Here is a 72,089-nt window from a genome sequence, read left to right as displayed (position 1 = left end):
TACAGTAAGAAGTGGTGATGTCCTTCTGTTCCCCCCCTCCCTTTCTCTCCCCCCTCACTTCATTTGTCTGCCCATGACTTTTACCATAGATTAGGTAACAGTTTCTCAGGGTAAGAAGAGGGACTGTATTTGGCAGGCATCAGTGGTGCAGTGGCTCACAGTTCTCCCCCTCACCCCAAGCCATGGTTGCTCACCCTGTGCCCTGCCCAGGACATCCCCAAGCAGGCAGTGCACCTTTGCTTCTGTACATCATGTGCCTCGTGTGTTTGGGAGCACAGAGAAAAATGCAAAATAGAGAGGAGGCAAGCTCTTCAGCTTGGCAAAGACAGGACTATAATGACAGAAGCTCAAAAACCTAAAATGCTGTTTTCAGTGTTTAACCTTTTAAACTGGCATCAGCATTGCACCACAATTAGTTTTTAATCTATCACTGCCTAAATCCTTGTATCTTCATCCCAGGCATTATATTTGCTGTAGAAAATGTCTTATGATCACCTGCTACTGCAGAATTACATAACTGAAATACGTTCCAGGGTGTACCCATACAACATCATAAAATATCAACATGTCAAGCAATTTTCATCTGCACAACAACTTCATCGGTACACAAGCTAGGGAGTACAAACACCTTGTCGGAGGTGACACCAGTTTGCGTAAACCACAATTAGGCAATAATCGCAGTGAATAATAACTGGGGTCCACAGTACAGACTCATTAGTTTGAGGGAAGATGACAGTGACCAGGGTAAGAAAAAGACACTAACGTCAAAAACCTTTTGCTTGTCCTGCCAGCAAAGGCTGGCAGACAGGTAATACAATGAACCCAAAAGGTACAAGAAAATAAACCTACACTTGATTCTTGTAGGCAATGTACAGACAGTAAAACCCCATGGGAGGCATGTTTGGAGCATGCAGGGGAAAAAAGGAGAGGGAGAGCCTCACATTAGGTAAATCTTCCTGGGCCATGCCTTGTTTTCCACAAAGGCAGCTGGAAGGGTTGGAAATGAGCTGTGGAAGGCCAGGTCTTCATGCCAGGAAAACATAGAGCAAAACAATGTTTCTTTCCTCCTTACTGAAAATAAAAACGGACCTATAAACAAAGCACAGACGAAGGTTACTCCTCAAGGCTTCCTAGCAGGGCTGTGGGAGCTCCCTTTCTGCTCAGTTTTACAGAACCATGCAGGAAAGGGAGGTGATAATCCCCTGGCGACATTTCACTTAACACTTCTCTGGTAGGCAGAAATTCCTGTGTGCCACAGAAACCAGCATAACAGAAGCAGGCTCTGTCTCAAAGAAGAGAGTTAATGTATTTCAGCACACAAAGGCACTATCATGAGCTTAATCCAAGTCTTGATGAAAGCAATATAAAGCTCTTATAAGGCCTTTGTGACATCAGGCACTTTTACTTCAGAGCTGGTGTTGTTTGGCAACATAAACACTGGAGATGCCAAATAAAACGAAACCCAGGCCTGACCCAGGAGCCAAATAGCAGGATTTCCACACACGGCAGGTAAGTGAGCCACATATTCCTTCCACTGAAGCTGCAGGCAACAGCTGTGACTTGAGTACGTAAGCAAACTTAAGCACATACACACAAATCCAAAAGTAATAAATGTTCACACTGAAGCTTTTCTAAATGAGGACCATACGATGAGCTTCAGTTGCTAATTAACAACAGCAGACTGGGAACACAAAAAAATGGGGAACTATCCCCCAGCACTTCCTTTTAGGGGCAACTTATTTCCTCCCCAGACATGCCTCAGCAGTTTGCATACTCATTCACCTTGCAGGCACAGGTTCTCTTGAGCTTCTTTGTACAACTAACACCAAGTTTTCTTACAAGCTGATTTCTTTTCACAGTCAGTAATAGTGGTGCTTACTGCAGCCCACAGGCTAACATACTCTTATGCATTTTTAAGGGCTGCTGTGGACTAGGACATGTTTCATGAATAGATAGGGAAAAGAAGAAAGAGCAGGAAAAAGGAGCTAAGGGGAGCCGGAAGTGTTAGAATATCAATTTGAAACTGTATCTGTAAATGATGGCCTTTGCTATTTTTAGCTATCATTACAGAAACAACAGTAATGATGAATACCACCTTTGTATCTCGACTCCTTAACGGCAGCTGCATCCCTTTTCCTTGTGGTTTTACCACCGCTGCACAAGTAGATTATCTTAAGCAGACAAGGAAAGCAGAGCAGCTCTGAATGGGACTGTGCCCAGTGATTTAGCTGCAGAGCTGCCACTCATTTTGCTGTCTTGCTGTATAGAAGCTAATTAGCCCCATCGAGAGTCAAGCTTTATTAGCCTGAGCGCACGTTTGTTAACCTTGTCTTACCATCTGGAGACACTGCTTGGCCAGCACAGGACCAAGGGTCCTTGCACTAGGCACTTGCACATAGACGTGCCACATGTGCTGGGTCTGCCCTGGTTTCCCCAGTGCAGTGGCCAGCTGGGGAAAGCAGAGGCATGATTCACTTTGCTCCCCATTTCTTTCCCATGACTCTCATATGCAAGCATGGGAGAGGACAACACCAGCTTAGCAGAAACTACGTTCTGCCCTATAGCTGCTGCTCACCATAAGAGTAAACATATTACATTACAATAGTGGTACTACGTCAAGTTTGGGACAAAGCATAAGCTTACACCCAGTAAAAACTGTCACCATGTATTTTGCACGTACATTCCTGTTACTTCAACTGCAGTTTGGACCCAAAGTACCAAAGTTACTACAAGCAGAACTCAGGATACCCGGTGATGGCTCACGCTTCAAGGCACCTTGCCTGTAACCTGCTTCTCCGAACTGGATGCAAGGGACTACATGCCCACGGCAAGGCACCAAAGGTGCTTAAGCTTGCTGAATTTTGGCTACTCCCCATGAGCTCATTTTACCTGCTGAGGGTTTCTGGAGCCTGTTGCCCTCCTGTACTGAAACAGCTAAGCAGATCAGGACCTGGCCACAGAATCCAATCCATGGCACTTTGAGCCTGCACATCTGATCCTGGTCTGCCTTCTCCAGCCATCCTGAGTTTGAGTCAGTACATCTCTGCGGTGTCTCTAATAAGCACACGCTGTCTCTATGGCAATGAGAGACAGGAAGCGCCTCAGAAAGATACTGCAGAAAGGACTGTGTCTGGCACCAGGAGGAGACAGCAGAATGTGCAGAAGCCCAGAGGGAAATGTTCCCTGCAGGTTTAAAAAAGTGATGTGGCCATAGGATGACATAAGTGACCCAGAGGAAGATAGCAATACGCGCCTGTTTTCTTCAAGTCAGGTTTTTTCTTCCCACTGATGTTTTTATTGCCTTTTATTTATAACAGATTAAATTTTAATTATGCAGTACCATGAAAAGTGCTTACTGCACATCACCCAGCTCCATCTTCATCAGGCTCCTGTAAACTAGGAAATGCAACCTTTCCAGCTTTCTGGTGGAGAATTACACAGCATGTTATGTACTTTGTTGTAGCGCAGGAAGGGATGTTACGAAATAACAAGTACTGCATAAGAGTACTTTCAGGTGCTCTCTGGATTTTTGTGTCAGGCTTTTCCCACTCCAGAAGAACTGCAGTTAGAAGGCATTGTATTAGCATAAAAACCATATTTAACTAAAAACAGATCTACTATTCTGTTTTATGACTGATGATTCAGAACAGGAAAGAAAGCAAAACTTCACTCTTCCCCATTTATTGTTTGTTTCCTTTTTAACACTTCATTCAGACAAGAACAATGAAACAGCCTTGTCAGTCTCAGCCTCTGCTTACGGCTACCTTTCAGCTCAGATGGTACTAGTGCCATCTTGTATCATATACAGGAACAAGGGAAGTAGGTTTAAAACTTTCCATGTTTTAATTTTGAGAGGATTTGACGTGTTGCTAGAGAAAGAGCAATAAAAGTCTCCGGGCTTCTGCTTCTGCTATAGACTAAACTACTGATCGTGATCAAGACAATATGACAGATTGTTAGTCATAATAATTGTTACAATTCGTATTCAGAAATTAACTTTAATCCTACATATACCTATTTGCTTTCAAAAAACTATCAAGAACAGAAAGGCCTCTTTTATATTTAAATCCCTAAAAAGAAGCTATAGATCTATCTACAAAAGCTGCTGCAATTCACCTCTATAATTTCAGAAGGCAGATTAAGGAGCACCGCAAATTTTTACTCACACCAAATGAAGGAGGAAGCAATGCAGTATGTATTTGCAAGCTTATTCACCTGTGCTGCATTCCTACTGTGTGCTCTTTCGCAGCCACCTATTCTCTACAAGTGGTGAGGAGTGAGGGGAAAAGTGGGAAGGAATGAAAAACTGGGACGAGGAAGAAGTATGTAATTCTGAAGTCACTGGAGAAATCAATACATAGGTAATATATTAAAGTACCATATGTGTGTATAAACAAAAGAACAGGAATAAGATTTAAATCTGCATAAGGAATACGGAACTTTTTCTGGAATAACTCCCTGAGAACATACACTGCTGACCTACTGCTGTGGTTCTCAAAACCCACATCTTTTCTAAAAGGGAAAATGTCTGCACCTAGCAGATTCTAACTTCGTGTGGGTGTGTAACTGACTTGGTTACCAAAGAAACTAGTCCAATGTTCTACCCCACTTAAAACTAATATTACTATTAGAATAAATAATTTGAAGGGGAGGAAAGGAAGGGAGGGAATGACTGCACTGCAGATTTATAACAACCAATTAATGGCTAGAGAGAGGAATTCCATGGCCTTTGTCACAAAATGTTCAGTCTCCCTACACCGTCCTAACAAGCCTTTGCTTTCAACGCAAATATTTCAAAACCAAGCCTACGCTGCCGTGTTCACGCACCACTGCACTGCCTACATGACGTGTTTTCTGCATAAGTGAAGGAAAGTTGCAGACATCTTGTACTGTTGCCAAGACACTCTGACACTTGCTCGGAGACACTCTGCTGCCGCTGCCGCTCAGGAATGCCCTGACTTCCCACACTTCAGTGCTACACCAGGGCTGTCCCTCACTGCTTACATCTTCAGTCTTGCTTTTCCGTGGCACTGGAGTTGCCTTTCTTCTCTGCAGCAGTACCCACCTGTATCTGAAAGGTGGGGGGGGAAAAAACCCAACAAAAAAACCCAAACCCCTAAAGAATAGAACCTGACCATTTATTTTGGACAGAAATATCTTATTGCTTTGTAGGATATGATATGCTGGCTGGGTAGCACCCAAATGCTTAATGCAGCCTCACACCAGAACGCCAGCTTCTTCTTCAGCTCAGGAGCTAAAGCATCCGATTCAGAGATTCAGGCTTGCTTCCCCAAATGACCCAAGAAGTCCCACAGCCGCGCTCAACCGCAGCCTGCTGAGAAGACCACGCCTGGTCCCCCGCCGACGTTCGGCGGCCGCTAGCACGCAGAAAGGCATCGCCCGCCAGCCAGCGCTCCTCTGCGCTGTCTGCATAGGGATGAACTTCCACGCCCGTGAATGCAAAGTGGGAGCCGACAGCGGGAGCCAGAAAGCCGCTCACGGCCGCCCTCGCCGCTGGGCGACCTCAGGAGGCGCCACCGGCCCCCGCGGGCACGGAATGGCGTCTCGGCCCCGTGACGCCTCTAGGCACCGGACCCTCCGCAGCGCCGTCCACCGGCGGGGCAAAGCGGGCAGGAAGGGTCCCGACGCCACCGCCACCGGGCCGGGCAACGGCCCCGGACCCCGCCCGGCCCTGCTAAACTCGCGGGAGCGCTGCGCAACACCGCCGCCCCGTGGCCACAGGCGCCCGGCCGCCCTCCGCGACCTCCTCGGACGGGTAGGAGCTGCTGGCGCTCCCTCCCCGCCACCCCTTTTTGCCGTTGTATGCCCGGCAGTCGAAGAGCGCCGTCCATGGGGACGGCGGGCACGGCCCGCTGCGGCTCCGGTTGGCAGAGCCGGTGGGAGCTCAAGGTGGTCTGAGGGGAAGAGGAGGGGGACACCGAAGACAGTGTAAAGGAGACCAAGGAAGAGCAGAAAACTCGGAACCTCATAGTGGCATAGGGTACAACGGCCTGTGCACCAGCCCAGCAGAAGCAGGGATGTTGCCTTGCCACAGGGTTTGGCTGAGTGCATCACCAGAAAGCTCCTTCGTAGGCTCTTTCCAAGAACCAGAGGCAAGGAATCCACAACATCTTAGTCAGTGTAAACGGAAGGCACTGTTTTCTTTACAAGAAGTAATCAACCTTTCTTTTTCCAGGTAACCCTCTGTGTTTACAGTCTGTGGCAGCTGATGCATCAGCAGGCTGGTGGCATCCTCGATGACCTCTGAAAGCAGCAGAGCCTCAGAAACAGCAAATGGGAAGAAATTACGAAGCTTTACCAAGAGATGGTGGAGTTTAGCAATCTCTCTTGACCCTGAACTCCAACTCACTGAAGCTTTCCCTTTCTCATTACTTTTTTCTCACGTCTGTGAGCTTGATTGTGCCAAAGCCTGCCCACTCTTCATATTCTGCTCCTTTTCCTCCTCTCTTGATCTGCAGCCAGTTTCACCTCTGTTCAGGCCATTCCAAGCCACCTGGACCTCTGGCTACAGACCAGCAACCCAGGGATTAGTGTCACTTATCTTGATTTTCTCTTTCATGCAGAGGATCTCCCAGCCCTGACAAGACAGATAAGATATTTCAGCAGTCAAAGCTGAGATCACCCACCTTACTGCAGCTCTTCCGCACTCAAGACCTTTCCTCACATACTTTTACCCAGACAAAATCGTACTTCCCAGCTCTCAAGTGTCAGAGTCCTTGGTCAGTCAGACATAGCAGTGAGAGGCAAGGACAAAATCTGGTTTGCAACAGGGTATACAGCTACATAACTCATGAATCTTTCCTTTTCCTCTTTCCTCCTTGTTCCACTCGCAGCTTCTGTCCAGCGCCTACAGCAAAGAACACAGTGTCTGGCCTTCAGAGAACAGGCTCACTCCATGTGCAATACCGACTTCTTCCTGAATTGATCCTGGACACCTAAAAAGGAAGAGCTTAATCCTCAAAAAAAAAAAAAACCAAACCCAAACAAGTGATATCATGTAAGTAAAATGTGTGTGCACACTGAGGCCAGATGAATGCTGAATTGGCATCTCAAATTAGGTGTTTCTGAACATTGCAGTGCCTGACTCTGCAACCTGAATGCTCTTTAAATATAGATCTGTATATAAATTGGGGGGGGGGGGGGGGGGGGGGGACGGGAAGGTGTAATTTTAAAGCAAATGGCTTCCCCTCCCCAGCTGCATTCCTGCAGGCAGTGTTGACCCATTGGCAGATCTGAATTCCTAATATACAGACTTTGACCTCACAAGCCAAGAGGGAAACTTTCCAAGAGAGGATAAAACACTCCCTTTACCGTGATTGTCAATACTCTACTCCAGCAACAGAAGAGATGCAGTAATACAAAGATGAGGGATATATGGTGGTGGTTACAGACACATCTTGCTGTTCATTTTCTGTTCCTGTAAGTAATGTGTTCCCAAGTTTGGGATTCACTCTCTTACTGTTATATCCCACCTGCTCCCAGGACCCAGTTCCCCTCTGCACTATTATTCCCCATCAGCTTCTGAAGACTTCTGTATCTCCATGCTACATCCCACCGGCTCCCAGTTCCCCTCTGCAGCATAATTCCCCATCAGCTTCCTAAGGCTTCTGTATCTCCATGCACCTTTGTTCCTCTCCATTCCAATCAGACTAATTCATCATCCATGATACAAAAAAATAGAAGAGGAAAACAGGAAAACAATCTCCCCGAATTTAACAGAATTGCCAGGAACCAGAGCAGCCCCTGGCTTCCAAAAAAAGCAATTGCAAAGCCTCAAACTGAGCATGCTAAATACAGTGTGGTTTAAGCAGCCATCTCTTAGGAACCATCTGCTAAGCATGTGCAAATAGTGACTTTTGAGATTATTATGACTTAGTGAATTTGGGAAGAATTTTACAGGAACAGCAAGAGAAGGCTCTAAGTACTACTGTGACATATTACAGAATAATGAAATACTGATTTTATTCTTAGGAATAACATTCATCTCTCATGAACCAAAATGTAAGCGTGCAGCTGCCTTGAGGAAAAAAAAAAAAAACCTCTTAATGATTTCCTCAAATTTACAGTAAATTGCATTGAGATAGATATAAAGCAGTCTTTCCTCGTATGATATTCCCATGCAGTCAAAGCATGTGCTTTCAGGTGCAAAGCCAAACTCAATTAGCATTATACACAAACCAGAATATACACTGAATTCTGATCAGAGGCAAGCTGATGATTCATACTGCCATGGTCTGCACAGTCGTATTTGCTAGGAAAGTCAGTGTACGGCTTGATAAGGGGTTTTGATCCAAAAATAGGCACGTATGCGATTTTAAACATTTGCCTTAGAAAATTAGGTTTTGACACTCTGCTTTAATTGTGTGTCATCTAATGCTGATGGGCACTTACCCGGGTAGATCACCAGCTCCTCGATTAAAATGTAGAATAACCTATTAGATTTGCAGGAATAATTCTATATTCATGAGCGGAAAGCGCTGTTTGGGATGCAGCTTTCATAGAAAGCAAACCCCAAAACCCTATAAAGATCAAATGTACATTGTACAGTAGCACAATTCCCTGCTTCTGTTTTTATCTCAGGAACATCAGGAACAATTGGAAAATCAAGCCACTCCTATGTAAAAAATCACATAAGGTAAAAAGGAATCTGATGTTTTCTTACTTGGAATACACACCTCCTTAAATATCTAGTGCTTCTGAACTGAAAATGTATGCCTTCAGAATAAGTGCTCTCTACCAAATGGTGTATGCATATCTCCTGCTCGTAAAATGCACACCTGTGACTTACTGCAGTGGGTTTCTTCCAGCACAGTACATTCCACGCTTTGTCATGAGAGATCTTTAGTGCTTAAAAATACAAACAGGTAGTCTATTGTCTACCCAAATTTCAGTCCTCAAAGAAATCTTCAGCTACTTGGCTTGGATATTCTTTACATGGCAACCTGGGGTAAGCAAGTAATGGGACATTTTTAAGTGCTATTCAGATATGGCTGTGGTACATTTTTAGTGATTTCATGTAAAATAGGGGATGTATGAATGGCAAATCCCCTGCTGTAAAATAATGTGGCTGGTCTGCTTTGTTTGTTTTCGTACTTGTCCTAATTGGTCCTTTTCTGCTGTTTCCTCCTGATTGATTGTAGCCAATACCTGACTTCATTCATGGGTACTTACAGCAATGCAGGGGAAAGACATGTTTGTGACAGAGAGAAGGGACAGCAGCAGCTCCAGACACAGCAGAGAAACAGCATGGAGGTACATATAAACTCTTGCCAAGCAGGTTCCTGGTTCAGTTGTCCAGTGTGTGTTGAGAAGGCACTGGGGCAGGGCTGTGACAATGGCCATATGAGATCTGTATTTTGCAGGGAGCTGAAAATAGGCTGGTTAAAGAGTAATTAAAATTCACCTTCCCTTTATTTTCATGGCATTACTTGGCTCATTTTGACATGGAATAACAGTTGATAAAGCATAACAAAGCATAGCATTAAAAATTACCTTACAAGTAAGGGTTTCTGGTCTGAATACTCTGTAACTCCACTTTGGTATATCATACTGTATTTCCTAAGTGCTGCTAAATTGCTTATTATGCTCATTCCATTCTCTGTGAGAGGCAGACAACCTTTACCATCCCAATTTTAAAGATGGGGAAAGTGAGACAAGGGAGATTATAGTGAATTGCGTGTGACTATACAGCACTAGCAGAACCTGATGCCTGCAGCTTTCAGTCCTTGGTCCATTGTCTGTGCTGCATCCTATAAATGATGCAAACCTCTGATATTTTCTAAAATCTAGTCAATCTGATACCAGTTCATACACACATTCTGAAAGACTGGAGAAAAATTAAGAGTTGGTTTGGGTTTTTTTAATGTCCTTTACTGAAGGTCTTTTACTTTATAGCCAACTACGCTGTCAATATGACTCAATATGCAATCTAGATGCAGGTGGAAGAACGTGACAGAGCAGTATGAAGACAATTCTGAGTCAGTGTGCTGTCCCAAAGCTGTACATCAGTAATTTATATTTAGATCATTGTCTTTACTAACAGCTTTAGAGACACAAAGCCTAGCCAAGGGCTATAAAGTCAGAATGTGAAGCAGTAAAGCAGGGGAGAAATAGGCTGACCAGCCCTGCCTATATAGCTTGGTTGCTCTGCCAGGGACTACCACCAGATCCTTCTTGTAGGTGAGCTAAGGAGGAGCTGTACTCTGTGCTCAGTAACAAATGTCCCTGCATCTACAAATCACAGGCTGTTTTCTTATACTCCATCAGATGTGGATGTGTAAAACCTAACCTCCCTGTTGGCTATATCCTAGAGACAGAGGAAATAATGCTGACTGCCAGAGTCCTCCTAGACACCTAGTCCATTCTTCTACAACAAGGTGGGATTAGCAATACTTATGTCAAACCTTACACATTTACCCAGCTTGCTTTCAAAATTCTCCAATATTGGAAAGCCTACACCCTTCCCAGGTGACCCTAGTGCTCCACATTAGTGTTAGAAAGATGTACTTTTAGAAAGCTCTTTTAGTATCTGACTTAATTCCTCCTTTTCAGTGAAGCCTCTCTAAGTAAATATATATTAAAATCTACATTTACATATGTAAATTTATATGTAAAGCATTTACATTTGAGATCTATATATATGGTGTACATGAGTGTGTACATTTGCATATACATGTGCATATCTGTATTTATTTCTAAATCTGAAATCAGATGCTAACCTATTTCAATAATAGCTCCTTGTGTTTTCTTCCACTTTCACTTGCAACCTACTTGTTTTGCCGAGTTTTGTATGCAGGCACATAAACAGAAAAGAAACATTCACACTATTCTAGGAGTTGCACTCTGCCAAAAGCCCAGTGCCTCTAGACATATTTACTAAACTCCCAGTTAATGTTTTGTTTTATGCTAAAACCTGTTTATCTTTTAAAGCAGGGCTTTATTCTTAAAGCAAAGAAGCCATACACTTTATACACTTAACTGTGATAGTGAAATTATAAATTCCTATTTTCCCCATATGATTTATCCACAAATTATACCTCTTTTTTCTTTTGTTCCCTTGAATCCTGAATAACATAGTTGTTTTTCTAGTATGAGCAGGGTTATTCTAGCAGGATAGCACATACACAGCTATGCTTCTTCATTGGTTCACAGACTTCTTTCCCAAATAATATATTGTTTAAGTCTGTCCTCTTTCTTTAGACAAATTCATGATCTTGACAAAATTTGTACGTTTGTTTTTTTTTTTTTTTTTTTTGGGGGGGGGGAGGGTGGAGGAGGAAAGCTGCATCATCCAGTTATCTGATATAACTGCTTTCAATTAACATCAACCAGACTGAGACACCAGGCAGATTTATTGTGCTGTCTTGTCTGCTTGTTTTGTTTCTTAAAATGTAGTATGAAAGCTGTAAATTGACTCGTCTGCTTATATTAGCTGTAACATTTCAGTACATCAGGGCCATTTAGGCTGCATTTCAAAATAAGAACTTAATCCATCTTTCTGCAAGGAAGGGCTTTTTTTCAGGCCATTATTGTTTACGGCAAAGGAAAGACCCTTCCTTAAGGCTGACAGAAGTGTCAGCGTCACTGTTTTAAAATAGGTGAGAGACCATGATTAATAATCTGGTCAACAGCAAGTTATCAGATGGCCTGGCCAAAAATACAGCCAGGGAGAGATGATCCAATGGTTTCAGTTTAAGAAGTAAATCTAGATCTAATGTATTATGGGAGAACCCTAATAAAAGCAGAGTCAATATGTGAGGGGACAGAACCATCCTTCACTTCTACTGAGTTTTCATACAAGCAAGTGAAAAAAAAAAAAAAAAAAAAAAAAAAGCACAGGCTTCCTGTAACATTCCAGGGTATTTTATTTTTTTTTTCAGTCTGTTCATGTTAATGGTACAATCGGGGATCTCCAGTTTTTGTCATCATTGCCAGCAGCAGGCTAATGGAGCATCTCAGAGACAGACCACAGATCCGCAGCGCCAGCCACAGAGGGCACTTCCCTCTTTTTATTACACTCTATAAAAGATGTCACACACGCTTTCCTCATGAATCAGCAAAGAGCTGCCGAAGAGTGACCACCAGGGCACTTGGGAAAGAATCAGGTGCCAGCTGTCAAAGTATTTCTTGGTGATTTACATTCCCTTTATATATCTCGCTATCCAAAAGTAGGAACAGGCCAGCATAGAGCATTTACATATTTACATTTTACAAGGGAGGCTGCAAAAGAGATGTTGTCATGCAGGAGCAGGAGCAAGGGTTTCTTTCCGTTTAGCTGATGAAAAAAAGGCATTCCAGTTCCTGTGACTTCTCCCAAGATCTGCATTAGCAAGTCCAATTAGAGTATGTATGCCCTGTCACGGGTGGCAGAACGTCAGGGCACTAGGGAGTGCAACGCCAAAGCGCATGCACAGCCATAGCTTTCTGTCAGCTTTACCTCTCTCTTCCATTCCGTTTGGTGAACACTAGGGGCTTACATATGCTGAAGGAAAAATTCCAACACAACTGATTTTGTCAGTAGCCTGTTTCAGGAGGTAAGAAATCAGGCATCTTGAATTTTGGCAATAAAATCTGTGAATGCCAAATGCAAACTGTGTGGCCATCCCTCAGCAGGGTATTGCTCCATGGTTTGTACTTTGGGTTAAGAAGGCAGCTATTGTTCAGATAGCCCCATCCTTCATGCCCCAAAGCACTTGTTCAGAGAGAGATCACATATGCTAAAAATTCTGCTTTGATCCTGTATTTCATTTATGTTTTTTCTGGTTCTAGAGTTTAAAAAAGCGCTTTAGTTTTGAGGTTCTCAAACTGTGATCATGCCGTTTGTGCCCATGATGCCCCAGTCTTTTTTGCCAGCCAAGAGAAGGTGGGACCGAGAAGATTTGAAGATAAAAGTAAACAGTTTCATTGATTAGATTAAATTATATTTTATCTGTTAAATATTAGCTAATAGAACAACTAGTTAAACTATTAACTGCACTGAAGCCAGTGCAGCCAATAGGCTGTTTTCCATGGTTGCTTCTAGAAAGGCCTTTTCAGCACAAGCAAATTGCCATCCTTGTGAGAGAAGTGCTGCATGTATCAGGAAAATGAGCAATACTGTGGGTAATCTTCCCACTGTGATGGGATGCAGGCTGGAAATAAGGAGGAGGCCTCCTGCTTTGCTTTTCTGTAACTGCAAATGGCCAAAAGCTACAAGTCTGAGGTTTCCTCACCAATCAGCAATGGGAGATTAACTTTATCGTTAACCTTGTCTGTGCCCTAACCAATTTAATTGACATTGGCCCAGGTCCCAGATCTAAGGCCAAGAAAGATAAAGTGGAGCTCGGTCAAGTAATGCAATGAGAACCACTGCTCTCCCCAGCTATCCTGGGCTGGCTACCTGTCATTTTGTTCCCTTGGCACAAAGCAGAGTGTCTTTGGATGTCACCAGCCAGACTTTCAGCAGGTATAAATAAGCGTAACACAGAGAACTTCACTGAAAAAGGATTTGCATCCCTTAAGAATCTAGCCATAATTATTAAACTCTCCTTGAAATTTTTCTTTTTAGATCTCTTTAAAAAAAAAATAGCAAAGTCTTTGTTACCCATCTCCTCACTGTGGGTAACCTCATTCTCTCCAAGCTCCAGCTGGAATCTGCATCACACATTGCTCAGTGCACTGTGGCAAAGATCATTCCCCATTCGCAGCACTAAATCCCCTGCACACACTCCTAAAATATCTTCTCTGGTTTCTCATGCCTAACTAAACAACACAAAATCCTTATTCTATGCATACCTCCCACAGCCATCCCAGCTGCTCCTGCCACCTTTCCTTTCCCCTAGGCCCTCTTCACTCTTCTGAAGTTACTCATCAGGAATCCTTTCCTCCATCACTTCCCTCAGCTTTTTCTTTCATTAGACCACTTTTGGGGAGGTAGGGGAAAGAGGATAGTTTAAATAAAACCTTGTCCACTTCTTACTCTCACATTAGTTTTAAGATTTGCCATCATAACAAGATTTGAGCAGATACATAGGTAGATGCTCATTTCTGGATGCTCAAAGCATCCCGTTTGTGCTGGCAGACAGCTATAGCCCTGAGGCCTGGGCTGTGGGGTGCTTGACCCACCCTGGCCTTGCAGACCCCAGGAATGACAGCATGGCTTCATGCTAAGCACCAAATCTGTTTGGCCTTGAGAGCCCCTGAGCATGGGCCAAGGTGTTATCTTTGCATGAGCCTGAGAGTCAACAAATGTTTCACAGCAGAGAGGCTGGCTCTTGGGAGCACCCTTGAACCCTGTGCAGATGCATTCTTTATGACTTCCCCATCTCCCTTTAACACTTTGCCCGCAAAAGAAGCTGCCCTGAGGCGTTTACTTTGAAAGGACATAATCATATTGCACTCCCCCTCATTATCCCTCTTCCCAGCATCTGCACCTCATTGTATGGTCATCTCTTCCCATCGTTCTCTTCCTAATTTAGTTTGGAAACTCTCTAGAGCAATGAGACATTATCTATTTTGTCGTGCCATTCAGAGCAGTAGCAGAGTAGCACGTATAAGTGATGGAAATCCTACCCTTCCGTTTCCTCCAAAAGACAGTCAGAGCTGGTTAGTGCTCAACAGGTTGATACACATTGTCTGGCATGTGCTCCTGGCAAAAGCTCCAGTCACCAGAGCCCTCCCCTACAACAGAGGTGAGATCTCAGCCATGCTTTGCTCTCCACAGAGTACTGCGGGAGGTCTCTAGCTGCTCCACTCTGGACAACCATAATACCACAGAACATATTTTGACAGAAATTTTTTGGAATACTACAGCAGCAGTGGTCAGCAACAAGGCGATTTCACTACCTGCAGAGTCAGGAGTACATAGGAGGTCTTGCCCTTGGTTTGGTAACACACACAAGATGCTCACAGTGTTGCAACATTCTCACTCAGTGTGGTTACAGCACACACTGCTGAGCTGTGCCTCCAGCAGCATGTTGAGCTGCCTATCCCACCTCTGTACATCCTTCCCCTTCAGGCACTCCCCTCAGTGAAAAGGCAGGCCAATTCCCTGGGCTAAAGGCACACAGAATTTCTGTTGGATAAAAATCGATGACTACCTTTGGAAAGACATCATTTCCACCACAGCTAACAGCTCAGTCTTATGCTGGTTACAGTAGGCAATAAAAAAAGACTCTGCTCTGGGAGGACACAGGAACACCCAGCAGAACTGCTGATACATCGGCTTTCCTCTTGGCCCCTGCAAAATGGATATATTCTTCATCCATTTTACTGGGTTACCTATGGCTTACCCAGTGTTAACATGCTTGGAACTGGGCTGGATGTCAGGTCCTCGAACTAGTTTTCCATAGATACCTTGGAGACCTGTGCATCAGCTACTGGGTGGTTGCTGAAATAATTAATAATCCCCTTCATTTTTAATAATGATAAAAGATGTTTAATGGAGATGAAAAAAAAAAAACACAAACCAGCACAGGTGATACTGTCAGCAGCAATGACAGCACCTCTTCACTTGTTGCTAATGACATAAGGCACTCGGCATATTCTGGTGTTTCTCCTTGATATACAGCAACGTGCCTGTGTTGTGATTGGTATGCAGCTGGAAACAAGCAGCAAGGGGAGAGCACAGGACTGGGAGGCAAGAGACCCACGTTCTGCGGCCTCACCTGGTACCAAGCTTCACCCAGACTTGGCCCTGCTCCTCTCCCATATCTGTGCTTCCACTTCCATTTCCATCGCTGAGGTTCTCTTCAAACTATGTACAAATAATATTTTTTTTTTTAATCTTAAACTGATGGAGGACTGACACAAGCAGCAGGCATGATTGTGTGATAAACCCCAGCATCCCTGGATCAGGCACACCAGATGGCAGCCTGCAGGTAGAGTACTGCCAGGAGCATTTCCTGGGCTTGGGCACAAAACCCGGAATAATCAGGGAACATGGGGACCTTAGTGGTCACAATGGGACCACTCAATCAAGCCGTTCACTCACCACCCTAGAAGCAGTGAAACACGGAAAGAGTTTAGCATTCTAGCTGGTGACCCAGCTGCGCACAAGGAGACGGGGATGATGTCAAGGAGGTTTTGTGCATGAAGCATCCATGACAAAACATTAGCTTAGGTCAGACACTACTGAAATGTAAAAGGAAGGATGACTTGTCAGCTTATCAATAATCAAAACAGGGAGCTACTGCTGTTTCAAGCTGCAACACGTGTAACAGCTGTCAAACAGAAACTTCCTTTTCACCGATTTGTAAAACCACCGGCTAAGGTGGTAAATGGGCTCCCAAAACCGGCACCTTCACTTTGACGAACAACAGCTAAGGTCCAGCTGACAGCGGCATGAGCCCGCTAACCCGCCTATGCCAACGGCCGCTGACACGACCCACACGAGCACGGCCGCTCGTTTCCGTTATTAAACTGCAGTTTGCGTTTACGAATGAGGCCGTCCCCCGCGATCGCGCCCCGCGGGGACGAGATATACCTACGCACAGGTGGTAGCCGGGGTTGCCGGCTTGCGGTTAGGAGAGCGGCAGCGCGCTCCGGTACCGCACAGCACCGTACCGCATCTCATCGCATTGGCAGCAGCGGCGGCGCGGACTCGCGAGGCACTGCCGGAGCAGACCGGGGCGGCTCCGGGGCCGACACCGGGTAGCGGGGGTCGGCGAGACGGGCAGGGGCAGCCCCGCCGCCGGCGACCGGCTTCCCTAATGGGCATGTGCGGCGCTCGCACATGCCCACTCTGGCCGCGCGGGGCGGCGGGCTATACCGCGCTACCGGCGCAGCGGCGGTAAGCTGCGCGGCGGGAGCGCGGGGCGCGCCGTCGGGCACCCCGGTCCGCGGCCCCCCACTATCCCCGGGGGAAGCGCCCAGACGCCTCTGGCAGCGAGTCCCCGAGCCAAAGACCCCCACGAAACACACCCAACTGCCCCTCCGCGGCCCCCGCCGCTCGCCCGTCGGGGGGGCGGGCAGCCTGCGCTACCCGGCCGTCCCGGGGGCGGCTGCGGCGGGCGGAGCCGGCCGGCAGCCGGGCCGAGCGGGGCGGGGCGCGCCGCCGCGTCCCGAGCGCGGCCCGCGGGGCGGCCCCGGGGGGAGGCGCGGCGCTGCGCCCCGCCGCCCTGTGGTAGGCACCGCCCGGCGTGGCCCCGCGCCCCTGCGCGGAGGGCGGCGGCGGGGGCGCCGCGGAGGGCTTCCCGCTCCCGCCCCGCCTGCCGCGGCAGGGGGATTAGTCAGCAGTCTGCGGGCAGCCCCGCTCCCGCGCAAACTCCGCGGTGGGGGCGGGGAACGGCGGCGCCTGCCCCTTCCCGCGGCGAGGGGCGGTGGGGCCGCGGCGGCGGGGCTGCCCCCCCCCCCCCCCCACCTGCTGTCCGCGCCGCCGCTCCGCGGCCGCGGCGAGGGGCGGCGGGTTGGCAAGTGAGGCAACGAGGCGCTGGAAACTCCTCCCGGGCACGGCGGCGTTGCGGGAGGACGAGCGCCCGAGCCGCCCCGCGCACGCAGCCGAGCGGGAGCGCACACACTCGCACACGCACACCGCGCACACCCGCACCCTCGCGGCGGCGGCCCCCGGCCCCCCGCTGCCGCGGCCGGCAGTGAGGCGGCGCCCGGCGGGGCTGCCCCATGGTCTTGCGGGGGCCGTGGGGGAGCTGCGGGGGCCCCGGCGCGGCGCTCGCCCTCCTGCGCGCCCTCCGCACTAGGATGTTGCGGCAGGTCTTGCACAGGGGGCTGGGGACGTCCTTCTCCCGGCTCGGCCACTTCGTCGCCAGCCACCCGGTGTTCTTCGCCTCGGCGCCCGTGCTCATTTCCATTCTGCTGGGCGCCAGCTTCAGCCGCTACCAGGTGGAGGAGAGCGTGGAGCACCTCCTGGCCCCCACGCACAGCCTGGCCAAGATCGAGAGGAACCTGGTGGACAGCCTCTTCCCGGTGAACCGCTCCAAGCACCGGCTCTACTCTGACCTGCAGACACCGGGGAGGTACGGCAGGGTGATCATCACCTCCTTCCGCAAGGCCAACATGCTGGACCAGCACCACACCGATCTCATCCTCAAGGTAACCGCGGCGGGTTCCCGGCCCCGGGCACCGCCACCACCGCGCCTGGCCCGGCGCCCCGCATCCCGCCACTCCCTAGCCCGTTCTCCGCACCTACGCGTGAGTGCCGGGCTCACGGACCCACCCGCCCCGCGGGTGCTGCCACCGCGGATACCCGGTCACCTCCCTGCAACAGTTGGGATGCCTGCCCGTCCCGGGAGCCGGCACAGCGCTCCCTGCCAGCGCCGCGGGCTCCGCTGCCTTTCCCTGTCCCCCCTCCTTGTTTTGTCAGTCTTTTTCCCCTGTTGTGATTTGACTCGCTTTGGGTGAGCGAGAAGGGCAGGCTGCTGGCTGGAATGATTTTTCGGTGCCTCTGTACTCGCCCTGCAGCCGTGCTCCTGAGTTAGGGCGACACGGGCTTTGATAAACTCAAACTTCAAAAACAGTTAGGTACCAAGATGCCAAGCTGCCTAGAACGCTTTTAGGGGCTGCTGCTGTGTCTGAACTGCGCTTCTACCTGGAGAGGGATCGCACAAAACCCCCTTGTCACCGCTTATGAAGGCAAATGACATAACTCAGTCGATTATTTTTAGCGGGTAGTATTTTTCCCCCCTCCGCTCCCAACCCACCAGCACAGAAAATGTTGGGTTTGTAGCTGAATTAAAACGCAGCTCAGCTGTAGGTTGCAGGCATGGTGCAGCCTGCGCTGCCGGTTCTCGTCAGAACGGGCAGCGTCTTTCCCTGTCACTTGCGCGGCTCAGAGTGTGCGAGTCACAATCTCACAGGACATCTCACCGTACCAGATGTCATAACATGTCGGAAATCTGCATTTTTTTGGAGCTGGTACTGTAGTTTTACACCCTGCTAGTTCCGAGCAGCCTTGGAAGGAAAAGCAGGGAGGACAGATGCAAAAACTGTCCATTGAGAGGGTCAAGTTCACCCGAGAAAAAAGAAAGGGACATTCACAAATAACCAGAGGTGTGGCTAGCGCAGTCCTGCACGTTCTCACTGTTGCCGTGTGGGAACCCCAGAGACTCAGCATTGGTGCTTTTTTTTTCTGTTTACCCCTGAATGTCAAGCTGTCAGCCCACACAAAAAGCCAGGGTTAATTCCTTTTAATCGCTTCAGGAAGTGTCTCTTCTAAAATGGGAAAATAGAGGCAAACACCTATTGTAAGAGACTTTGGGGAGACCTCACTCTTTACTAAACAAGGAGATAACTATTACAGTGGGTTTACTTGTATTTTATTTCCACTTTATGTACATACAGAACTATAGCACAGAGCCACTTGGTATTTTGTCTTCCTTTTGACATATTACCCAATGGTAATGAGCAAACAGATTTAATGAGCATCAACTCACTAAGTACAGTAACAGAAATGTTACCGGCGAATGAGAAAACTCCAGAGAGATGATTTTCATTCCTTCATTTTCTTGTACCATGCATTGCGTTCACATCCAGTATGTGCACATTTACTCAGTCATAGGATAATAATGATAATGGATTTTTTTCCCTGTACCGCTTTCTCCAGAGATCTGTAGTTTTGTCAATAGCATAGTGACACACAGATAAATGGTACTCAGAATCTTTCCGCAAGCAAACTTCTGCATAAGATGTATCTCATCAGTGGAAGAACTATTAACTTACAAAGTTCTGTCAGTATTTAACACTGCCTCATTTTTAATAAACAAAATTTGCTAACAAAATGGTTATTTTTCATTTAGTGATGTAATAAACATTGCTATTTGACTGTTTACTCTTACGGTTAATCTGACATTGTCAGGCGTATTTGATGCATTATTTCCAACTCTTTACTTATCTAATTAATTCCACTATGTCTTGTGCAGAACAAATTATGGCCTTTGTCCTAATTATTTTTCTGTTTGTGGGCAAAGCCAGGCTCGGGCAGCTACCTGTCCAGCCCTGTGGACGCCCCGTGGATCAAAGCACAGGAAAACAGGAGGGAGGACTCCTATCTCCCAATATTCTTACGTCTGTGGTGATGCAGGGCTACGTCATTTTGTATTAACATGGCTCACCAAGGGAAAGGTGGCCACCAACGTTTTTTTATATATGTGCAGTTGCATGAAGGGGAGAGAGGAGCAACGGCATCCCCAGCCCCAGTCCAGAGCCAACCAACTCGAAGTGCAGTGCTTGTAAATAAGTGTTCTAGGTGAAACCATGGAGTAATCCCACCTACATTCCTGAAAATGTGGCTGTGTAGGCAGAGTCAGGGCAGAGAAGCTATACAGCAGCATTTGCTTATCTTTCCTTTCCTCGAGAAGGATGACCTTCCCAGGGGAGAGGCTTTGCTTTAGAAGAGGCGTCAGGTTGGACACTAGCTCCTCCTGAATGGTTGTTGCTGCATCTCCACCCACTAGCAGGAGGATGGGAGACCCAGGAGGATTGTTGCCCCAAGCAGGCGTCAGCTGCTCTTGCAACACTTCTCAGCTTTCTTACCTGCTTATCCCACCTCATCAGCCAGGGAGAGGAAGGAATGAGCCTTGGACAGCTGCAGCTACCTTAGTCGTGTGGCTAAGGGAAGAGATTTCCCCTGGTTTCAGCAGAGGAAGAAGTCAGCTTTCAGTACTGTCCCCTTAGTAAAGCGATACAAAGTTTTGGGGTCTGAGTAGTTGAAATTGAAACATAGCTGGTACTGTCAAAAGTTAATTACTCTAATATCCTAATCAATTAGTTAGTTAATGAAATAACTTCTTCAGTGGCGTCTCTAAGATACTCTGTCCAGCTTACTGCAATTTCTCATGGGCATGTTTCAGCCCAAGAAACTCACTGTTACCACTACGAATGATACCCTGTTGGCTGGCTGGGAAGACATTTAGGGAAAGGCCCAGCCTCATGGCTGTCTCAGGTGCAGATCTCAAGCAGCGCTCCTGGAGCAGGAGCTGCTGTAGGACTCCCCACTGACAGCATGCACCTGCCAGCATGACGCTGCTGGCACACGACAGCACCAGCCCTCTCTGAACGTACAGGCTGCTCCACACAAGGTCTCTCCTGCTCATTAGCAGCGAGGTGTGTGGCTGCTTTTTATAATAGATTTGACTTGGAGATGATGACGAGTACATTTTTTTTTATTGTTATTTTGTGTAAATCTCTATCCATCATTCTCATAACTTCCCATAAATGCTTAAACCATTCTAGGTCTGCCATCCCAATGTTGTGTTTGAAGGTGGCATAGTCATTTGCAGAAGGAAGGAAGAAACTTAATCATGTCCTGAATCGCTGGCCTTGAATAGATGATCCAGCAAAAAGCCCCAGTAGAGTATTGTATATGCAAGAGATGCATCCTAAGACTTGAGATGCTGTGGGAGGACAAAAATGAAATTTTACTCACTGCTCAACTTGCTCTGTAGCTGAGCATAGGGTACCGGCATCTGGTGCTGTTGGTATAGGACTTTCTTCCTCCAGATTTCACTCTTTCCAGAGAGAAACAGGAAATAAAAATGTTTAACTGAATAAAGTGTGCTTTTACCCCTGTATTTCCAAGAAGTACTTGGAGAAACAAGCGTAACTGGGTTATTTGGTGTGGACCATCGTGCAGAAGTTCAGATGACTCAGATGTAAAGTTTGTAGAAATAGTCAAAGCCTAAATGCCACATAAATAGTGTTAGAGCAGCCCCCTGCCATTTCATTGTGGTATTTCCACTTGCAGCTAGAAACTTGGTAGGTTGAAGGCATACAGAAGCACTGGAAACACAGGTCTAACCAGATTTTTGAGCCCTAGAAAATATATTCTGATTTAGCCAGAATTTGAGGCACCCGTCCTTTTGAGCCTGTTCATTCCTCTATACTTACGGTGAGTTAACTGCATTATGCTACAAAAGACTTTATTTTTTAATGAAAGGTTTCCTTTTCTTGCAGAAGAATATCCTCTCTTCCCTTTATGTTATTGTGTTTGTAACAATAACACAGTACTAATTATTTCTTTGGCAAAACTCCACTTAAGATGACAAGATCCAAAGATGAAAAGAGATTGAAATGTAACATGCTTTACTGAAGAGGATTGTATTTGCAGTTTGCCTCTATAAAAATCTGTAGATGAGGGGTTATTTTGTTTAAAGAAACTTCTCCTGACTACATATTTTCAAACAGTGCTTATACATTGCCTCTCGTATAAACTAGCCGTCAACGGATCTGGAAAACTGATTAAACATCTATTTGAACATGCACTCAAATAGTAAAATTGCATATTTCGTTTTAAGGACACTTATTTAAGAACTGCACAACTTCTTTCTGCAGAACAAAACAGTTTAACTTCAAAATTTCACAGACTTCATACTTGTTGGGGTTTTAAATCCTCTCTCTACTCCTTAATTATTATGTCCCTGCATGCTCGGTCTACAGTCTTCCCAGCTTTCCTCACTTATTTTCTACATGTGAGGAAACGCATGGAGGAAATAACCATATTTATGTTCCCCTGTCTGTATTTCCAACTGTGCTGCTGTGCAAACATGGCATGCTTAAGCCATTATTTTCCAAGTCTGTGGAAGTGGGTTCTGGTTGTTCAGCAGAGCCGAAAGCCAGGTCTGTCGCAATCCTGGCTAACACAAGGGTTTTCATTTTAAAACTTTGACTACTTCTGAATGCCTGGGCACAGGCAGGCAACTGTGGGTCTAGCAACAGACATAGTAGGTTTCCACCTTCCCTAGGCAGCTCCAGTACTAAAAACACTTATGGGCAAGCAGTCAGCAGAACAAATTTTGCTAAAAAAACCCAAACACAAAACAACAATAAAGGATGAAGTCATGTCTTTACAGCAAGGCTGTAAGATGAGGGGAAGAGTCCTAATACAAGAAAAACAAGGGTGTGAAAGCAGCAGAAGTGCAAGCCTGTTGTCATAGCAGCACAATGCTGCAGGGCTAAAATGTATCTTATGCGAAAACAGATGAGAATTAAGATACGCAGGTAAAATCTGGGCACAGCCAGGGAAGGGGGAAGATAAATAGCACACAGCGAGATCGTGGAAGACTGTGCAGAAACCCTCCCCCTGAGCTCCTGATGTCAGCAACGGCAACTCCTCAGTGTGGTTCCTGTGGGCGAGAGAGTTTGATTTCTCCTGCAGGCACTGGTCAGTGGCTGGAGCAGAAGTCCTGAAGTTGCCTGTACCTCGGAGGACAACCGCATCCCACTGGTCCCCACTGCCCCCCTCCCCTGCTCCAGCAGTGCTGGCTCGGTTGGAGCCCCTCTGCTCTCCCTCCTGCCTTATTCCATGGTGCAATGCTCTCCTACAACCCTGTGCTCCAAGCTGCTGCCAGCCGGGCAGCCCATGCTAGAGATGCCGGGCAGCCCATGCTAGAGATGCCCGGCACCCCGTGTTGCATCTCCTTTCCTGCCTTGGAAGGTCAGATCTCACCTCACAGCTAACAAATAGAGTGCATGGGGGACAGATTTTCTCAATGCATGACCGGACAGGTTACATCATCCCTCCAGGAAAGCCCCGTGGGTCACAGCCATCAAAACCAGGCCACTGGTGCCCCAGGCAATGCTGCAGGGCTTGCGAGAGCTACTGGGGCTTCCCAGCAACCACTGCTGGGCTTCCAAAAAGCTGTGGCTGTGCCCTGCCTTTTGAGTTGGGGTTTACATCAGGAGAACTCCCTCTCATATTGGAAGGGAGAACCAGGAGCTGAGTCCTTAATTAACACGATGGGCTGTGAACTTGTAGCTATGGAGGTTTCCCTGTGGTAAGGAAGGGACTGTTTTTCACACTTCTGCTGGAGGAGCCCTTGGCAAGAGCCCGCATCACGTTTCCAGCCCCCTGAGAAGCAGTGTAAGGATGGAGCGGTGTTTATGGAGGGATCATGGGGAAGGCCACTGGTGGTGGAACTGGTGCAAGATTAGTCTCAGGAGCAAAGTTTTCATCTTTTTTTACCATCATGAAAGATTGATCTCAGAGGCGCACACCAGGCTGCACAGAGGGGTTTCTGCTGCCCAGGCTCCCTGTCCTCCAGCAGCAGTTGGCCCAAAAAAGAGTGGGCTTCTCTCTGTGGGACAAATTCAGGCAAAATTACCAAGGCAGTTGTCAGAAGTAAGACGGCATTGATTGGAAAAGCTTCTCCACTTCAGATTAGAAAAGAAAAATCATAGCTAGCAATTTTCTATAACTACCAAGAAGGCAGATGGAAATGTAAATGCACCAACATCTGCCACTCCGAGCACTAATAGTTGTCCCTCATTTGATGACTTGTAGTTTGAACAATTTTTAGATTTTATTTACATGAAAATTGTTTGAAGAAAATATAATTCACCATGTTTTGGGCAGCTAAAAACGTACTAGCAAAAATACATAGCTTGCATCTTAACGTCTCTTCAGGAAACCTGATTGTAGGACTGCTAGAAAAAGAGCCCAGCTATCCACAGCGATCCTTGCTGCACGCTCTCCAGCTGCAACTTCCAAGGTTTATCCTCAGCTGTTAGGATCTGCTGGCTTCCTCCACTGGCTGTGTGCATGCTCTCCATCCCTTGGCCAGAACAACTTGGTCAGGAGGCTGCTGCTCACCAGCCCCTTTTGAACCTCTGCCATGGGTCTCAGACTGATGGCAGGGCACAGCCACATTCTGGAGCTCCCTCGCCTTCCTTCTGTGCATCTTCTTCTGATGAAAATACACCCTTAATAGTTTAATTTTGCCCATGTCTGCAGAGCCCACAAGGTTTTCTTTCGTCAGTTAAGCTGGGAACTGTGCAAGTCTTTTCCCTCTTACAGCATTTTTACATTTTGACTGAGGCCATGTCTTGAAGTGAATAAAAAAGCACTCTGCAAAGATGCAAAATGCCAGAGATTACTGATATCATAGAAAAAGTGGAGGAATTTATAGCTACCCGTTAAAGGCTTTTTCTCCTCTTCATTTTCTTTGGCACAAGTTACCTGTAAAAATTACCCAACTAGCAAACCAGCTTCACATGAAAATGAAATCTATATTTAAAATCATTGTCTTCATGCTTTCTAGTTTTTCACTCCTGAACCCAAAACAGTGATGAGATTTTAAGCAGTAATAGATAATGAGTTCATTCTTCACTTTATTTTTGAGCCTTCTCAGGCTTTCCTTCATAACCATGAAATCAGACAGTTTTATTTTCTTTTAATGAAAACTGAGATTTTTTTTCTTTTAAATCACAATACTCCAGGCTCCAGAGCTCAGAGGAAAAACAGACTTGGTGAAAACTGCAGTAAAAGAATTGTAAGAGTTCACAACACTGACTAGAGTGATGCTCATTTTTAATTCGAGCCATCAGATGTAGACTGAAAGACTAATTAGAGTCAGATAATATCAGATAATAACAACAACAAGAAGTAATAGCATTAAAAAGATCTTACTCGTGTGAGTAAAACATATCTGTGTGCCAGATCATCCGCAGTAGAGGAGGACATCCATATATCCAGCTAGTTTTGTCTAGTTGGCCATTCATCAACTGTATGTCACAGTCAAGTCCCTGCAATGAGTGATGTCCCCTATAAAACACACCACGTCACTACTCAGCAGCAAAACCAAACAGTTTTGCAGTATGTATGATAAGTAGAAGGTAGTTGTACACATCCTTAATATTGAAAATGGTGGCTGTGACTCTGATCCCGCAGGAGTGGGGATGTCTTTCCATGAGCTGGAATAGGAGCTTGGCAAGACTGAAATATCCCATTGCATGTTGCTGTCACTCTTGTCACAGAGTTTCCGTGGGAGCAAAACTGTGCCACCAGACCCACATGGGACACCAGTGAACATTGCACCGAGTCCTCACACCTCGTCCCTCTTGCCCATTAGCTTTGATGGGGGTAGCAGATTGTGTAATGCGGGTTTAAAGGATTTCTGGGATTGGACCATTTTGCAGATGAATCAGCAGTTTCTCACCCCTCCCTGCTGGGATGGGATCTGTTTACTTCACAGGGAGACTGCAGACTTTTTTGTTACCTGGTTAAACTGATAGAATTCTGGTAATACCTGCTCATTTTAAAATTAAAGAAAGGACTTCTGAACAAAGCAAAGGAGCTTGGGGTGTTCCTCACGCCGTTCTTGTAGCTCCCTGCATCTTCTGCGTGGACTTAAGAAAAAAATCAAGCCTTCCTTTCTGTCCTGAATATACATCTTTAGATACAACACCTTTGCCTTCAGCTTCAACTTTGCTGCCACAGATGAAAGTTGTGCCAAGCTCTGTATAGGGAAGAGCTATCTCACAGGGCCCAGTGCAAGGCTTGGCTATCCCAGGACAGCCAAACTGAGCCTCCTGTGGGGCTCTGGTTCCTGGCGCCTGCCTTCCTGTGCTGATGGCAGAGGTAGGAGGACCAGCAGCCAAAAACAGCTTGAGGAAATCTTTGCAGCCGCGGCTCTCTGAGGCCCTAGAGCAAATGGCTTAGCCCAGGATAAGCGAAAGGATTTCAGCTTTTGCTTCCTGGCATACCCTCTGGGCCCACAGGGAAAAAGCCAATGAGGCAGTTCGATTTCACCACCTCTCATCTGTCAGCTGTGCCACAGGCTGAAATGTGGCTTGGTGTGGAGGCGTGAAACCAGCACAGCCCTCACCTGGAGGTATTTGCCGAAGGGGATTTGTCTCCTGATTGAAGCCACCTTCCCTGCCTGTCTGAAATAAATAACCAAGTGAGGATGGGACTTAAAGTAAACAAAGACCAGGGCCAAGACATTACCAGATGCAAATGGCTAAAGTCTGAAGGGACAGAAAACACTGTTCTGGAAATCTGTGGTGTGATACAGGACACACATACACACCATTTTCGGAAGGGAGAGGGGAATTTCAAGTGATGGTCATTGTTTAAGCAACGATCAAAGGGAGAAGTGAAAGTTACTATTTCATGCCTGAGTGCTTTCAGGGACAGTGTGCCACAGTGGCAAGGGAACTGAGGCAGTGCTGTGCAGTTCTCATACTGCAGTGCTCTGTCATCTCAGCAGCAAACTGCTTTTTGGTTCCTTGCACTGTTAGCTAGCTGAAAAAGCTGTGAGCGATGAGCAAGCAGTGCATGTCTCCCTTCAAGAAAAAGTGTTCATTCAGCTTTTGTTATTCCTTTCAATCTCCCTTTCTTCTAATAAGGATCAATAAGGACAAGAAAACAGCTAGATAAATGAGAATCTGGTGGTCAGTCATTTGTCCCAGTACTAGGTGCCAGGTTTATTCAGAATATGGTTACTTGCCATTAAAATCTGCTGCACCGAGGAGTGCAATATGCATTGTGCATTAGCACTTGCTAATGCTGTCCCCCATCATGCAACAGCCTTTACCATTTCCTGTTAACAAACTGAAGTTTCCTGGGGGACCTCCTGGTGTACCATAGGCAAAACAAATTGCAGACCGTGTAATCCCTTGAACTGGTAGGACATGCCCGTGTAACCTCTCAGACCTCCTGTGTTCTGTGGAAGGCAGTCACCCTGGGCTATGGGTGTGAGCTTTGGATGCAAGTGGCTGCAGCTGAATCCCCAGCATGGCAGCAGAGAGGAGAGTGCCATGGGACTGCAGCTCTCAGTGGGGAAGAGGCAGCAGCCCTGCAGCACATGGGCTGCCACAGGCAAGCAAAGGGAGAGAGACAGCCTGCAGCCACACTGCAACACGCCCCTGTCGTGCAACTGAGCTGACAGAGGGGGTTTTCCGAGGATCTGGTCTGTAAAAGCAAAGTGCAGGTGAAGTGATGCATTTGTCTTGAGGATGAAAGTCTCAGTCAGGCTTCCCAGAGCTGAGTCCTTGAGCATGCTGGGGCAGTGTTCGGCATGCTTTGCTGGGATGGAGGGAATGGCAGGTTTTACTCCTCTTTGGCTGCTTGCCTCCAACTCAAGGCGACCAAACGTGGCCACTGGCAAAGCTCAGAGTACATCTTATAGCTGCTCTAAACTGTACAAGCTTGCAGCCGGCTCTGGGCGCTGCTCGGCTGCTGGAATATGCCAGGACACAGAGCTGGCTGCCTGCTCCCCTTTCCTTCCCAAAGCCCCTTTTCCAGGAGGTGCGATGGTCAGGTCACCCCCACAGGTCCAGCACAGCATGGCTTTGCAGGAAGCATGGGGCCACTGCTGCAGAATGGGCTCCTGCATTCGAAATGATCATTTCCAAGAAGAAATGAGTATTTTAGGTATGACATTTAGCTTCTAGCCTTTCACTAGAGATGAAGTAACAGCTGTGACACATGAGGTTATTTAATAACCTGAATATTAAAAGAAAGTGCTTCAGATGTAGAAGGAAGCAAACGCAGCAGTGAGGCAGGGTAGGTAAATAGCAAACACACATTGTTTGATGAAAGTTGCATAACAGTTTAGTTTCTTCTGCATTGTGTCACTCAGTGGATCCTCTCTGAGGAAGTTGTATTGTGAATCTAATACAAGCAGGAAATTTTTTCTGTTCCTCCTAGTTGTCCTCAGCTGTGCTTCTTCATATGACATCTCATTTTACAACCATTGTCAATGAAAACCATACAGTAGCTGGCATTGTAAAAGAATTAAAATCAGATACCTGTCCTTGATTCAATAAATAAGGGCATTTTCCCCAAACTGTAATAACATACATTTGAATTTGTGTGCCAAAACAGCACTTGCAAAGCAGAGCTTTTGCAGACACAGACTTGAAAGACAGGAGGAATTCCCCATACAGGTTCACTTCTTTGGCATGTTCCTGAAAACCCTTTAATTTGCACAACTGACTTCCCAAATGAAACAAAAGCTCCTAATCTGTTGCACAGACAGTTACTTCTTCTCCCACCATGATGGGGAATTTTGCCTCTCACCGTGGCCAGGTACTGTGTTCTCACAGTACCGTGAAAAGATTGTTCAGTTCAGGTAATTCCTCAAACCTATCTTTCTAATGTCAATATTGAATTGTTGTTCTATCAAAAATTAAAACTTCTCAGATGGGGAAAAATACACCCCCAAGCTACTAGGGAAACACGTTGAGAATACAAGAATTTTGTCGTCTGTGCTTATATGATGTCATATCATCCGAGGAACTGAGGCAACATAACTAAATTTATACCCATCACAGATTATGCAATGTCATCACGAAACAATCAGATTCATGGTATCATATTAATGTTGGGGTTTTTTCTATGATTGGTCATAAATACCACGCAAAAGCCACTATGACTGTTTAATTTCATCAGATACATGATTTTGGCCGTGAAACATTTTGTCCATTGCCACCAGACAGGTATATAAGCTCTACTGCTCTCCCTGTGTTCTATTTTTTAATGAGTCTTCAGAAAGGAGCTGGTTCCATTAAATGTCACCTGATCCCAGCCTCTCCACTGGGCATAAGAGCCTCCATGCCCTCTTTGGATTACAGCAGAAAACAGCATGTGCAATTAGAAAAAAAGAAACAAATCACGTCGATGTAGTGAGTTCTCTGTGTCTTGCTCAAAATCTGAAGACATAACTATATCCCCTGTAAGGAAAAGAAATTAGAGGAGTTCTTAATTTGGCTCTTCAGCTCCCTGAAAGAGCTGTGGTCTCTCCTCTGGAAGGCTTCTCTTTTATCAGCCCTGCTTTTGTCACCACACCTCTGCAATGCTCCTTCTATCATTTCCCTGGGTGTAAAAGGGACCAAAGGATAAATCCATGCAGTTCTTCAGAGCAGATCTGTGATCACAGCAGCAGACGTGGCCACCCAAGCAACTGGGCTGTACAGACTGCCATGTCCACAGGGTCATTTGGAACAGACAGCACAAGGGCTGAACATCCCACTGCATCGTCCCTGCTCACACCTCGAGAGGATCGCATGACTCACCAAGCCATGCACAAAGCACATATCCAGCAGCATGCAAGGGCCTGGCATTTGGGATATCGAGTACCCCCTGCGTCACCTAGAAGAGGGCAGAGGGAGCCCCTTCCTGAACTTTTGTGGTTACCCACCATGAAGGACATGACAGCCACAGGGAAAATCTGCTCAGGCTTCTGGTGGTAGTTAATGTAGTCTTGGCCTCAGCAGCATCCTTATGGAAGGTCTTGGTACTCTGCACAACTGGAGTGACACAGAAAGAGTTAAATGGTGATAGTGGTGGGTGAGGCCTGTACATTTGGTAAGGAAAATGTGCAAAAAAACCCAGTTTGCACTTTGCTAATGCTCCCGATGTTAGAAAACTGAATATTTTACTTTTGAAAAACAATGCAACTCCACCTGTTAGGGCTATTCTTTCAGATCGAGTCATCTTTCAGATTTCTTGCCTCTTCTATGTTGACTAAAATGGATTCATAAAGGGTTACAAGAGTTTTCTATATTTTTTTAAGAGGTGAGGGTAATTTTTCTGCCTTCCTGTGGCTCAAAAATAACCGAATGTGCTTTAGGTCAGAGCTCAGGCATGGCAAATTTCAGAAGGCTGACAAACAACTTACACAGGAGGCTGCACTAAGAGCTGCTAGACCAGGCAATAAGCAGTAATAACTTGCAGTCCCTAAAATTATGGGTCCTTCCCTGATTAACTGAACCTCTCAGAGGAAGAAAACCGATGTCAGTCTCTGCCATTGCTTCCCATTCACAGACTTGTTGAGGATTTGATGTGGGAAAGAGGGAGGGGAAAATAGGGCAAGATGAATTAATGCCAGTTATCTGTGCTACATGGACAATCTCTACACTTAGGACATGCTTCTGTAGCCTCAGAGTGAGTGCTAGTCCCCTGCTGCTGCCAGGTTGCCAGTATATCCCACGCAGGTGGCATCCCTGGCCCCATTACTCTTACGCCTTCTGCACCTGCAGTTTATCTGTTAGAGAGAGTAATTCGGCAATTCTGAGCACAACAGAGTCCCCGGAGACTGCCGGGCTGTAGCTCTCCCTTTGATGTTCACCCAGATCACTTGAAAGTCCAGGCCTTTCGAGTTTGCTTATTTAGCGAGGCCAAACGGCAGGTGTACCTGGCACAGATGCAAATCACCCAAGTTACCAGCAAAGGGTGCAGGGGAATAATCCTGCTATTTTAATGCATGTTTCCTTTTTTTGCAATGAGTGTGCTATTAATATTACAGTCATCGGAACTTCTGTTGTTGTTGCTTAGATCAAATAGGAAAGGGACGGAGGTGAGGAGCCGCTGTTGTTCTGGCTGCTGCTACGTGAGATGAACTGATGAATAACGTGTGTGATTTCTCTTTCCCTTGTAGTTGCACTCTGCTGTGACCAGGATCCAAGTTCAAAGACCTGGTTTCAATTACACGTTTGCCCATATATGTATCCTGAACAATGACAAGACATGCATAGTGGACGACATAGTGCATGTACTGGAGGAATTAAAGGCTGCTCGTTCTTCTAATCGAACTAATTTTGCAATCACTTATCCGATTACTCACTTAAAGGATGGCAGGGAAGTGTATAACGGGCATCAGCTTGGTGGGGTTACTGTGCACAGCAAAGACCGGGTGAAGTCTGCAGAAGCCATTCAGCTCACCTACTACTTGCAGGCAATCAACTCCTTGAATGACATGGTGGCAGAGAAGTGGGAATCCATTTTTTGTGACACTGTTGAACTTTTCCAGAAATCCAACAGGAAAATCAAAATGTATCCTTTCACTTCTTCTTCGCTGAAGGAGGATTTCCAGAAGACAAGCAGGGTGTCAGAACGCTACCTGATCACAAGCTTGGTCCTTGTGGTCACCTTGGCCATTCTCTGCTGCTCCATGCAGGATTGTGTCCGCAGCAAACCCTGGCTTGGCCTGCTGGGATTGCTGACGGTGACCCTTGCCACCCTGACTGCAGCCGGGATCATCAATCTCACTGGTGGGAAATACAATTCCACCTTCCTGGGAATCCCCTTCGTCATGTTAGGTAACTATTTCCTATCTCCTCTCTCTTTTGTGTGTTTTGTGCCTCCCTGACGCATTTCCCAGCAAGCAGAGAAGCATCACTGCATGGCTCCCGGTGCCTCCTGCCTGCCAAATCCACACAGCCTTTTTTCCTAAACTGTTTGTGCTGCTCCGGGGTGTTAAAATCATGCCTGTGGGCTCCGGTGCAGCATATCACCCTGCTGTAGGATGCAGTGCCTGTGCAGTAGCAAGGAACAGGGATGCACAAATGTGGAGAGGGGGAGCCCAGCTGCTTTTCTGTGCATGTTTGATTCTGGGTTTGGTAGCCAGCATCAGAAGGAAACGTTTGTAGAGGTCCCCGTGCCACAATGACAGTGTCAGCTGTTCCAGTAACTCAAAGGGGCGCTGTGTTAGGCATTAAGAGAGCGCTGAGTCCTTCGGAGGGCAGAGCAGTGCTGCCGTGGCTTGCCAGGCAGCTGTCTGTGGGATAAGGGCAGTGGTCGGTTCTGGGTTGCGTTTCTCCTGACGCCCATGTGTTGGTTGAGTGAAAGTAGGGAGGGTTTCACAGCACTGGCATGGAGAACATTGCTTCCCTCGTTCAGAACGGACCCGTCCACGTAGTGCCAGAACATCCCCTCATGGAGGGCTATGAGGGGAGCAGCATTGGCCGCTCCCTGGTTCTGGTGCCAGCAGTCATATTCATTATCCCGGTGGTTGTACCGCCTTCGCTCACAGCGAGGTGTGGGGTAGTTTCATGTTGTTTTCTTTTCCTCATGGGTAGGAAGGAGGAGGAGAGAAGGTGGTCAGCTTGCTCCCAGTCCAAAACCGGTGCCCTCTCTTGTTGGCACCAGAGCATTTGTGGGGATGCCGTGCATTGTATCCAAACAGGCAGGAGGACTTCACGGGAGACAAAATGAGAGCTCTGGAGAGTTCACAGCCTCTTTGTTTGTGTTTGGCTCATAACCAGTGTGAAAAGCTTTGTGAACTGTAGGTGTTTAATATGTCCTCATTCATGCCATTATTCATTTGTGGAGAATAATACATGCATTGATTTGATCACAGCTTCCCCAGCTGAAAATCAGTGCTCAGTAATACTTCAGGTTTCAAGTGTAAGAGTGTCTCCACTGACTTAGTCACATCGTGTAGTGATATGACAGGTTTCAGCACAGCTATTTTTATATCCAGTGCTGTGTTCCTATGCCATGCTCATACTGTAGCTGTGGTATTGTTGCACTTTAATTAAAGACTATGCTTCAGTGCATCACACTCCCAGTTAACGTACAGAATATATTCAGTGACAGAATTCAGCTGTATTGCACTGGCTTTCATTTTCAGATGACATCCATGAAAATTAAACTGTATCATAATCTGGAGGAAATGCAGCATGAGAAAGAGTCAAAAGAAGGCTATCTTTCTGACCTACGTCTTTGGTTTCTTTTGTGGGTTTTTATGCCTGTGCATTGTTATAAAATTCAGTTCCTCAAACTAAGTAGTGTATATTACATACGATATTAGGGAGGTGTGTTGCAAGAGCAGTAGAAAAGCAGTCTAAAGTCCAGCCGTATAAAATGAAAATACCTGGGGGAAAGCAACTCAAAAATATAAAATATTAGCTCTGCTTAGGGGTCAAAGCATCTGCTCCCTGGGACAGCCTTTCACTAAGAGCGACTATCTTAGACTTGAAATCCTTAAAGAATTACAGATAACTATGAAAAGTTTCACACTTCTATTTTAGTGCTCCTTTAACCGCCGAGCTGTACAACCAACTCTGCTTTTCTTTTCCTTTTTTTCCCCCTTGGGTTGTTTCTTGGTCTTGCCTAATTGAAGTATTCTACTCTTACAAGGAGTAAGTTTCAAATACGGAGCTCAGCTCTCACTGTGAACAAGTCAAGACAGAGCAGTCAAGCTCGTATGAATCTTGCCTGCTTCCCCAGCTGCATAAAGTCTCCCAAGGGACAGGGATATCAACGGGTGGACAGAAGGCACTAAAGACATACGTACTGGAATTTTTAATGGGAGCTGTTTTAAACCAGCAGAGAGCTAGAAAGGGAGGGTTTCTGGGTTTTTTCCTGCAGTGCAACAGAAAGATTCAGCATGCATTTCAAAATTTATTTCGTTCCTCTGTGTTGTTTTGCTTATAAAGGATGGTTTAACTCAAGGTAACTGAAGGCTGGAGACACAAACCACCTTCTGTTATAGCCCACTGAACCGCTTCCACTTAATTTCAGTGACCATCAGATTAGATCATAGATAAACTGACCTTTAAAGGATTTCTGGCTAACAGTATAGCCCTATTGCTATTACTCATACTCTTATGGCTAAAAGCAAAAATTAGATAGAAAAAATTATTACACTGGACACATTTCAGGCAAGGCCCCTTTACTGATATAAATCATTAATGAAGTTTATAGCAGCTGAGGATTTTTAACTTTTTGTCAGCATCGCAGAGCCAGGGGGACACAATCCAGACATGATCTGCTCTCTGCCACAGGGCCAGATCATGTCTTTCTTAACAGATACTTCTCACCCTGCATTTTGTTTTCTCCTGGGCTGCTTCCCCCTGTGTTTCACTGCACTACTGCTACAGCATTTGCATCATGTCTAACCTGAATTCCCCCTTTGCAGCTTAGCTGTTCTCTTGATTTATCCACTGCATCTGGAAAACTATTTTATTTTCTTTGCGTCTTTGGGACCACTCTCACTTGCCCAGTTTTATTCCCTTTCATCCCAGGTTTCCTCATGCTATGCCTACCAGACTTCCAGCAGTCTTCCTGCTTTTGGCCACTCCGCATCTTCCATGGAGTGCGGTGCCTAAATCCAGGTGCAGGATTCAGGCTGAGGCTTTCAGCAGCAAGTAGAGTAGGAGGATGATTTCACACATCTTGCATATGGCACTCCTGTTCATACATCCCCATATGACATTCATCTTTTTCTCAGCAGTATGAAATGGTTAGCATTTGGTTGATGACACATGGCAATTCACTGATCTTCCCATGTCACTTTCTACCCTGTTTGCACAATTAGTTATTCCAACCAACATGTAAAAGTTTGCCTCTTCATTAAGTTCATCTTGAGACCATCACTGCCCTCCAAGATGCATTAGCTGAAGTTGGTCAGCAGTGTTTTGCAATTATTGACTTTTTCATACTTTCAGGAATTACTTTCTGAATAGTTTAAGTAGTTTGTCCAGTCACAAGCACATTCTGATAATTTGGGAGTGTCTCTGCAAAATACTCTGTTCAAAGTGCTTTGTAATACTAGATTTTAAAAATCTGTTTTCTGTAACATCCCTTCTGCACCAATCATTTCAAACAGCAAACAAGCTACAGTGAAGGGCACCAGCATCTGTAGGTGTTGAATCCTTAGCCTTTGCATCAGTAAGACAATTCTAAGTTACTAAATTATCAAGTTGCACTCTTAAGCTCAGGCTGTGTAAGTGTAGGCAGGAACATCTTTTGCCTACCAAGCTGTTAAATATGACATGCTGGTTTAAACACTTCATGCTTTGGTTTTAATCACTTTCATGGTAGTTTATTCTCATTTATTTTACTTTTTAATGAAGGCAGGTTATTGTAACCCAGCTCACAAAAGGTGTCTCATTAAGTCAAATAACTCAGTCACTGATGACTGACTACTGTAACAATTTTTATGTTGTGGCAGGTTTCTTTTTAGCCCTCACTGGTTGCTAGCTGAATGGCAAAAATTGAAGCCAGCAGAGATGTTGCCAGAAATCTCTTTCCCCAGCAGGCACCAAAAGATCAGGGGTACCCTTTGGTTACCAGCAGTCCCTAGCAGAGAGGAGAGGGCAGACTGGCTGCAGCCGCTCTTTTCTCTAGGAGCATCTTGTCAAGTCAAGCTGGGAACTGTTCTTCAGCTCTGGATTTATATACGTACTTCTAACGTGAAAGTGAAGCCTAAAACCTGCAAAATTTGGCAGGCTCCCACCATTCGTCTGGGCATATTTTGAATTAGCATATGCCTCTGGTTTTCTTTTAAACTATCATCTGCATTTATCAGCGTGTAAACAGGTAATTTAAGGACAAGGTTATTCACATGTCTGGTTCATGTGGAATCGTTTGCTGAACAAAGACTATTCATTTTTGACCCCAAGAACCGAAAAGTTTAATTCTTCAATTTAGTTAAATTTAAAATAGCTGATTTATAGTGTCAGCTGAAAAGCAGAATGAAAATTCCGATTTCCTATTGCCTAACACGTTAAAAATTACAGATGTTTGGTCTGGCACAGATGCTAATGTATTCATCATAAGTTTCCCTTACGCATTAAATGTTGTTTAATAACTGCCAATCCTTTAAAAATACCAGTTTCCTCAAAAAGAACAGTGTTACCAAACAAAACACTGGGCAGCAAGCAGCACTGGCTGAACAAGTTCTTGGCATGACTTTTTTCACTTCCCAGAGGTGGAGCACAACATCTAACTTGTTAGATGAACTAACTGGGACTGAAACAAAAATCGCAACATTGCCCTTTGCACTGAAGAGAAAACTAGTAGTCTGTTTCCTATTCCTTCAGGAACTCCTACAGCTTACTTGGGGAGAGGCAGCTCTCTTCAGTTGCCAAGTTCGTGAAAAGCATGGGCTCAGTAAAATCACGGTGGAATGACAGGCACTGCCAGATACGGGCATACAGGGATGCAGGGCCGGCTCCACGGGCTTATATTTAGCCTCCGATGCTGGCAGGGTAAAACCAGCTAGCAGTTACAGGAGCAGCTTGAGCCTGCAGCATGCTGTAAACGGAAATGATAGCCAGCTTTGTGTGAAACTCAGCAAAACAGGGATGAATGCAAATACCTGTTCTTACAACCTCACATCCCTGTCAGTACACCCTTTCTGGGAAGAGAGAAGGGGAAAATGGTCAACAGAGCAAGTCCAGGGAGGGCCGACTGGGAAGGAGCAGGTGGAAGCACTGGGAAGGACCAGGCAGGGTCCTCCTGAGGTTCAGTCACAAGCTGGGGTTAAGTCAGGCAGAGAAGGAGACTACACAGGGCTGGATCTGGCAGGAGTGGGCACAGGAGCAGGAGAGGTACAGAACACTTCGGGAAGTAGCTGGAGGTACCAGGGCTCCTAGGAGCACCTTGCAGATGCAGGGACTCATCTGTCACTTCTCAGAAACAGACTGTTGGATGCACGCCTTCCACATGCTTTGCCTGAGGGAGAGATGTGCTGGTGAAGGAGTGAGCTGAGATACCTGTCCAGGGGTTTTATGGATGCAAAAAGTTGGAGCAGCAATGACGGGATTTGAGGTCAGAGACAGTTGGGAAAGAAGATCAGGAGGAAAACATGAGGAAACAAAAGAATAGAGGAAGTCAGTGTGTTTGATGATGGGAGTGGAAAGCACAGGAGGGCGAGAGGATTGCTAAAGGTTAGGGACCATGAAGGCAGCAAGTAACTAGACTGAGGAAAGCAGCTAACAACCAGTGTGAAAACCCTGAGAGGACAATTGTGCTTGGGCCAGCAGGTCCAGCACGTTTGGTGGAGCTGGGCTCCTTCAGTTCTCTGAAAGAATGTGATGGTTAGGAATGGCAACATATGCCAAATTTGTACGCTCTAAAAGCACTCATTATCCTCCCTGTCAAGCACCCAAGTGTTTGCTATATTCAATAAAACTGAAGTGTCAACACTGGTTACCTACAGAGAGTTTCAAAGAGAGAGAAACAGCCCTGCCATAGGTCTCCCTGGTGCCCTTCAGTCCACACTCAAAGGCAGCACTCACACACATACAAATGTTTGACTTTGTATAGTACTTTTCCACTGATTTTCCTGTTGCCAGTTAATAAAAATGTGAAGCTTACCAAGTCTCTCCTGTTTTTATTCCCTGAGTGAAGCTTTCTCGCTCTCCCTGTCCAGCTGCCCCTCTTTGTGCTGGGAAGAAGTTTGTCCTCCCTCAGCTGGCTCCCTCAGCTTCCTGCCCCCCTGCCCTTTTCTCCCATCTCATCCATCTTGTTTGCAGTTTCCGGCAGCCTCCTCCAGCAGGTCTCTCCCATCTCCCTGCTCCAGGCCATGGCATCTCCTTCCTGATGCCTGCACAGCTCTCTGCACTTTTTGTTCCCCCCAGGTTTCCTTCCTCTTTTCTCCTGTTTTCCCCACCCCTGCCAGTGTGTCCCCTCTGATTTATTTTCTTCCAGTTTCTCTCCCCTCCTGCCCTCTCCTCAGCCGCAGCTGCGCCCATTGCTCCTGACATTTTCCCTATATTTTTCAATAGCTTCCTTTGCTCACAGACAGGTCCCTACCATACCCTGCTATTGTATCTCAGCTGCTTCAGATTTCCCAGTTTTCCACTGTTTATCCTTTGCTTTTTTTCACGCTGCCGAAGGACTCTAATTGTGTCCTGGAAGTACACTTGCTTTTTTGTCGCTCCATCTGCTCAGCTTTCCCAGTTCAACCCTGTACAGTTCAGTTACAGTTCTGAAACATTCTGGGTTTTGTTCTTTTCATTCTTCTTCTAACAAATAAATAAAATTACCTGGGTTTATCTACCCTGAGCAGAATCCCGGGCACATCACTTTCTTCATTATTGCCCTTTCCTCTCTTTTAATGCCTCAGTCCCTCAATCTCTTCCTGAGCTCTCTAAGCAGCCATGCATGTTCTTATACATTATCCAGCATTTCTGTTCCTCTTGGGGAAGAAAGGAAGTAGGCTCCCAGGCCACCCCTCTTCACTCAGTGCGTCAGTGAGTCATCTCACCAAAGTCAGTGTTTTGCACTCAAAAGTGAGATGATTAACCCCTTTCTCCACATCCTTGTCTTCTTCTCTCTAGTTCTTCTGAAGGATGATGCCCCAAGCCCCTTGAGGAACCCAAACACCAAGAAGCCACAAATGCATGAGAAGGAAATAGGCTTAAAATACAAATAGTGGCAGAGTATTTTAGACACTTGTACTGCCCCTTTCCCATGTAGCACAAAAAGGGCAAGTAGAGCTTGCAGCTGGCCACATGTGATGACAACAACTGATGTGTCCATGTTTCCCCTCCATCACCACAACCCCCAGTGAAATCCTTGCATGCATACGTGCTTCTTGGCTTCAGAAGTGTGTCTATGACTCAGTAAATATAATGCTTTTTGGAAAAGAGGAGCTGTATCTGTAGGAAGTCAATCTAGAGAACAGTTTAATACTGAAACCAAGTGCTGTACAATCATTTCTCTTCACTGGTGGTGTTCCAGTATACACTTGTTATACATAAAGTGTGTTAGAGGTGACGCAGTACGTTTAATGAGCATTCATTTATGCAAAGAGTAGCAGAAAAATGTTTTACTGTCTGCATTCTTTTAACTGCAGAGAAGTCAGTGTGTGCAATGGTTTAATGGAGGGCCATATGAGAGGTGTCCCAAACAGTCAAAGGTACTGCAAGTTTGGTTCTGACATCCTCATTTTCTTCAACTGGAGAAGTCCCTCAAGAGAAACTACCATATGTATGAAAATAAACTGTAGGTTCAGTGGTAAAGAAAATCAACCTTTTGCTATCTCTAGTAGGAATATTATATGTTTATGGTATACTTTACATACTGGACTCGTATGGTCAATGAAGACCTGGGGAAGGTCAGCAAGAACCAATGTGACCTTTCATTTTAAGTCTTTCTGTGAGAGAGATGGTCCGTATTTTGGGCTTCTAATAAATTATATCCTCCAAATAGGCAATAGCCAAAAGGCACGTGTGGCAGGGAAGGAGGCTGCCATTTTCAGGTCATGAGACCTTTGCATTCTGGCACAGGATGCTGGCAGGGATGGATAAAGTTAAATTGGATTAAGTTAAATCTTGGTGCTTGATGGAAAGCCCAAGTAGAGTTCCAAACTTGTAATTTTTTTCTTTTTTTAATCAGTAAAAACAATAGGTTGTATATACTTTAACTAAAGTGTTTTGAACATTGTGTTTCACTGTGTATCTATGTATCATGAGCAACAGTAATGACAAACATCGCTTAAGTGGGAGAATTTAAGGGTATGTCTGTGATGTTTTAGTTGCAGCTTTCTCACCAGAAATGGGGAACTTGAAGTGTGGTAAAACAATCCGTATTCCACTGGCCCATATTCCACTAGGACAACACTGGTAGAAGCCAGTGTTATTTTGCCTTGTGGGCTTAGAAATTTAAAACAGATTTAGAACATGATTTTGCTCAGATATACTCACTGTGTCTTACTCTTGTCTTCAGGAGCTGTCATGTACTGTATGTCACTTGGCTGTTCTATAACATGGCGTAAATGGTAACCTTTCACAGGTGACTGCAGGTAGCTTTCATTTACCTTCAAGTAATTTTTTTACACAGCAGGCATATAATCTGCCAAAAACTTTGTGGAGAAAATCAGTTTGCAGTTTTCATAGAATCAAAGAATGGTGGGTTAGAAAGGACCTTAAAGTCATCTAGTTCCAACCCCCTGCCACGGGCAGGGGCACCTCATACTAGACCAGGTTGCTAAAACCTCATCCAGCCTGGCCTTGAACACTGCCAGGGATGGGGCAGTCACAACTTCTTTGGACAGCCTGTGCCAGTGCCTCACCACCCTCACAGTAAAGAACTTCTTCCATATATCTTAAGCTAAACTTCCCCTGTTTGAGTTTGAACCCATTACCCCTTGTCCTATCGCTACAGTCCCTGATGAAGAGTCCCTCTCCAGCATCCTTTTAGACCCCCTTCAGATACTGGAAAGCTGTTATGAGGTTTCCACACAGCCTTCTTTTCTCCTATTTTGTTTTCTGATACAAATCTAAGCAGCGTGGTGACTTCATGGCAGCCTTCCAGTATCTGAAAGGGGCCTACAAGGATGCTGGAGAGGGACTCTTCATTAGGGACTGTAGTGATAGGAGAAGGGGTAGTGGGTTAAAACTTAAACAGGGGAAGTTTAGATTGGATATAAGGAGGAAGTTCTTTACTGTGAGGGTGGTGAGGCACTGGAATGGGTTGGCCAGGGAAGATGGGAATCCTCCATCCCTGGCAGTGTTCAAGGCCAGGTTGGACAGAGCCTTTGGTGACATGGTTTAGTGTGAGGTGTCCCTGCTCATGGCAGGGGGGGCTGGAACTAGATGATCTTAAGGTACTTTCCAACCCTAACGATTCTGTGATTCTATCTCATAATGCAAGATGAGCCCAGGGGTACTCAACATAATAACTCTAACTGCCTTTTGGGCTAGTGAGGCTTGAAGTACATGCATTGGTGGGGAATTCATCTTGCTAGCCACATCCTTTGTTATCCTGGCATCAGACTCTTCCCATCCTGGGCAGCTTCCCTGACGCAGAGGGTGGCTGTGGCTCCCCTGGGGTACACCCTGGGGTCCGTACGCTGCCAGCAGTGGTGGCAGGCAGCCGCAGCCCTGTGCCCTCCTCCTCTTGTCGTCCTCCATGCAGAAAAACTAAGCCTTGTTCCCTGTCCCTTCATATAACAGCTTAGGCAGGGCACTGTACTTCCTGGGGGATTTTCAGAAGTTTCCAAGTTAAAGACAAGGAAGAGGCTTTCCTGGGAGGAGTGGGGCAGTCTGGGGCAGGAAGACCCTTTGGAGGCCAGCAGGAGTTAAATGCTCCCCTTCTGTTTGCCCCAGAGCCATAGACCTGCACAAAGCCCAGGTACTCAGTAGGTGAGTGTGCCATGCTGACATAAATATTGCAGCAGCTAAAACCAGATTTCTCTAATGCTCAGCAACTTCTGTTGCACTGCGTAAAATAGGACATTCAACTTTTGCCAGGTCTTTCATGAAAACAGAGGAGAGCAAGTCAAACGTTTAAACAGAGTTGACAGCCGGCTATTAAAATGCCAAAACAAGCCTTTGCCGACTCTTAAGTGGAATTAAATATTCACTTTATATATATATAAAAGTAGATTTTGAACTATAATTTGCTTTGCTTATGTCTTTTTCAAAATAAAAAAGCCACTCAAGTTTTCTCTCAGATGTATTTCTGTTTTTAAAATGTGCTTATCTGACATTCTTGCTATCAGTGTAACAACAAAATCTCAAATATTACATTGGTTCAATACTAAAAAAAGAGTGATTAAAAAAAAAAAACAAAACAACAAAACCCAACAACAGAAAAACAGCATTTTCCCGAAGCCTAAATCAGTAATTTTTACTCTAGTGAAATCAATGGGACTATTAAAGATTAACCGCACACGTGGTGAATTACCCGTATAATCTTTGTAATCTTTTTAATTCTATTAATTAGAATTGAATTTGGTATAGTTTAAAAAATAATTTGAAAAGGTAATATTAAGCAAGAATATTCTTTTATTATTATTAATAGCTTTAAAATACACATACTCCAAAAATAAAAAGCGGCAAACCATGTCACTGCCATTGCTGATTAGGTATTCTGATGAAAACTAGAACTGTGAAAACCGAGGCATTAACTCTACTTATTTAAACTACTTCTCCTTCTCTTTGTTTCTTTCCCCCTTACATAGGTAAAAAAATCTGTATGTGTTTTGTGTATGTATATGTATTTCTTCAGTTAAGGATTTATATACAGAACGATTTTGATTTCAGTAGTAATATGTAGATCGTGCTCTTAAAATTACCTTGTGATTTGTACGATTTTCTGAAACATCGTCTCACTATTGCTTATTTGCCATGATAAAAGATAGTACTTGGGAGTTTGTAATTGAGATGCATCAGTTACCCCAAGCATCATTGACTGTGTCCCAACGACTTAGGGGGAGACCAAGAGGATGAGGATGATGTTGTCATGGCATTCTTTGTGCAAATATGTACTTTTTAGTATGACTCAGAAAGGGCTGCACCTGGCCAAACCAGACTGTTGCACAGGAGAACAGAGAGCCAATCCCATGTAACATTTCAAAAAGTTAAGTTTAGAAACTTAGAAAATGTAGGATATTATGGCAGACATTCATTGCCAGAAAACTGGAATCAAAATCACCCTGGTGCAGCAGATCCATGTGAGTTCCATGAGAGTCTTAAGAGGAACCTACCCACCTTTTAAGCCGTGCTTGGCTACACGAGACGTAAATGAGGCATCAACCTTGTGCTGGGCTTTCAGACGCACCTTGTTTTCCTGCCTGTGCATTAAGCAGTTTAAGCGCAGGTTTAACGGCCTAGAGAGCCTTTCTGCAGGATCTGCTACTAAAAATAACATTGTGGTCTCACAGCATGAAGCGCTGAGCACCAGCTGAAGATTCCTTCTCTGCATGCACCAGCCAATGCAGTGTGTTGTATGGGGATGCTTTATCTTCAGCAGTGCGCTTCTGTGGGCACAGCCGCCCACAGCTGTGAAACACAGCAGATACTGGGAGCATATTATCAAACATTTTGGTTTCTCTTATTTTGTTGCCAAGTAGATACAGCACAAAACAAAACTCTCTCCAGACACTGAGGCAGATTTTTATCTGGTATGAATGCACCAAGGAGCTCATGTTTTTGATCTTGGTAGTTAGCTGAGGAATGCATGGGCATGCCTGCGGCTTTCTGACAGCAGTGGATGGTGCTGTTGTAAGCATGGTTGGAGAGATCAGCCTGACAAGTGAGGGTGAATGGCTAATATTCAAATGTAAGCCCATCTCAGAGATTGATCTGCTGGTATGCCTAGATGCCTAACAGACTGACATACCTAATTTCAGTATGTTTCTCTTTCGGAAAGATCCAAGTCAGATGTTAACATCTGCAGGCATAGTATACCTTAGTGATATATGTGTAAAATTTAGTAGTCTTTAAAACGATAATTTCAAATACTGAACCCACCCAACAGCATTGTCATAATATTTTTGTGGTATGTTGTCATACCTGTAATTGAGTTAGAATACATGTATGTAGGGTCTGTGTGACAGGAGATAAATAAAATGTTGCAGGATGTGCAGCCTACACTTATACCAGTACATCCCGTCCTGTGTCATTCTTCGTGTGTTGTTAATGCAGATACCATGCCTGCACATAGAGTTCAGGCTTACGTGGCCTTTGAACCTGTGCTTGGAGGTATGAAATGAAGTCAGGCTGCACTTGGGTGGCAGGGACTTTGCAAATGAGGATGTATTTAAGACTGCTCAACTACCTACAGCCCTCAGTCCCCTGGCCATAATTCTTCTGATACAAACTCTGCTGCCTGGAAACACAGTTCATCAGATGAGTACCTTACAGGATGTTAGTATCACATAGGATTTTACTCTACACTGCGAACTGAGCTCCCAGAAGTGTTCAGGCAAGAGTAGGGAAAAGCAAGTAGGATTTGCAGCGCATTTTCTTTGCTCAGCAGAAATGTTTGGGATGGGCAAGTCCGCATGCAGTGGGATGTCTGATGTCCTTGAGGTCTGACATTCACCTGGCAAAAACTGTGGTGTTGCAGCACTATGTTCCACAAAGGTGGACATTGGTTAGAGTAACCCACAGTTTGTTGCAACACCATGTTAACAATGATTTACCTGTTTGGCTCAACAACCCATGCCGCTAAATTGCTATAAACTCAGTGAAAACTGCTGTATAGGTTATGCTTAGTGCTGATTCTGTCTGCATGCTACAGTTAGCTGTAGTATTTTAATATTTTAGTGAGAACAGGGTATGATGCCAGGGGTTTGCTTTAGCTGCATGCAAATTCTCTTGCTGTGCCTGCATATTCAGTAGCACTTTGAACTTGCTATATGTTCCAAGTTAAAATCATGCCTGCTGGGAGAGGCCGCATGAGGCAGGTTGCGTATTTAGCCCACAGCTGGTTGATTGCAACTCCTGTGACAAAGGGAGTCTGGATTAGCAGTTTCACTTGGCTTTTCAGAAGATGGGAGCTGATGAGCTCACTGATCTAACTGGAAAAAATAAGTCAGCAGGGGGAAATTATCTCAGCCTCTTTGTTGACATTACTGTGGAAAGTAATCCCCTAGTTGACCAGTGTAACATTGTTATTTTTAATACTGTCAGCTAGGAAAATTCATTGCACCTTCATTATATCATATGTTATTACAGGTATCGTTTTGGAAAGGGCAAATCCTGCAGTATGATTCTGATCTCCTATGTACTAATTTTGTGCAAGTGCAGTTCTTGAGACCTTGCCTGCATTGGCAGAGAGCTGGGGTATGAATTTATAGCATCCTAACTGTTTCATGTTAATTCATCAGATATTTGTCTCTGTGGATGATATTTCCCTCCACTTTGCATGTGAATCAAGCTGTCCTTCACAGATTTGCATAAAGCAAGCTGGTGCAACATAGCTGGCCCTCTGTAAATTCACACACTTCTTTACGGCACACTAAATTCCTCTTGCAAACAAGTGCTCCTATTCAGTGGGATGATTTCAGGCTTAAATCAACCTAAGCGAGACAGCGTTCATCCAGGTGAACCGATAGTGTTACAGGGATGCAGCCATTACAATACAAGCAAAAATCTTAGATCCAAATCCGGACTTAACCTTGGTAATTCTGTCAGAGCACGCTTCCACTTCCATTTTTTGCTTACCAAGTTTACAAGGCTCCCATACAACCTACCATGACTCATTCCCAATTTCAGCAAGTCTTTTATGCCAGCACTGTCAGGAAAAGATTTCAGCCTCAAAAAAGAAAGGTTGCTGATGTTTCAAATCCCAGCCATTCCAATCCCAACCATTCCTTTAGTACAATTTGGATTAGAAACAGGTGAATTAATAGTAATGAGGGAGCAGCAAATTTCCGTAGGGGACAGGAACCAGTGCCTGAGAAGGGGGAAACACCCCATACCCCAGCTTTGCTGCTAGAGAAGTCTGTCCCCTTAGGAAGACAGTTTGGTGCTTTATTAGTCTTAAATCTGGCAGGTAATGGGCAACATACGTACTGGTGCAGCATTCAGCTCACTGAAGTGGAGATCAATCATTATTAGTGTTTTGTGTGCCACTGCATTAAAATGGGATGAATAAAATTAATTACCCCTAAAATGCGACCTTCCCCAGAGAACGCTGTAACTTCACAGCCTGCAAGTGGTACTTTATTCAGAGAGATTTTACTCGAGCATCAAACACACAGAGAGACATGCAACCTTTGAAACAATAAGAACAAAAAAATGAGACCCACAGCGTAGCATTATTCTCTGCTTTCATAGATGGGTAAAACTGCAAGAAAAGGAACCCAAACCTTTTTCTCAGTCATTCCTCTTAAATTTTCTTACAGAAGAAGTCTGTTTAATACTCCAGCCTCATCTTATCACAATAAGACCAAAACCTCACATGATTTTGGTGTAAAATTGAACATATCTCTTAATCTCTAAACAAGAAAAGCAGGCAGCAGCCTTTGTTTCAGGGAAGTAATTAAGCCAAATTAATAGAGAGCTGGTCTGCGGCTCCAGTGACAGGGAGGTCACTTCACTGCCCTCTCACAGGCTTTGGGGCTGCTTTAAATCCCTTCACCCCTCTCTGCTTCAGTCTCGCAATATTCCAGGCAGGAGCAGAGCCAACTTTAAGCCTAGGCTGCCAGTGCCCCTTCTTAAAGGCCTCTTGCTTGAATAACCACTCAGCAGGAGAAAGGATGCATTTCTTTTCTGAGATTTTAAAATGGTACTAGAAAGAACAGTTTAAGTGCTGCACATAAATGGTGTTTAAAATGAGGTAAATAATTTGATAATTTCGAGGAAGATAAAATAATTGCCTTAGTTTTCACAACTTCCTGCAAGTGCTTTTTTCTGTCATGCATGCTCTGCATTGATTTTGCAGAGCATGTGTAATTGCAAGACTTGAATCTGAAGGAGGCAAATGAAACTCTTTATAGCATTTTCAGACTACTCATAAAAGCATGTTTAAGCTAGGCATAATTTATTGTTTTTATTGCTGGTATTGTTATTAGCTTCTAAAGTTAAAGATAGCCCACATCAGCCTGTAAAAAAACCCAGAAAAAATTAAGCTCCCCAGAAATAACAGTGACTATCTGCTTCATTTTCTTTGGCTACAAAAGCCAGAATTTCTGTCCTCAGTCATCTAAAACATGTGGTAGGAGTATGTCCTACAATGCAAAGCCATGGGAAAAAAGAATGAGGAAGAAAGGTCCCCATTTTATCCAATTCTCCTATTTCCATAACATTTTCCTTTGCCCTTTTAGAACCCTTTTTCCTTAAAAAAAAACCCTATCTTTCCATGTACTCCTCCTTCTTAGCTCATGGTTGTACAGCCTGACTGTAGGGCACGACCAGTGAATCATAATAGCAAATGTCAACAGGAAAAGATCTCAAATAGCCCATTAGCTGTTTGCGTTCATATTTATTATTTACTGAATGACTATGAATAATGAACAAATTGCTCTAAATCATTACAGATTTGTGGCTTAATCTCTATTAAAAAGGGAAAATTGGTCAAAGCAATTACAGAATTTATTTGCAAGGAAAAATATGCCTTCTCATTCTTATATAGAGCAAAGCACCAGCAAGAGGAATAGAGGTAATCAGTGTGTATCATTTAGGGATGCAAAAAACGGAAACCCTGAAATGACAGAAAAGTGAAATAAATTCTCAGAAAATGTTTCCATGGAGTTATCTGCCATAGTCTGTATGGGTTATGCGTATATGAGCATCAGTAAGTTAGATGACGTTGGAGGTTGTCACCCCCTGTTGTGCTTGTAGTTGGTATTTGACGGAGTAAATTAGGTTAGGTAAATCCCATTCTAGTTAAATAAGGCTAATCTTTGGACTGTCATGCCTAATTTTTGCACAAGCTTGGGCTTAATATTTCTCTTTGAGGATGTTGTATCAGATCAGTAGTGCCACCGATGCAAAAAGGGTGCAAGTTTGGCAATGTAGGCTTGTCTTCCTAGAGGTAAATGGGAATGTTGTAGCTATTATACAAGTGGACAGAGGAATCACAGACTCTACAGTTGAAGGAAAATCCCAATTCCTACCATGCAGATTGTGTAGCAAACAACAAAAGGAACCTGTCCTAAAATAGAAGAGTATCTAAATGTTTTTCTGTTGGCTTTGTGAAGCACATGTGGTGACGCCTCTTCATGCCTTTACTTGAGCAGTTCTCTAAATCAGATTCCATTTTAGGGTAGTCTCAAAGGTTGTGTAAGAGCAAATTGTGGTTTTATGCTTCCTACTTAAAGGAAATCTGTGGTATCAGGAGTCATGTTATCAGACATTATCCAAAATCTTATACCTGTTAAAAAGTCATGCTCAGCATCGTATTTAATTAGCTCTAAATTCTTTTTATCATAGCAAAGTCAAGAGCTTTCCAAGTTAATGCGGCTATTTGAGTATTTTTATGCAAGAGCCTATTAACACTGTAATTTTTTTTACAAAAATATGCTATAGCTAAAGCTCACGATGGAATTTGTAATATTCAATGACCTCATTTTATTCTGTTTTGCTCACTCTAAGCTAATGCATATGATGCTATATGAAATTCTCAGACGAGCCTGTCTGCAGGACTTATGGGAGCCATAAATGGATTAAACCTCTCACTCCCTGCTTTGGCAAGTGATCAGTTACATTTAAATAAAGGTCAGTCCGTCTTTACAAAGAACACACTGAAAGCAAGCTTAATAGCTTTCCCTACCGGGCCTAGAACACAACTATTTGAAGCATAATTAGCAACAGGGTGCCAGTCACTGATCATGCTTTTTCGCTTGATTTTACATCTGGGGACTTCCAATATTCCCCATTAGCTTTAAGAGGGGGCACGGTGCTAGTTATCAAATTGACAGTCTTGACATAGCCTCTGAAAGTAGCCGTAAAACATTGCTTGGGAAAATTAAGATGAATGCCAAATGCCATACCGAAACCGGGACTGTAATACTGCTACAAATTGGACATTCGTGGTCCATGCCATGATTCCAAATGACAGCGCAGGTAAGATATCTAATATACAAAAGAGCACAGACTTTGTTATTCTAAATACCAGATGACCATGATAAGGGGACACACCAGCTGTCCTATTATCTCACCTTATGAGCTCTGTGTTTTGAATTCTTTATAAAATACCCCATACCTATTTTTTTCAGCATTAACAGACTGACCAGCTCTGCCATCTGTTAAAATATAGATAGGATATTCCTTGCAGGAAGGGTGGAGTGAATCAGCTACAGCTTCCACTACAGTAAGAGGTACTGACCACAGAAGGGTTATTTTCACAAGTTAATTAAATGTTTAGCCTACATGATATATTTAAGAATAAACGTGATCACAGAATCACAGAATGGCTTGTGTTGGAAGGGACCTAAAAGATCATCTAGTTCCAGCCCCCCTAACATATCCTCTCTTTTTCTGGTTCTGCACAATACCTTATTAGTTTGGGGGTTTCTTTACTGATATTGTGGCAAAAGTGATAATCATCTACAGGCAGAGAGAACAGAGCCAACAGAGCAATTTCGGTACTCTGCAGACAGCCTGAAATTCTAAGAGATCTGTGAATTACCTTGACCTGCCTGACTGGAGCATCAGCTTCGAAAGTCCAGTGATTGCACTTTAGGGTCACCTGCAACTAATTTAGCATTTATAATTCTATCTAATGTTATCAGGGAATAGGTAAGAGCGAAACACTGTGGACTGGCTTTTGGGAATTTCTGGAGATAATGCAAGAGCAGACCAGAGAGGTAGCAAGGGGGCAGCAAAAACAGCAAAACAATAAGGAGGAGTAATTAAAAGACAGTAAGAAAGGTGGGATTAGATGGAAAGGAACTGTTAAGAAAAAATTAACATGATGTGAATTACTATGGGAAAATATTAGTGTCTTACATTTTAGGTGTGATGCAAAGACTGTACTTTTTTGTTCTTCTCTGTGTAAAATATCAAACTAGTTTTATCTCAGCCATTCTCACTTTATAGCTGGTCGATGGCTGCCTTCCCAGCCCAGGTCCACTATGAGAGAGCAGAGGTCTGTGTCCTCCAAATGCAAATCACAAAATAGAAACTGTAAAAGGAAGATGACCAATCAGGGATTAAAATAAACCCATGTACTTTTCCTGATTTACCTGCACTTTGGGGTTAAACACAGGATTCTAGGTCTGCAGGTTCATCTCCTTTCATGACTGCTATATCTGTTTTAAGAGTTAATTACAAAATATAGGAACTGCCAAGAAAAATAGATCTGTATTTGGTTTTACAAACCCTTAAATATAGTAAAGTAAGAAGACTAATGCCTTAAGCACTTCCATATCAGTTCTACCATTCTGCATCTTTAAAATAAATTTGTGCTTTTTTTAGTGTGTTCTGTTTCTAGGATTTCTTTTTCCTGATGGAAAATTTGTTTAGGAGGTGGAAAAATCAGTGACTGATTTAACTGACAATTTTCAGCTTATATGGAAATTTTATTTTTTACAGATTTTCCACAAAACAGCCAACTAATGCTCCGCTTCCAGCATAAGGCACTTCAAGGTTGTATTTCTTTGTTTTCACCACAGGTCATATCCCATCACCAGGAAAAACTAATTTCAAAGCATCTTCCATCGCAGGCACACCGAAATAATGAAGTGAAACAGCCAACCAGAAAAAGAATCCTTTTTCCTTAATCCATCAACCCTGCACCAGCGATGCAGAACTCTCCTCAAGCTCTGGCATTAAGGTTTGCTAGTCAGGTGGCAAATGCATTCCTGTGGCTTAGACCTCCATAATAATTTCTCTCTTCCGCAGGACGTTTGCTTCAAGCACTGGTAACAGCCAGCTGTGTCTTCTTTGAGTCTTTTAGCATGTCTGCGGTATGTTTTTCCACATTGATTTGAGTATTTTAAACACCCACTTTGTTCTCTATTGTAGGTCATGGTTTATATGGGACTTTTGAAATGTTGTCCTCCTGGAGGAAAACTAGAGAAGACCAACACGTAAAAGAGAGGACTGCAGCTGTATTTGCAGACTCCATGCTCTCGTTTTCTCTCACCACTGCCATGTACCTGGTCACTTTTGGAATAGGTGCCAGTCCCTTCACTAACATCGAAGCAGCCAGGATTTTCTGCTGCAATTCCTGTATTGCAATTTTCTTCAACTACCTCTATGTACTCTCCTTTTATGGTTCCAGCCTGGTGTTTACTGGCTACATAGAAAACAACTACCAGCATAGTATCTTCTGCAGAAAGGTACCAAAGCCAGAGGTATTGCAAGAGAAGCCTGCATGGTATAGGTTTCTTCTGACAGCCAGATTCAGCGAGGACACAGATGATTCAGAGGAAACAAACACTTATGAGAGTCATCTTTTGGTGTGGTTCCTGAAACGCTATTATTGTGACTGGATAACAAACACTTATGTCAAGCCTTTTGTAGTTCTCTTTTACCTTGTTTATATTTCCTTTGCCTTAATGGGCTACCTGCAGGTCAGTGAAGGGTCAGACCTGAGCAACATCGTAGCGACTGCGACACGGACCATTGAGTATACGACTGCCCAGCAGAAGTATTTCAGTAACTACAGCCCAGTGATTGGGTTCTACATCTATGAGTCGATCGAGTACTGGAATACCAGTGTCCAGGAGGATGTGCTGGAGTATACCAAGGGCTTTGTGAGGATATCTTGGTTTGAAAGCTACTTAAATTACCTTAGGAAACTCAACATATCTACTGGGTTGCCCAAGAAGAACTTCACTGATATGTTGAGGAACAACTTCCTGAAGACCCCTCAGTTTGCCCATTTTTCAGAGGATATCATCTTTTCCAAGAAGTACAACAACGAAGTTGATGTCGTGGCCTCCAGGATGTTCTTGGTGGCCAAGACAATGGAAACTAAGAGGGAAGAACTTTATGACCTCTTGGAGACCCTGAGGAAGCTCTCTCTCACCTCCAAGGTGAAATTCATTGTTTTCAATCCATCATTTGTGTACATGGATCGTTACGCTTCTTCAGTGGGAGCACCCTTACAAAACTCCTGCATTAGTGCTTTATTTCTGCTTTTCTTCTCTGCATTCCTCGTGGCAGACTCTCTGATCAATGTCTGGCTCACTCTAACTGTTGCCTCGGTTGAATTTGGAGTTATAGGTTTTATGACCTTGTGGAAAGTGGAACTAGATTGTATTTCTGTGTTGTGCTTAATTTACGGAATTAATTACACAATTGACAACTGTGCTCCACTGTTATCAACCTTTGTCCTGGGCAAAGAGTTCACAAGAACTAAATGGGTGAAAAATGCCCTGGAAGTGCATGGGGTAGCTATTTTGCAGAGCTACCTCTGCTATATTGTTGGTCTGATTCCTCTTGCAGCTGTGCCTTCAAATCTGACCCGTACACTGTTCAGGTGCTTGTTTTTGATAGCATTAGTCACCTTCTTTCACTGCTTTGCCATTTTACCTGTGATACTGACTTTCCTGCCACCGTCCAAAAAGAAGAGGAAAGAGAAGAAGAATCCTGAAAACCGTGAGGAAATAGAGTGTGTTGAAATGGTGGATATGGATAGCACCCGAGTGGTTGACCAAATTACAACAGTCTAACTTGTTTGTTTGTTGCTTTTTTTACACTAGGTCTTACTGAGGGGGAAAAAAAAAAAGGAATAAAAAAGAAACCAGTAGTGACTAAATATCTGAGGAGAGGAAGGGGTTTGGATGTTTTCCTTCCCCCCACCCCAAGCTAAATCCAGGAATATTCAAAATGATGGGAGAAATTAAAATTTATTTTTTTTTTTAAAGAGCTGGGGGGGTTGCACCTTGCTCAGCTCCTGTAACAGGTATTACGAGAGAATTTGCACACACATGCAAAGGGGGGGGGGTGAATTTCAGACACATAAAGTAAGATCTAATGAGAGAAGTTGGGTTCTTAAGCAGCTGTCTGCGTGGTCTGTACTGCAGATGCTGCAATTATTGTGGCTAAACCCAATCAGACTGAAAGGTCAACTGTCAAGGCTGAAGTAGCACTAAATGTTCGCTGGATGTAAAGGCTTTACAAACTTTCTGCACAGCAATAACTCAAGTCAGTGAGTCAGCTCTTATAGGTCTTAGCCATCACATTTAATTTTTCTTTTCTCCCCTAATTTAAACATTTATGCAAGACTGTGTAAAAGATAGCAAACTGTACTGGGAAAGAAGGCAGTACACAGCAACCAAATGCTTTCCAAACACTTTCATGTTAAAAATCACTTTTTTCTCCTAAAAATAACATTATTTAAAAATGTAAATCATCCCTTGTAACATTTTTAATCATGGTTTTATAGTGGTTTCTTTTTCTTATAAAAACAAAAAAGAACAAAAAAAACAGAAAAAAGAAAAAAATCCCAGTGACACTATCACTCTAGAAAAATATGTAATTTTATTTTATACATGTCTTGCTACTAGTTAAACATGTAATCTGCTTTACCAACTGTAATTTTGTTAGCACTCTACTAACACATGTGAGTATATCTAGCAGCAGACAGAAGATGGTGTACTGAATATTTCAGCACCGAAATCCATGACAAAAACCTCAAATACTAAAATGTCATCAAGAAAGTGAATGTTAGGGCTCTTCTAGTGAGAGCCTATTTCAGGCCATTCACTGGTAATGCACACTAAGAGGATTAGTGGGTAGTTTTGCATAATGTATAACTTAATCCCTTTATCTTCCTAGTACCTGTAAAGCAATAGACCTTGCAGCTATGGGCTCTTCCAAAAGACAGTCGACCATCAGAGTTGTATGGAAAACATCCAAGGTTGGGACTGCAGTTTAGCAACTGTTTAGCGCAAGTTTAACAACGTCTCCAAAGAGCCCATATCTAAGGGGCCTATTGAAAACATCACATCTGAGAGAAGGAAAAAAAAACAACCAAACAAACCAAAACTTATAAATATTGCATTACTGAATCTTTTTGGAGCCGTGAGTTCTAAACCAATAATTCTGTCAGCATCTGTGATGTGGAGTAATACAGATAAAGCAGCATCTCATTCCTCCTCCACCCTTAAGAGCAACAGGCTTATTACAGTAAGGTTTTATCATGAGGTTGAACCCCAGTGGGGTTACAGAAGCCAATTCTGTAGGTTTTGCTGAGAGTACTCCAACTATACATTGTTTGTCAAAACCCATTTGCAGAAAGCTGGCTGGTGGTCTCATGAATATACAATGTATGGACCATTGCTTTTTGGTTCAAGATGAATGTATTGCAACCTGACTCCTTTTTACAGCTCACCCAGAAAGTAAGCGCACTGGAAAAGTTTTCAGCAGTTGGCACAGTGTTTGCCTCAATGACAGCATCTGGAGTGTGAAGGGATATTGCAGGAGCCATGGGGCTCCGACCTCTGGGAGTGCTGTGGCTCAGGAGGCTGCCTGTGCCCCATGCAGTGATGAGCACATACCACAGGGTCACAAGCCCAGGGTATGCTTCATTGTATGAAACGTTAACATGCAATCCCAGTGATCCCCCAAACCACACTGTGCAAAACCCACAAATGCCACCTAGTGAATATTCATTTTCAAGCAAAGAGATACTTCTGAAGCTTCCTCCCTAGCAGAAAATAAGACAACCAGGTATTTTGTCCTGAAGCAACGTGTTACGCGCTGGTTAGCAAAGCAAGTCGGCGGTGCAGCTAGCAACGTTTATTTTCCCCTGGATAAGTCCCTTCTCTGACCAGAAGGAAAGGAAGCTGTGTCCAGGAACACACAGGCTCTTTGCTTGAACAAACAACATTTGCTGCTGGGAAGCTGTAATAACTTCAGCCTTGGCAGAAATCAGGCAGACACCTTGAAGACAGCCAAGTGAATGTGAGGCTACGGGAAAGATCTGTTTCCCCTGTTTTCTTTAGACACAGGCCTGGGGCTATGTTTTCCAGCCAAAAATCATTCCTTAAATAATACTTCACCATAGATTTTATGTTATAGTTATTATGTCATTTGAATAACAGTCACCTTATCTCCTGGCTGTCAACAGGCAGCTGCAGTGGCTTTTAAACTTCTGAGGGCATTAGCAAATTAGTTGAGAGTTACAGAGGAATCACAAAACGCTTTTGGCAGCAGCAATCTACTGGCTTGTGGGACAGCTGGAAATGGGAGATGTGTGAAAGAGGTTGTTTGTACGCTGCAGAGAGGAATACATGGCTAATGCTGATTTTACACCTCTGCTATCCCTGATGCTATCACTTGCAAACACCAGATGCAAAGATGGGTACCATAAACCTCTTTACATCTAATTGAAATGCATAGATAGGAGTTAAAGAGATGTCCAAAGACAAGCTTGTAGTTTCACAGATCTCATTAAATCTCAGCATGTGAGGCCTTCAGAGATCTTCGAGAAAGGTGATAAAACCAGTGATAAAGTTACTCCTCTGTCTCCAAACCTGTCACACAAAGGATGTGGAGGAACTCCTATGGCAAATTGCCACAGGGCATGCCTGGGAGTCCACAGAAGACAGGATGAGCAGACATGCAGCCCATTTCCTTGCCCCAAGGCAGAGCATGACATGTAAATCCTTTCTGAAGAATGTTTGTTCACCCCATTCCTAAAAATCTTTTTAAAGGCACATTCCTCCCCCCACTGCCATGTTACCCCATTGGTAACTAGTAAGTCATGCTGTTTGCCTTGTACTGGGAGGGGGAAGACAAGCTGTGCCTCTGCACAGGGAACAACAGGACAGGCAGGAGGCAGTCTGTGAAGCTTCCCCTAAGCATAGCCAAAAACAACCACCATACGTTTTTCACTGTGTTTCACCTCAAGCTGCCAGCCTACTCCCCACCTTCAGGCTTAGTGAGGTAAAGCCATGAAAAGGTCCAAGGCATAGTACTCAGCCCAGGTCTGTTTGATTTCTGCCTGAATCCTGATGTGTCTGAGCAATGCACCAAATACTCCTCTACAGGAGAGGCTCGAATACCTCAACACAAACCAGAAACGGCTTGTTCTCAAGGTTTCAGACTATGCTAAGCCACTTTGGCCTTCCTCCTCTTTGACTTTTTCCTCTGGAGCTATTATCTTCACCAAAGTCAATTGATCCTCACTGTGCCAGTTGATTAATAGGTGCAGATACTGTGCTCTGTCTCAGTCCAAAGCTCCCCCAGTGGCTAACTGTGCATAAGATTTTACCCTTACTGATGAACCTTCCTTTTGGAAGACTACCTAGGCTTAAACAGTTTTTTTTTTTGTCATACTCTTAAGTGGCTTTTTAGCCCAGGTATCACTGTGGGTTTATTTGCAATACAGATGACCCAATTTTTGTATAAATTCAGAGAGCAGAACAGAGTATTATACGCTGTCAGGCACTGATTAAAATCTAACAGCAGAAATTTAAGCTAAGGCTAACAAGACTATATAGGACTGTGGCTCACTGGGCACATGTATCTTCTACACACATTACAGTTTCCATACAGTAAGTTATAGTGTACAGTATATTTTTACTACAGGGTAAGCATAGGTAAAAAAAGAACAGCCTAAGTGCATATGATCATCAAGATCAGTCCAGTTTTCTTGTAACATAATTCCTAATGCTGTCTTAGCACAAGTTCATTTTTGATTTGCAAGTATTCTAATTGGAGGAAAAAAGAGCAAAAGGTTGATATAACTGGAATAACTGTGCTATAAAAATTAATTGATGAAGCCAGAATTTTCTGCCCAAGGCTTTACGTGAAAGTTCTAGTTAGATTAAAATTAGAACTGTGAAGGTTGAGAAAAAGCTATCTGGCAAAGAAAAAGAACTTCTTTTCCAAAGAGAACCAAACACATTTATCATGGTCAACTGCATGACCCTGGAGGGAAAACAGTACCTGAGGTTACATTGAGCCACATGAGGATTCACATCTGCTCCCAGAAGCTTTCTGAGCCAGAGCTGACTTCAGGTAAAATGTGTACTATAAATTGAAAGGTGCACTTTTAAATGCTATTCTCTAGGCTGACTGTCCTGTGAGCTTGCAAATCCCACCTCAGCCAACACCTTGTTTATTTTTATTCCAAGAGAAAAACAAATCAGAGTGGCAGCACAACTGGGCACAGTTCAGTCGAGTCAGAAGGAAGACTCTGCCTTCCCTTGGAAACAGTGAGAAAGACAGAAACAGCTCTTTAGAAGTGGGCTTTGTGGGAGAATTGGTTGCTTCAAAACTTAGCAAGCTGGTGTTTTGCTCAATTGTTAACTTCTGAAGTTCAAGGAGGTGCAGGGAAGTGAAGCAGGGTTAACAGGAGTTAGCCTGGAGTTCGCTGTGGACCCCCAGTTACAGTAGCTACTCTTGTGTGCCTGAGAGTGCAGAAGGGCAGGGACAGCTATGCTGTGTGGGCATGGGAGATGCCAGACCAGCCACTGCAGCAGGGTCCTTTGCCATGTCACTGTCCCACAGTCCAGCCTGGCAGCAATCAGGGCATGAGCAGCCAGCAGGGTGCAGGAGCTCCGGAGCACACACAGATAGCTCCTCATATGCCTCATGTTATGACAATGGTGCTGGGTTTTGCTGAACCAGAGCATGCATGGTAATGCACAAGCCCCATGGGAAGACACTTTTTGGAAGACCCTGGTCAGAAAGGATTACCCACAGTTTTTCCCCCCCTGGCCTCTATGGGTGTTAAAACCCTGATACATACAAACCAAGTTGTACAATTAGCTATGTAGGGGCAAAGTATTTCTTCCCTGCATTTATCACTGAAGCTACTTGTCATTTATTTTCTTATAAATATTTAAAAATAAGTAAGCCTTCCTGGGGTACACACAAGTGCGATAAGAAGGGGGCACAGAGGGAAGAGAGCCCCTTCTCCTCCTCAAAGGTGGGCAGTATCTTCCACCCATAGGCCAGGCACCACACCATCACCGCAGGGCACCCCCAGGGGTCCCAGCCCAGTGCAGATGCAGGGAAACCTTATCTCCCTTCACCCCCTCCCCAATCTCATTAGAGAGCAGGGAGGAGCTCTAGCTCCAAACTGGGGGGGTGTTTAGAGAAAGACATGGCAAAAGCATCCCAGGAAGGAATTCAAACACATATTCCTGCCCATGGTGCATAGGTTGGGGCAGAGCAGCATGCCCCAGCATGCCACCACTCACCTTACCATGGTCCTGGCACAGCTTCCTGCCTGGAGAGAGGGCACCTCAGCATCACCTGTGGCTGCCTGGGGCAGCCGCTTCTCAGGCAAGAGATGGTCTGATGTCATTGGCGTTCTGCAAGTCATCATCCTTTTTTAATTTGGGAAAAGGAAAAATATCAGCATAAATAATTCTAGATTATTTAAGATCCAAGAAGTCTTAATCTGTGCGTCAAATAAATGGCTTGCAAGATGTCAGGGGTTTTTGTTTGGGTTTTTTTAACCTATTTTTACTATTTTTGTATTAATTTAGACAAAAAATTGTATAATGAATCTCAATGTATAGCATAAGCCTAAAATAAAACGGCTGTCTCTCTCTTTGCTTCTTGTGCTCCCAAACTGCTATACAAGTCCCATGCCATCACCAACCTAACAAACTGATTTGCCTGGCCTAATCCAAATAATCAATCTATGCACCCACATCAGAGAGGGGTGGTGGAGCAGCTCAGGGGCAGCAGCATCCCCAAGACAAAGGGTGCCCTTCTTTTTCAGTACTCCCTCTTGTCCTGGGCTGCATAATGCTCAGCAGCAAGCACAGGGAAAATGCATTCACTTGACATCTATTCATTTCCATGTCAGTGGGATCCGAACCCTTTTTGCAGGGAGTTCCTAGCTAATCCAGCTAGGAAACTCAACCCAAGCAGGCAACCAACATATAAGATAAAATCTCAAACGGATTTGATCAAAAGTTTAGGGTTATCTGCTCAAACAAGAACTAGACCTACTGAGATCTGGTAGGTAGACCTAAAGTATTACTATTAAACAGAATACTTACTATTAAAAGTTTTCATATCAACACCTTAGCATCCACAAACTTAGGAAACCACATCATCACTGAGAGACCTACCCCCTTACTCCCCGCAGAACCACAGCCGCTGCCCCAGGATCTTCCCATAACAGTGATCTATCATACTCTTCCCACATCCAGGTAGACCACACATTTACACTTTTTTGCCATATTTTGAAGGAGAGCAGCAACCCTGAACCAACTGGCTCAATGAAGAAGCAAACCACCATGGCTAAAGCTAAGGGTGATATTTACAGCTACTCTGTTACACCTGGTTGCAGCAATTAAATAAGCAGTTTACTGTAAAAAGCAGGTGAGCCAGACCAAAACATAGTCACTGCAAGCAGCAGCATGCCTGAGAGCTAATGGGGTTCTACCTGCCAAGGGCTTTTGACCACTTTAGTTTAGTGGGAAGTTTGGTTCTGCAATCTAAAGGTGACTCCTGTCACCTGTTACAGGTCCTGGCCTTGTCTTTTCCAGTCATTCTTTCTTGTGTTGCCTTAAATTCAGGATCCACAAGCACTGTTGGCAAAAATTCTGGCTGACACAGAAAATGAAATTACATCCATTTTCTAATTGCTAATCTAATGTAAGAGACGCTACATCTAAGCACCGCACTGGAACTAAGAGGGCAAAACTCCCATACAAGACTGGTGTGCCTCATTTGTCTGTGTTAGCAAGAGCTCCTTCACACAGTTCTCCATAGATCTAATTTACAAAAATCAGGCTATTCAAATGTTTAATCAGTATATTTTATTCTGAAAAATCATCATTATGTGTATCTTCAAATTAGAGGCATGTTAAGTCTAATTTTTTAGGTTACCGAGAAATACAGTTGAGCCCAACAAACATTCACAAATGAGATGTCTGAATTCCATGTGTACTTCTTACACTGCCGCATACAAATCAGAATATTCCAAAATACCACATTTCATTATTTGTACCACTAATTTGCACACAGAAACTAAGCAGGATTACAGACTCAAAACAGTGATGTGTGCTTATGTTTACATTCACTGTAATTATCACTTGAAGGTATAAAGATTAATGAATTTACTGAGGAGAACAGGATTTGTTTTGCTGACTTCAGCTTGCTGGCAGAGAATAACTGAAATACATGCCAAGCAGCTATCTAGAAAGAACTGGGGAATAAGACATCTAACAGTCCATCAGCAGAACAAAAGTTCACTTAAAAATTTATACATATGAGAAATGTAAGGATTATGTTAAAGACATTTGTAGCTGGGTATCAAGACTATATGTGATAGAGTACATTATAAATAAATGCAGAATATTTTACTCTGATTCTCTTTGCCCACACTCAGTCCCCTTAAATATGCTCTATTCTGTGAGCAGGCATACTTTCTAGTAAGACTGACACTTGTCTTCCTGGAAATTGCCAAGTTGCGCAGGTGAAGTTTGCTGGAAACAAAATTTTAAATGTATACAAACAAATTGATGCCAGAAAACACAATTTGCAGAAAACATGCCTTCACATACTGATTATATTTCATAATAAGCAATCTGTTCACTGATGCTACAAGTAAAAATGATTTCCTATTTGTCATCTATATTCAGAAAAATGAGATGCCCCACTAATGTATATATAGTACGTACACCCCCACACCAATTATGTATATTTTATACGCCCAGCTCAAGTTGGCTCCATATAAAGAGGAGGAAAAGCCAACCCAGCAACATAGTTGAAAGCTAGTAGGAAGAATAGTTTAGCTGTCCTGAAATTAGTAATGATTCAGCAGGGGAGGAGCGACAGAGAAGTTGATGAGGAGTTTAGGAATAAAGAAGCTAGCTGCAGAAATGCAAAGCTGTTAGAAAGGGAAATACTCAGGTTTTATTGTGTCAGGCAGATGGGAGAGTAATGATATAAAAACTTCAGAGTTGCAAAGGCAAGGAAGGGCTAAGGTAGAACAAGGGGTGAGCAAAATTATATGTGCATATGGAAGATTTGCAGCTGCACCGTATGTGAAGGCTGTCTAATAAAAGACAGAGTCTGTCCATATATGGAAAATAAAAATTCACAGCTGCCTAATTATATGAATTCAGATATAGATTCAGTACCTCATTGCTTTGGAATAAAAGGTGGGTATCATTCATAATCTAATCTGGAGCCCAGAACTGAAGACTTTAGCCTGATATATATATGATATCATACAGAAAAAGAGATCAGTCAAATGGATTCTGGCTCGTAACTTACTGAAAAATAACAAATGGGCCCTCACTTTTTTATTGCAACTCTTACCTAGAGAAAAGCAGCTGACTTTTAACGCTTCTGAAATAGCCATATGTTCTGATAAAATGCTCATATGTTGGAGGGATTCATTTTCTTTTCTTTTGAAGATGAGATCAGTTTTCTTTCTGGACAAAGTGAGCCCTCAGGCATTTTACCTACAGTGAGAAGTGGGAAATGCTGGCTCTTTTAAAGTGATTCCTGAGTCAAGAACATCTGCAATTGAATTCCTCTCTTTTCTTTCCTCTCAGTGTGCTATTGCAAACTGCTCCAGACTTGCCTATTGACAGTTTTACCAATCAGTGTACCTTATCCCTGGCTTCAAGAGAGGTGGGATTCTGCTGAGCCTCTCCTGGTGCTGGCTCCAGGGGCAGTAGCCACGTTACAATTCCACAATTATTCCTATTCATTAGCCCCTCTGATGGGAGTCATTTCTGGCAATAGTTTGGATCTTACTGCAGCAGCTATCACAGGAAAGCCAGCAACATTTTGCTGCTCTGACATGCCTCTGGCATATACAAGTGACATAGCATATATTATTACATCTAGAAAGGAGAAGCATTCAAAGCTCAGTGTCAGGGCATTATATTATACTTAATATCACCATCTCTGTGGATGTTATACAGCAGATTTATAATACCAAAGTTGCAAAAATAGGGAAAGTAAGGAGAGTGAGAGAGAGAATACCATTTAAACACTTCAGCACTGTCCAAACCTCTCCATCAAAGGAAGAGTTGTTGCCTTGCAGTCAGTGGTGACACCAAGCCTGAAGAATCTAATTTTCAGGAAAAAGGTTAAAAGAACTGGCTTAGAAAGGGGAAATCTGGAGCAGATGTGTGACTTCAGAATTCAGAATTATGGAAAGGATTTCCTTTTTTTTGCCCAGTGTGTGCTTCAAAAGCCAAGATCTCAGAATACAAAACATTTGAACTGAAAAGCAAATAATAAATTTATGGAGAACATTTCACAGGTAAAAATAAAAAATACATATTGGAAACTGGAAAGTCAAGGGAGACAAAAAGCTGACTCAGGTGAGAAATGCCTTAATTTATTGTAGATAACTCCATAAAAACCTGCACAGAAAATCTCCCAAATGTACTCACAGCCCTGGAGAGCTCTTCAGGTGGTCTGTTCCAGCAACGGGCTGAAAATAAGGTAAGAGTTTTAAATTATTGACAGCTGTGAGAAACAGATATAAACTGAGAAACTTGGGTAAGGGAGAAATGGGGGGGAAAAAAAAGATGGGAAAAGTACTTTAATGATGTACTCTTTGTGTACATCAGCACCTCTCCACAGACATCACAGGAGTTATAGCTAGGATCATTTGTTTAAAGCACTGCCCATCACATTCCAGGTAACTGTTTTCCTCTTCCCCTTGAAGCCAAAGGCTGAGTTTTGTTTTGTCAGTTCATATTCTAAAGCCAGACAGTCCCTCTGACACTACCTGAGTGACTGAGGACCCAGGACACAGAGGCAAGCACGGACCAGCATGGTTACAATGGGAAACAACCCATACCTGAGCTACTGCAGGGCAAAGCTTTGTTAGTCCTTCATCAAAAAGCAGTGCTAAAGAGGGCATTCATATTTTTAATTCTTTAAAAGCTTACAAGAATGATCGGCCTCTGTGGTGTTCTGTAGATGTGCTAAGATGTACATGTGCTCTGGATGCCATCCAGGCATATTTATGCTTGCGCTTTTCCAGTGCTTGGTAGCCTTCAGCCTTTGGCTTTATGCCATGCAGCTCTTCTGAGATTCATATTGCAGGCTTTGTTGAGACAACTGTTTGGTGAAAGAGACTTTGTTTAGATCAAACAAATCTTTTTAAATATGAACTGTTGCATTCACACCAGAAGGTTTTACGCACCTGCCATCTCTATCCTCTGTTAGTACCTTTGGAAATGAAGGTGGCCACAGCAGGAAGAAGAGAATTGGAAAGCAAGTGAAAGAAAGTCCCATTATTTTTGCTAAGTGGCAGCTGATTTTATGAGGCTCAATTACCAGTGATTTTATGAGGCTCATTTTCCACTACCGAATTTTGAAAGGGGCTCAATATTCCACTATTAAGCCAGGAGGAGCTATGGGGTTTCAGTATAATCCAAACAGAACATAACAGCTGGCTTCAAAACATGCTGCCCAGTGGAAATAAAATGCTGGAAGGAAGAGGAGAGGAGGATAGGGTTGTTGGATTTGAGATTGTCAGCAGAAAATAATGGGATTTCTTTAAAAAGTTTGCATTTTTACCTTTGTTCTGATAGGAAAGTCTTACTGAGTCTGACAAATTTAAAGCATATGAAAACATTTACAAGAACTTCTGTGCAGGAGGAGAGAGGCAGAAAGTGAGCTGAGAAAATGTATCTTTTCTGACTTACTTCTTTAATGTGTCAACCTTGTCACAGAGCCAGGTAACAGCAGTATGCCCAGTATCAAATCAGTAGGGTACCTGTGCTTGGATACAATCGTTTTATAGAACAGTAAAGTGGTAAATAGTTCCCCAGTAAGGCAGATAATCACCAACCTTATTTCAAAATGCTGCCAAAGGGAAGGAAGGTATTGAGGTATTGAGCTCTAAATCCATCAGCCGGGATCAAATGAACTGCAAGTGAGCAGCACTTTACAGGAAAGCAATAGGAAATGCAAACAATAGCAAAAAACAGATTTGAATGCAGAATCAGCTAAACATTACCATAAAACCTCCTGATCGAGGCAAAATAAAGTCAGGCAAAGATCATCAAAGTCCAGAACCCCTCTACAGTTTTTAACTTCTTGGTATGGTTTATGTGTAATGTCACCAGTTCCCTGGAGCTCACACACAGTTCAAATCCATAATTGTTTCTTTAGACATAGTTCCCATTAATATATATTAAGTCAGCCAGTAAGCAAATATAAACTATACTTAGGTAGCCAATCATTGATCTCAAGTAGTCAAGGATCATCCTTTACGGCTATCCACATTCCTAAAATGCATATCAAATACATGTATTTCACAGAAAAATGGAAAAAAATCTATACAAATTCTAATCTACCTGAAAAAAAAACAGTTTGCTTTAACTAGGCCAAACAAAATACAAAAATTGTGCCCAGCAAATATTTTTATAAGCTATAAGTGTGAAGCTAAAGTAGCTCTATTCAAGCCTTCTGAAGAGAATTAGAGAGAATGAATGTGAAAAAGCACATGGAGTACAATTTAAAGAAGCACCAAGCAAATCATGACCAGAGTATATCTATAAAACCTTGGCAGTTGACCTTCACTGGGTGAGAATGGTGAGTGGTTTGGAGAATCAGCATTTCATCAAGTGGTATATTTTTACCCTTATCAAAATATGACCCAGCGCTTCAGGTAAAAACTGATCATGCGAGGTTTGTCCATTTGCCTGCTCTCAGTGAGCGTGAAAAAAAATTGTATTCCTAAATGAACTGTGATCTCTGCCAACTTTGATTACTTCAGATATATTTCTGTAACTGCTAAGGGGAAGAAAATCAGAAATAAAAGTGCTCTAAACCTTTAATACCTTTTATTTTGTTGAGAATCTATCCTGCCCCTCCCATCAGCTTATTCTGCTATGCCAAACCTCTCTTATGAAATTCCCCAATTTTGGCCAATTGGCTCAAGAACTCCCCTAATATGCTTTTGCAATTGTAAGCACTCAGGGGTTCCACTAAAAGGGTGGCTGGATGCAGCTTCAGGATTAATTGTATCCTATGAGTTATAGAATTATGCACCAACAGCTAAAAGGACACAATTACGAGGTGAACTATTGTGACACACACTGTGTAATGTCATACAATCAAATGCAATGTTTAGTAAACATGAACTTCTTTGTCATTTTGTATTTATTTATACAGGTTTAAAAAAAAATAAAGCACACATTTAAAAATATCCCTTTCTCCATTGTGTCTCTGCAGCATATGCAACTTCTGATGGGTAGGCAATGACTCGGTCAGTGCTTGGGGGAACTAGGTGATGAGTAGCGAAGAATACGCAGTGCCTGTTTCATTGAATTACACCTGCAAAGAGAGGACTACAGCTTTTCAGAGAGAGGGGAAGAGAAAAGGAACAACTTACCAGGGGTTAGGTAGGTGGGAAAACCAAATTTCTGCAGAAGTAGGACCCTTAACTAGGTCACTGCTTAAAGTACTGCATTTTTCCAGCAATGTGTTTACGGCCCATTGTGCCAGTAATGAACTGCTAAAGGGTTACTAATGCCTGGGCTCTCTTCTCAGCCACAAAGCTGGAGGGAAAAGGAAAAGGGAAAAAAGTCTTCCAAGTGTGTTTGGAGATCAAGAAAGCTCCAGCATGCCCTAAAAACAGCTAGGTGATGCTCAGCTCTGCAGAAAACCAGGCCTCTGCCAGTTTGCCCAAGGATCCACAGATTGTCCCACCAAGTCTCCATAACGTGCAAAGGGACTGCTCTGCAGACCTCTAGCAGGACTATCCCCTTCTTCTCTGGGGGTGACAATGCACATTTCCAGACAGCTCTGTCTTTCTTCAGAGAAGGATTTTCCTAGCACCTTGCCTTCCCACACTGTCATCCTCCTTCTCTCTCCTCATTTATTCTCATCCTCATTTAGCTCACAGAAGATACTCCAGTGCAAAAAGGTGATCTCAGCCCATTCCTCTCCAGTCTAAGCCAACACAACTTCCACTGGCACAGGAAAGCAATCTGTAACTCTGGCAAAATGAGCAACTTTCTGCTTTCCTCACTAAACCACAGTAACAGAGAAAGATGATCTAACCATTGATATCCAAAATGCTGCTGAGCAAGGAAGGGGCAAAATGCTACCCAGTTTTACAAAAAGTTTGCTGTGAGTCAAGTGTAATTAAAATGAGTGCTAGAATTAAATCATATGTGGAGGGGTTATATCATTATTTTTTCCAGTGGTTACAGAATCATAGTCTTTTTTTGTTGTAGCAGTCTTGGCCTGTGCTTTGTACACGAAGCAATTAGAGTGTGAAATGGCACTATTTGGGGGGGAAGGTGGGGAAGTGATTATGAGATTTGTCTTCAAATCCCAGAATCAATGTGGCACAATAGGAATTATCACATCAAATTTCAACTCCATCTCTGTACTCTATCACTACACATTTGCACTGTGTATGTGTGTACGTATGTATTTTGCAAGCTCAATGTTATCCTTAGCAGACACAAGAAAGGGCAATCCCACGTGGGCTGTCCAGGGCCAGCTCTATTCAACTTTTTCACTACTACTATCATGGATAGTGGAAGGGTGACTATATTAATAAAATGTTGTCTGTATAAGTCAGGAAGGACTGCAGAATTGCAAAAGTTGAGAACAGAAATCAAAATGCACTTGACCCATTGGAACAATGATGTGAAATCAACAATAAGAAATTTAGAAAAAGGCGAATCATTAGGAGAAAGAGAAATCAGTGGTGCAAACACAAGATGTGGAAAAACTGGTTAAACAGCAACTCTGCAGAAGAGTATCTGAGGTTGCACTTGGTCACTGCTTCACTGTGAGTAAAACCTGGCAATGCTACAAAGCCACCACACCTAATTCTTACCCAACTTACTAAAAGAATAACATACAGAAGAAGACATGGAAGACATACTCTTTTTCCTGTTCTCCTTGGAGCTGATGATTCTTCAGCTGAACACTGTGGGCATGATGCTTGGAAAGAGCACCGAATTCAATAAGAATAAGGCATCAGGAAAATGCACCTGCTGCAGGAAAGCCTACTTAAGTCTAGGAGAGGTGAATTTGGGGAGGATCACAGTAACTCTTTTCTGTATGAAAAGAATATATAAGGACAGGTACCAAATGTTTCCCCCTGAAGGTGGGACAAGACAAAATCAGCTTAACTTGCAGCAAATTTAATTCAATTTACATACCCTGATTCCAAGAATAGGCATGCACTGGGAATATGCTGCCTAGGCTTTCTGTGGAGCCATCTTTAGCAGGTTTTAAAGAACAGGTTACACACACACAAAAAAAAAAAAAATGCTTGAAACAACCTAGATACTGATTCAGCCCTTTTTCCACAAGAATGCAGGTTTTTCCAGCCCAAATATGGTATAGCGATTTAGGTTGCCCCAAGACGTCCATTTAAATTGGCTCAGATTGGGTATTCAGAAACAGAGGCACCTAGAATTGCTTGTCATATTACTTAATGGAAAAGCTGGATTCTTGGCCTATACAGGCTGGGATGTGTTCGGAAAAAATGGGAGATTTATGTATCTGTAGCTAATACTTTTAAGTATGGCAATCTAAAAATTTGTAGCAATTTAGCCACAAGTAAGTGGAAAAAATGTGATGTCTTCAACTGTTTTCTGATGCACTTTAATATGTAGCTGTGAAATTCAAGCTATTTGGCTCACAGGAAAAACTCTGCCATAAAACATTCAGTAAGGATGGTCCAGGAAGAACAGAATAAGAGCAGAAGAGACAAATTCATTTGGTGGCTAGTCAACCATTTGAAGTTTAGGAGAAGAGAAATACCAGGCTAAAGACTTTCTTAATTTCTTTCTTGCAAATCAGTCTTTCGGTGTTTAATGAGTTCCTATCAGTCTATGCAAATAATTCACAATGAATAATTTATCTGAAGATTTTTTTCTGTTTGTGGGATATCTAAAAGCAAATTGGTTTCCTCTCACATATTCATTATTCCAAGTTAGCACAGCTTCAGGTGAGTGTGTTTTCACTGCAATTGCTTTGGTCCACATTTGAGTATTCATACCACCTGCCTCAGGCAAGTGTCCCACCAGATTCCTCTTATCCTCAGTGCAAAGATTCCTTTCTGCTTCCAACAGGCTCTGCAGGATCTCTCTCTCCACCAATGCAGTGTAGTGTGCTAACCTCAAATTTGAGTATCTGAACTAGATGTGAGCATCTGGATTAAGTAGGCCAGTGGGAATTACTGCCAGAGCTAAACTAGGGACCCTCTTGGGGTCCCACTTTCTTACTTAGCTGGCTGAAGAGAAGCAAGGTTAACCAGAGAAATAGAAGAAGCACTCCTCAGGCATCCCATTTCTGCCTTTTATCTCTCCTATATCTTCCATAGTTTTGGCTGAACTGTTCCCATTCACCGTGATCACAGTCATAGAATCACTTAGGTTGGTAAAAGCCTTTAAGATCATTGAGTCCAGCAGTGCATTTTATATATGCTAAAACTTGTTGCACACAGGTGCAACAGGAAAAGGAATAGGACCTTAGTCTCAAATCTCATTTTAATAGTTCCTACCTAGAAGAAATTACAACTGTACTGGAAGTGTCCCCCATTTCAGATCAACAAGGATGGTAGGGGATAGTACATGGGTCAACAGGAACAACTCTCGTTCTGCTTCTTGGAACAAAGAATTAATGCATGTATTGAGAACTTTCAATTCACCTCTGTCATGAAATTTTGGGATGCCAGACAGAACAGCTAACACAGCAGGCATTGTTTCTGTCGTGTAACACACTGAGGATGCCAAATGATGTCAGAGAACTGTCAAGGCCTTCAGTAAGCAAATTTTGAAGAGAAAGGAAAACTTAAACAGGACTACAGTTATTTTTCCAGATGTACTCAACTCTTTAGATGATTGCATTACATGGAGACAGTTCTATAAATTTCCCTGTGACTTCAGTTGAGACAATTAAGGGGTTCAGTAATAGAACACTATGAAGTGTTTGTGTTGCAAGCAGCACTTGATAGAAAGACCAACTGTATTAGATGTTTAATGTGCTCAGCTCCATCAAAAGCAATCTTTAAGCATGTCTTTTTATAATGTTTTCAGAATGGAGAATATCATAGGCACCACAGCATTCAGTTTTACAGAATCATCTTCCCTCACAAGCCCACCTCATACTTCCTCTTTCACCATTTCAAACTGCTAGAGAAAGTCATTCAAAGTTATCAAGAACACGCTATTCACAAGTGGAAAGGCTGATTCTCTTTACTGCAAAAGACAGGCCATCTAAAACTGTTGACTGTTTGTGGCTCACCTATTAATGTGAAAGTGGGAGAGCTTAAACAGTGGAAATAAAATGGAGCAAATGGAAGAACAGAAAACATGCAAAGAAAGAAAAGATATTAACAGAATGGGGGGGAAGAGAAGCAAAGAAATAAATGCAATGAGGAGGGGGAAAAAAAGAAAAAAAGAAAAAAAATCAAAATAAACCTTAGTGATGCCCTCAGTAAAAAGGATAAAACAGTGGAGAAAAAAAAATGTTTGCAAAATGTGGAGATGATATCGAATCTTAATAATTCTGAGAAAACATAAAGTGTTGTCAAAATCCCAGTAATTGAATTTTCTCATTGAAAAGCCGGTGACAGCTTTGCTTAAATGTTTAGCCACATAAAATCAAACTGCATGTCTCTGACTGTGTTTATTTCTCAATAAAGTCAACAAGAATCAATAGCAAGAGCAGCATTCAAATCTATGTTATTTTCATTGCAGAAAATGTAAACACAATACTCCTTCCATACCTGCACCATTTTTCTGTCTCTTTGTAGCTTCTAACACACTCCTAATATATATCTATCTCAAAACCATTCTTGTTAGCCTTCCTCTATTGATGGCTTCCAGCTGAAGAGAAGCCAGAAATGGAGAGCTCACATGTTGTCTGTTCTTAATAAATAATCATTAAAAGATAGATCAGCAGCGCCGCAGCATTCTCCAACACTTTTTGCCTTGTCTATTTGCCTTGAGTCAGCTGCTCTGTACTTTCTCCCTATTCTTGCATAATTGATGCTACTTCTTGCATAATACCTTTTTTCTGCACAAGGTTTGCTCTTATCTGAAAAATATTGTAAACTCATTCAAATTTCATGAATCCACACTGGGCCTAATGCAAACTAGCGAAGAAGCGGTACAGGAAAATCAAATAAATGGTAAACTGACACCTCTCCACTACCCATCAATAGCTCTTTTGCTGTTTCTTTTAACTGCTACACAGGCCTCTCTAGCCTCTTCTTTGCAAAGGATGCTGAAAAATTTATGAGTAGCCAAAACTTAATCATTTCATCCTCTTCAGACTTACAACATACCACATAAAGTAGGTATTCAAATGATTTGATCATCATACTGAGACCATGTTTCTTGAACCACTGATGTTTCCATTTGCCCTCTTGATGGGTCTGAAAGAACCTGCAAACAGCAGCCAGACAAGGTAGCAATAATGTCACGTAAGAGTAGGGAAATACTTCCCTGGTGGCACCAGTTCAAAGACCTCTTGGCAGTTTAGGCAAAAGCTAAACATTGCTGTCATGACTGAAAGAGGGTAGATTTAGATTAGATATAAGAATTTTATATAAGGAAGAAATTCTTATAACAACACCACTATGAGGGTGGTGATACAGTGAAACACGTTGCCCAGAGAACCTGTGGCTACCCCATTCCTGGAAGTGTTCAAAGCCAGGTTAGATGGAGCTTTGAGCAACCTGGTCTAGTGGAAGATGTCCTGCCCGTGGCATCTTTAAAGTCCTCTCCAACCCAAACCATTCCATGGTTCTATGATTCTGTAAGAACCAAAGCTGTGCCTGCAGACAAGGTTACTGCAGGCACAACTACCAGCAGGATGCCCAATCCCCCTGCCTGTCTTGTGGTCCGTGAAGAGATCAGTACATTACACTCTGTGAATCAGCATGAGTGCGAAACACTAAGATTTGAAAGCACACCCTAAAATATAACGGGCTTGGGTCTTCAAGACCATCTTGTCAGTGCAAAAGCCTAATGATTCTTCATTTTATCATTAGTCTAGATACCACAACCATGACAATCTGTAGGAATTGCAGGCTTCTCTAAATGCTTCATTTGGGATGGGAAGACAAATAGTATGCAATCATGTTAATTAGCCAGAAGGAGTGACTTACAGTCTTGTGTACCTGTGCTTTGAACTCTAACCACAACTGAGCAAGGGAACAAATTCAGATTTGTTTATGAGTGGCCTATATAATCAAAAATATCTATATGCAGGCCCTCAAACAGGAGGAGAATTTGTCTCCCTTTTAAAAATCAAGGTTCCCAAACACATATTATTGAAGGAAAGAAAACTTAATGTTTCCCCCAGAAGTCTTTTAGCAAAAGAATGTGTCACAATGACGTACAGCAGGTAGGGCAAGAAAAAAAATTTTATAGAATAAAAATACTGAATGAAGATTATTTTTATGGACGTTGTCACCTAATATTCTTTTTATTATGATGCAAAAGCATATCTTTGATTTGCAAGGTATGATCCTCTCCAGAAATACTGCATTAGTTGTAAAATGCTGGTTGGTTAAGCAGAATAATCCATCAAAAAGCAGAACAAGCAGGTTCCTTATTTAGAAAGGAAAAGAGTTCACCAAACCTAGGAGATCTGATGAAATGAATAAAGAAAATTGTCCAGATTTTTCAGTCGCTGGAGTTGTGAGGAAAAACCCTTTCTGGATACCTCCCATTTATGTGCCCATTTTATACCTGCACAGGTTGAGGTTTCTCATACACAGAAAGCAGCACACATTAATCATGAGGAACGGAGGGCCAGGAGCTGCAGTACACCACTCCACATGAAAAAACTCTAAAATATGCCAGTGCCAAATCTGCTTCAGCTGAAAATTATGTACTTTTCCTAATGTTGCATGTGAAAAGAGTAAAATTAGTTGCATGCTCTCAGAAAATTTGCTGCACATCTGCTTCAAATTTCTTTCCATTTCTGCCCTACCAAAGCATTGTCATTTTGATCTCTGCCTTAGGCATGCTCCTCCTGTACCTTTCACGAGACTTACCCAGGTCCAAACTGCCTTTCTCATGCAAGCTCACTTCAGTGAAATTACCAAAGTGAATAAGGAGAGCAAGATTTCCCCATTACCTCATGGGGAATTCATCTGCTGAGGTTTCATTCTCTGAAACTCACAGCTTCTGTTCCTGGACTCCTCCACATGGCTACGCAGCTAAGCACAATGCTAATCTGACTTTCTGACACACTGCTTTCTCTCTGTGTACACCTGCCAGATGGTGGTATTAGGTCTGTGTATTAAGCAATAAAGCCTGCTTGTTGTCATACTAGGGCAGGAACAGCCTCGGCCACGTTCCCAAGCATTTATTCTTTGTCTGGAGTTCCTCAGGTATTTTGGTGCCAGCCATACATCACAACTTTAAGAGCCGAGGTGACAATTCAAAATATGAAAATCATTGCAGAGTAAATGAAGCAAATGATTATTTTTGACAAATACACATGAATGTGGCACTCAGAAATCTGGCTTGAATGTCTCTAAATAATTAAATTTATCTACCTCAGTAACTACATTTGCATTGCAAATTGAGCCCTGCTGCATATGTGCGTACCTACTGGTATCCAGACTCCCACTGACTGCTATCTCTAAGGTGCACAAGCACCTTTGGACAAATATATTTCAGTGCAGACAGCACCCTAGGGTGAGGGCACTTGGCACTACTTGGCAGAAACATTTTCTCAGTTGCCCTCGTTGCTCTTTCTTTCACTGCCTTTAACGCTCTTCTCTGTTCTGTGGCACAACCATAACCCAAGGAGCAGCTGGTAGTGCTGAG

The 72,089-nt window shown here is 43.6% G+C and overlaps 1 protein-coding gene across 1 annotated transcript; it reads left to right on the top strand.

Annotated features, from left to right (window-relative positions):
* The first annotated feature begins 17,361 nt into the window (after positions 1 to 17,361).
* On the top strand, positions 17,362 to 57,886 carry PTCHD1 (patched domain containing 1). The gene is made up of 3 exons (XM_065677291.1): positions 17,362 to 18,045; positions 31,110 to 31,770; positions 50,389 to 57,886. Exons 1-3 carry the CDS (start codon positions 17,617 to 17,619, stop codon positions 52,041 to 52,043), a joined length of 2,745 nt encoding a protein of 914 aa, XP_065533363.1. The 5' UTR covers positions 17,362 to 17,616; the 3' UTR covers positions 52,044 to 57,886.
* The last annotated feature ends 14,203 nt before the right edge of the window (positions 57,887 to 72,089 follow it).

The sequence above is a fragment of the Lathamus discolor genome, chromosome 4 (assembly GCF_037157495.1).
Source record: "Lathamus discolor isolate bLatDis1 chromosome 4, bLatDis1.hap1, whole genome shotgun sequence".
Lineage (NCBI taxonomy): Eukaryota > Metazoa > Chordata > Aves > Psittaciformes > Psittacidae > Lathamus > Lathamus discolor.
This window is presented reverse-complemented; position numbering and strand designations above follow the sequence as displayed.

What these genes read in the sequence shown, in the direction of transcription:
- PTCHD1 (XM_065677291.1), top strand. Translation starts at nt 17,617, where the DNA reads ATGGTCTTGCGGGGGCCGTGGGGGAGCTGCGGGGGCCCCGGCGCGGCG. An exon ending in ACACCGATCTCATCCTCAAG is followed by an intron (nt 18,046 to 31,109) that starts GTAACCGCGGCG and finishes TTTCCCTTGTAG; the next exon opens with TTGCACTCTGCTGTGACCAG. An exon ending in AATCCCCTTCGTCATGTTAG is followed by an intron (nt 31,771 to 50,388) that starts GTAACTATTTCC and finishes TCTCTATTGTAG; the next exon opens with GTCATGGTTTATATGGGACT.